Consider the following 55962-nt stretch of genomic DNA (forward strand, 5'->3'; position numbering starts at 1 on the left):
GTTGGGATTGATTCTTTTTTATAAATGGTTGTTGAAAAAACCGTGGACAAAATTGAGTAGTATGATTTACTTGTCTATAGTTTGTATACCACAATCCAGAAGTATGAATTCTTGATTCGTGGTATCTATGCTCTATAGTTGGAGTTTGATTTTTAATGAGGCAAGATATTTGTTCACTAATAGCTTTCATAGTGTTCATCATCTCATTTTTAAACACTTCATTGATTTATCTTACTTTACTTTTAAATTCCTCCAATCTAGTATCATAAAAGGTCATAGTTTGAACTTGATCATATAGAGGTTGTATAGCTAAAGGTATTAGATTACTAATTGGCAAAAAAAAAGTAGAAGGTTGTCAATAGCTTAAGGCTAGAAGTTGATGGAATTCTGTAGGTCGATATTGCAAGGGTATAAAGGACGGTATTGGTTCTTCTGCCCTTCAAAGCATATGATTATTTTCCTTATCAATAACCTCCATTTGCAAAGCGGTTTGAATGACTCCTTCTAAGTCTTTAAGTCTCTTGTTTAGGATATCTTGAATTATAGAAGGCATGGCAAAACCTTGAATAAAGTAGTACCTTATGGTATCCTCATTTAAAAGTTTACCAACATATTGAGTACATACTACTCAAAATCGCCTCACATAAGAAGTAATATCTTCTAAAGGACCCTGTCCAATGATTGTCAAGGATGAAAGAGCTTGTTGTTGGCCAATTATGAACCTATATTGACGAAGAAATGCTGTTAGAAGTTATTCCCATTTAATGAATGTCCCTTCTATATGGAATCTATACCAAGCATATACAAAATTTGTCAAAGTTCTTGGAAACCATATTAAGTAGTAGCCATGATTGGTTACTAAACTAGTAATAAGTACTTCTAAAAACCTTTCTATATGGGCTGCCAGGTCTTCATTGATAGATCCACTAAATCTTGAGAGGTTAATAAGTGGAATTGATGCTCCTTGTAATCCTAAAGGTACTACAATTGGTAATCCCCTAGATAATATTATCGGATCGATTTGGGTATTGTCTTCGAAGTTGTGGTTATCTTTATTGGCTATATTAGCCCTTTGAGTTGGAAATGGTAAAAGCTCTACTTGAGGCTCTGAAGAATGTCCTCTATTATGCTCCATCCCGATAGAAGCTTGTGACATCTTGTCACAAGGTCTTTTTAATACGTCCAATGTCTCTTGATATAGTGTCTAGGGCCCTTGTCATCATCCTTATATTCATCCAAATCAAATTGTCCTTTTTTATTGATACAACATTATACCAATTCATGTTTTTCTTCTTCAGTTAAGATTGTATTCAAAGCATTAGATACAGCAGATTCTCCTATCAACTGCCTCTTTCACTTAATAGTATCTATGATGACTTCATGAAACTCTCTCTTTGCAATGCCTAAAATTTCTCCTAGTGTAAATTCAATTTTGGCATTCAATACTCTTTCTTCGAATACTCCTTTGAAATCTGTGGCTACCTCAATATCTGATTGAAGCTTATAAGTAACATGCTTACTCTTTCCTTTGTTTTTATCAACTTCCATCCTTTCTTCCCATTTCTCTTTTGGCAATGGTGCTTTTTCAGGATGCAATGTCTATGGCCTAGCCATAAATGGTCTATTAGCCTATGGTATAAGTATTTCTTTATTTTACATTGTTTCTACATGCCTTTGAAATCTCTTCTTGTTGGTTGGCTCTTCAAAATTTTCTTCTATTTCATTTCTTTCTCTTTTTACCTCTATTATAGCTTCATATTGGAACTTTGCCAAATGAGCATGTACAAACATAATATCTATATGGTCATCCCATCTTGTAATATTTCTAATTATTGTGGCTATATTAAGTAATTTTTACCTTTTTGTTTTTTCTTTATTCATGGTGATAATAGCATGATTTCATAGATCCTCTAATTTTACATGCTTGTCAAAAATATCCTCCTTCTTCTTTATAGCCTCAATGCCATAAGTAATAGTTTTTTTTGATGCCATAGCCTATTGAGATAAATGCTCTTCTAAAACCTTTTTCATCATTCTTTTTTCAAAATTGGTTTTGAGAAACTCACCTATATCTCGCAACATAATTTTTCCATCCTTCCACAAAATTACTCCCTGTCGCAAAATATCAGCAAAATCTCTACACTTCTTTTCAGGATGCTCTATACTATCACATCAAATACATCTTTCTATATATCCTGGCTTTGATACAGATTTACTCTCAAGTAATCCTTCTTTCTCCTCTAGCTTTGTCAGTTTGATTTGTAAGTCTTTCATTCTTTTTACCAACTCATCAATTCCATCTTTTTGTGGTACAACTGTAGACATAGGAATTGGAATAATGCTTACTAATATAATAGGTTCTGTCAATTACCTACGAGGTATTGTAGTTGGTAGAGGTCTAATTTCTTGCCTTACTACCACCTTATTCCTCCGGTACTCTCTTTTAGCAAGTATGCCCACAACTTCAAAGACTTTCTCCCAATCAATAGTAAGTCCATTGTCCTTTGTATTATCCTCTAATAATAATTTCAATTCTCTTTGTAAATCATTGCCAACTGATTGAAGAAATAACTCCACCTTATCATTTTTAAGTGTGAGCTTTTTCACTCGAGACAATTGAAGAAACTGTCTTTCAAATTCTCAAAATAACTCTGTTGCAACCAACTCCTTATTGGATTTATTGACCCATTCCATAAATGATTTTCTTGTCACCTTTTTTGCATCTTCCAAAAAATACTCTTCTTTTAACTAAATGATAAAATCCTCCCATTTCTCTCCATGAGTTTTAATAATGCCCTTTATATGCTCACAAAGCTATGGTACAACTACAAGCTCAAATGTAAGAATCATATCTTTCTTTGGCACTTTATTGAGCTCCATCTCCCGAGAATAATACTTAAGATACTTGAAAATATTTCTTCCATCAAATTGATCCAAAAACCCAACAACAAATTACAAGGCTTTAGTAGCCATTGCCTCCTTGCATTCCACTGCTTGCTGTTATTGCATAAAAAGTGTAAATGCTTGAAACATTTGAGTTATAGTAGGATCAAGTTGCAATGGAGATTCTCTAGTGCAATTCCTACTACCACTTCCTTGCTCTCCTTCCATAATAGAAAATTAAAAATATTTCTTCAAAACTCTCTATTCAAGAAATATTCACGTTGGATTCATTAGGTCTGTCATATGGCATGATTTACTATCTGCAAATACACTGGATATCTAGCTATAGAGAGTGTAGCTTAAACCTTTATATGATTCTTGTCTTAGCTTCCAAAACTCCTTTATTTTTGTATAAAACTCCAAATATAACAAAATCCCTTCAAAACATATTTTTTCCGCAAAGGATTTTCTTGCCTCAAACTTTAAAAAATCATAACTATTGATCTCACCATTCAGTTTGTCTCAAATTTACAAGTTAGGTAGAATTCATCTTTAAATTTTACTAAAAAAAAAAAACCAATTGCAAATTCACTCCCGATCTTCTGGCATCTAAGAAACCCTAGCAGGTACTCTAAACCCTAATTTATAAGCACCCGAAAAACTATTTTCCTTATATCTCAAAAATCCAATCTCCAAATTCACAAAACTTATGTAAAAACATTTATAACAAGATTATATATAATCTAAGAAATTTTGAGCCAAAACTTATCAAATTGCTCAAGATATAGCTCAAGAGACAACCACTAGTAAATTGGGTTATTTACTACCCTTAGATTTCATGTACTGACTTCAAAATCCAATAACTCCTTTATTTCAACTTGGAATCCAGTAAGCAGTATGTGAAGAGTATAGCCGTAAAAGTGCTCTTTTTAGTCACGGTCGCCGATCCTCAATTGCTATCTATATACATGCATTATACCAAAAAGAGTGATAGTAGCTCCCAAATCAATACCTTAACTTTGAGCGCTTGTATCTCCTTTATTAAAACTCCAAACCATACAAAACTTGGACCAAAACCATAGCCAAAAACCTAAACCTTCTGACCTTAGCCTTCAAAACTTAAAAGGGCCAGAGAAACTAACCCTAATTCCTAATATGGCCTCGGGTAGCCTCCTCAAAGCCCATTGGTCATGATTTTTGACCAATAGGAATGGAGATTTTCATCATTCATCTTCATTCATCTATATTGGTGCCCTAATTACTCCCTTTTCTACCAAAATCCTTTTTCAATCCTTTTCCTTATAAGATTTACATAATTTATTCTCTAAACACCAAATAAAAGAACCAAAAGAAGTTTTCAAAGGTCACCAATGTCTAATAAAGGTGATTCTAAATATTTAGAAGTTACTATCAACCAAAATCAATCTTAAAAGCCACTATCAAAAGGAAATTAAAATTATGAAAATTTTATAATAATCTTTTTAAACAACCTCTTCTCAGGATAATAACCAAACTATAATCTACAACCAACTAAAATCTACTAACATAGCTCTTACCATGTTACTTAATAAATTATATATTAGGTACATAATTACATTATTTTCATATAATAGCCGAACCACAACATGACACTGCCGTACTCCTTCCTAAGTGTATCTAAATTTGAAATAAAAATGAAGAGCTAGGTTTGAAATCCATCTAATTTTGCAAAGCCGTGCTCCTTTTTTGCATGTTTAAAATTTCAAATAAAATTAAAGAACTCAAGTTTGGAACCAACCTAATTTTGCCAACCTGTGTTCTTTTTCCTAAGCTTACAATCTGTATTAGTAAAATAAATTTGAAACTAAATGATTTTTGTTAAAAATATATTCACCTTGGATTATAATTTGAACTTATTAGTCTTCTCTTTTCTTCTTTTCTTCTTTTTTCTTACTTGTTCTAAATTTCTTCTATCTGATTCTTCTACCTATTTCTTCTTCTTGAATCTCTTTTCTTTTTGTTAATGAAGAATTTCCTTGAATTCTTCTTAAGCTCCTTCTACATTACTCCCGTGAATAGAAGGGATATGAGGGGTGGAGGGAGTGATTAAATCTCCCTACCACTAAAGAAAGGCCCTCTACTGGAAATTTACAAGGATGCAAAGAGATGGTACGAGGGATGGAGGGAGTGATTAAATCCCCCCTACCACTAGAAAAAGGCCCTCAACTAGAAAATTTAAACCTTCAAGACGAGCTCCACACACAATGCTCAATTGTATTTGCTTAAGTCAGAACCCTCTCTCCACTCCAAAAGTCGTGACAAATTCAATTTTGATTCAAAAGCATTGAAATTTATACCACTACAACCTCAACTTTGAAGTGCTTGTATCCAAAAAATTTCACTATGAAATAATTACCCAGCACTAAGAAATGCCTTGTCAAAGACAGGGTATACAAAACTGCCAAGGCAGTAACCCTCTTGTGTTCGAAAATTCACCACAAATTAGTTATAGCTTCAAATTGAGCATATAATATCTTTTCAGAAAGCTAACAGCAAGATAAATGTACTGCCGAAGTTTCAACTTAAACTATCAAACACCCAAAAATCCGAGAGCAAATCAACATTCTACTCAACAACAAAACTTTTGATTATCTTTTGATTTTTAAATATTTGAAAGCCTTGTTTACACTAATAAGGAGAGAGGTAGAAACTTACAAATAATGAAGACTAAGTCGCAATGCTCACACAACAAGTCCAAGCAAGATCATTCACAAAATGCTCACTTCACATTCTCACACACCATTAGAAGCACCATCTCCCGGAAAACGCACCATTTATGTGAGTGTAAATTTCACTCCTCAGCCCCAATTACAAGATGGCGTCAATTAAGAGTTTCTTGTAATTGGTGGTGTGAATTGAAGTAAGCAATTGGCAAAAGACCAAGGAGGAACAACCACAATACAAGTAAAAGAGATGAAACCAAGTAATCACAACATCCAAAACGAAGTCACAGTCCGTTCACTAGATTTTCACCCAGTAAAATGTAAAAATAAAAATTAAAAAATATATTTTTAGATATGTAATTTTTTTATCTTTCCAATGACATAAAAATCATGTAATTCCAAGTTACTATGAATAAATTATGATAGAATTTTCTCTTAAAATTTTCTCTTAAAATTTTCTCTTAAAATTTTTTCTTAAAATTTTTTCTTAAAATTCTAAATAAATTCTAAATAAATTCTAAAAATTCCTATAATATTTCTATAATACTAATATCTATATGAGGCTATATTTTCCTATCTTGGTGATTTTTTATAGTAATAAAATCAATTTAAATCCACTAAAAATCCTATTTTTTATATAATTAACTAAAAAGACATGAAGCTCTTTTTCATGCTTCTTCTAACTACTAACTAATCATTGATAGGATTTTATAAGTAATACATGTAGATAGGAGCCAATGAAGATATTGATTTCAATAACTAACTCTTAATACTTAATAATAAGAAAAATACTAAACTAACTAAGATAATTGCCTCCAAGGCTTACTAAGACTCCATTTTTACAACTTTTCTTCTAATAACACTTTTGCAACTTATAAATACTTTTAAATTATAATAAATACTTAAATAGTCAAGAAAAAATCCTCTACTCTTAACATTTGTATAATTGAATGACTTAAAACCATGTTTTTAATTAATCCACTAATTAAGATCAATTTGTGGGACTCACAAATAATGACAACATATTACCCATACAGTCCATTTCTTACGTCCATTCCATGTGATACATTAATAATAACTAATTATTCTTTCAATCGCATCTACATCCTAACGCACATATACCATAATTAGGTCTATTTTGAGTCCATTCGAAGTCACCTCTTCCAAAAAAATGAAAATTTGTCTAAGATTTTATACATTATATAACCGTAATTGGTTTCCATTAATGCGAGTACTGAATTGATGGCCTATATAATTGTCCAATTGAATAGACATATTGGAAAAACCTTCAACCATGCAATATGGCCCATGCTAGTAAACTTAAAATTTGCCTAGAAAATGATTAAACCGGCTATCATATGGCAATACCAAATCATTCGCCATAAAAATCTTTGGACGTAGTTTACTATCAGAGTAACTCTTCCTCTATTTTTGAGTTGCTTCCATGTTGAAAAGAATTTTAGCTCATACTTCATCCAATTCTTCTAATGTTGCCAATCGAGAGTGTAATGACTCTTTGTCACTAAGTCATTTATCCAAGGCAATCCGTAAACTTTGAACCTCTGACTCAATGGATAAAATTGCCTCTTGTCCATAAACTAGTTTGAACGGAGTAGAGTTAGTAGTTACTTTATATGTGGTACAATATGCCTACAAAGCCGCAAAGAGTTTGGTCTCCCAATTAGTATCCACCCCCAAAATTATCTTCGTCAAGACCTTACACAAAATTTCGTTAGTCTTTTCCATTTGCATATTAGTATGAGGATGATATGGAGTGGTTTTTCGATGCTTGATCTCATATGTGTTCATCAAGGGTGCTATGGTAGCATTTATGAAATAGGTGCTGCAATCGCTAATCAATTCTTTCAAACATCCAAATCAAATTATAATATTCTTGTATAGAAAAGTAGCTATCGTATTAGCATTATCATTGTAGATAGGAATAACCTATGCCTATTTTGTTACATAGTTTGTAGCAACTAAAATATACCACTTTTGACCAAGTTTTGATATTAGTGTGATGAGATCGACAAAATCAATATTCTATTTTTCAAATGGTGCTTGTACCAAGATTGGTACTAACAGCATCGCTGAAATATCCATGGATCGACCAATTTGTTGACAGGGATCACAACAATGAACAAATTGGTGCGCATCAAAAAACATTTTGGGCCACCAATATCCGGCCATTAAAGCCTTGCAAGCAATATTATCTCCCGCAAAATGACCATGACAACTATCCAAATGGTAACCCTCTACTATCGATTGTACTTCACTTGGAAAGATACAATGTCTTAAAATACCATCTTTGCCTTGTTTATACAAAGCACCGCAAATCATCATATATGGGGCATTCTTCAGAATGAGTCACTTTTTAAGCTTGTTGGTGAAAGTGGGTAGAAAGATGTGGAAGGTAAAAAATTGAATGATTTCACTATACTCAGAGAAAATCACATCTACCACAAATAATTCAGTGTCGGAAAGAGCATCAAGGACAGGCTCGTTGCCAAGAATATTAGACAACTGGGATAAATAATCAACATTTGCATATTTCTTCTAAGGTCATACAATAATCATAAAATTCAACTCTTATAAAAATAATAGCCATTGGAAAATGCATCTACTGAATTGAGGCTTATTAATCATGTATTTGAGCGCATCATAATTGACATAAAATTCAAACGGATACCCAAGCAAATAGTGCCAAAATTTCTGAACCAAGTATATCATATCCAATGCTTCTTGTTCAGTAGTAGTGTAATTGCGTTCGACAGTGACTAATTACCGACGGGTATAATATATAGAATGATCCAGACCCTTGTCATCCTTCTGACTTAGTACCAATCTAATAGCCATATTAGATGCATCAATGTATATATGAAAGAGCTCTGTCCAACAAGGGGCCACCAATTTTGGTGTAGAGACCAATTTTGACTTCAATGCTTTAGAAGCCATGGTACACTCTATGGTTTAGATGGGACTAGTCTCACTTGAAGGAGGTTTCTTTAGTAAGTTCGTTAAAGATTGATAAATAATTATAAATAAATAAATAAATCATGAATAATAACTGACATGGTTGATAAATTCTCGAACAATAGAGACCATCTTTGGTTTGGACAAGTCCATTATATGCTTTACTTTGTCAGGATCTGTAGCAATACCATGGTTAGAGACAATATGTTCTAATAATTTTCTTGATGAAATACCAAATTGACACTTATGCAAGTTCAATGGTATTCCAAACTTAGCGCACTGAGCCAAATATTTGCCTAAACAATTAAGATGATCTTGTTTTGTACTAAATGCACAAAAATCATCTAAAAAGATTTCCATAAATATCCAAAGATAGTTTTGGAAGGCATGAGTCATCACTTTTTGAAACGTGGCTGAGACATTACATAATCCAAAAGGCATCACGTGATAAGTAAATGTACTCCAATCCGTTGTCGTGTTCTCGTTCGGCTATTATATAAAAATAATGTAATTATGTATTTAATGTATAATTTATTAAGTAATATAGTGAGAGCCATGTTAGTAGATTTTAGTTGGTTGTAGAATATAATTTGATTATTACCTTGAGAAGACATTGTTTAAAAAGATTACTATAGAATTTGTATAACTTTAATTTCCATTTGATAGTGGCTTTTAAGATTGGTTTTGGTTGATAGTAACTTCTAAATATTTAGAGACACGTTTGTTAGACATTGGTGACCTTTGAAAACTTATTTTGATTCTTTTATTTAGTGTTTAAAGCATAAATTATGTAAATCTTATAAGAAAAAGTATTGAAGAAGGGTTTTAGTAGAAAAGGAAATAATTAAGGCACCAATATAGATGAATGAAGATGAATGATGAAAATCTCCATTCCTATTGGTCAAAAATCATGACCAATGGACTTTGAGGAGGCTGCTCGAGGCCATATTAGAGATTAGGGTTAGTTCTTCAGAGCTACTTGAGCTTTGAAGGCTATGATCAATAATTTTAGGATTTTGGCTATGGTTTTGGTACAAAACTTGTATGATTTGGAGTTTATATGAAGGAGATATTATTGAAACATAGAAAGCAAACTCCACACAAGCAAGTTAGGACCAGCAAGGTTGCACTTCACAAATAGAATGTGGTATGAGATAATTCTTCCCATGCCAACCCTTTTCTTATATACTAGTACCAAGGTACCATGTGTTACAACCCATATGGGATATCTCTTAGGACCAGCCCTCTCCTTGTATTCTAAGGCACTATAGAGCAGCAACTAACCTTGTAGGATATCCCTCATTACTCATATACTCTATTGACCATTAGCAACAACTAAATGAGTTCTTTCCTTCAACACTCCCACTTTGCTATTGGTCAATTAGCTATCAATCCTAATGCCTTACTCAATATGTTGTGTCTCTCTTTCACCAAGGCTTTTGTAAGCAAATCAGCCAACATGTCTTTGGTTTCACAATACATCATATCAATAACTCCCATCTCTATCTTCTCTCTTATAAAGTGGTGTTGAATATCAATGTGCTTGGTTCTTGCATGATGCTTTGGATTCTTTGCAAAAGCCAAACATCCTTGATTGTCACATCTCAATGGAGTGGCTTCCAATTGCACAAGTCCAATGTCTTCCAACAACAACCTCAACCAAATTGCCTCCATTGCTCCATGACTTGCTGCCATATACTCCGCCTCCATTGTGGACCTTGCAATGGTTGGTTGTCTCTTACAATTCCAAGATATGGCTCCCATTCCAACAAAGAATACATAGCCCGTTGTTGATCTTCTATCATTTGTATCTCCAGCCCAATCCGCATCACAATATCCATGTAATGCAATGTTATTTCCTCCAAGACATAGTTTATGGTTCAAAGAGCCTTTCAAGTACCTCATGATTCTTTTGATGGTTGCCCAATGCATAGGACCTGGTTTTGTCATGTGTTGACTTACAACACTTACTGCAAATGCAAGATCCATCCTTGTACCCACCATTGCATACATGAGTGAGCCTACTGCTGCCTTGTATGGTATGCCTTGCATTTGATGCTCAACTTCAGCATATTCCTCATCCGTGAGCTTCATCAACTTCAAGTTGGCTTCCAAAGGAGTTCCAATGGGCTTGCAATCTTGCATGTTGAATCGTTTCAATACGTCTTCAATGTACTTGCTTTGACTCAATGTGATGGTCTTTGATACTCTATTCCTTGTAAATTCCACACCCAAACAATAATGAAGCTCTCCCAAATCACTCATTTCAAACTCTTTCTCCAATTTCTTCTTCAACCAATCTAATTTTACCATGGTGTTGCTTAAGATGATTAAATCATCTACATAGAGGATCACAACCAGCAAGAAGTCCTTGGCTTGCAACACATACAAAGAATGGTCAGCTTCACTTCTTATAAAACCTTCCTTCACAAAGAATGAGTCAATGCGTTGATACCATGCTCTTGGTGATTGCTTGAGTCCATATAATGACTTCTTCAACTTGCAAACAAGGTTGGGTTTGTCTTGATCAATAAATCCTTGAGGTTGCTCCATGTAGATGTCTTCTTCCAATTCTCCATTCAAGAAGGCTGTCTTGACGTCCATTTGATGCATCTCCAAGTCTATTGATGCTCCAATTGCTACTATGGTTCTAATGGTAGTGAATTTGGCCACTGGAGCAAATGTCTCATTAAAATCCACTCCAGCAACTTGTGAGTAGCCTTTGGCAACCAATCTTGCTTTGTACCTCACAACATTGCCCATAGCATCTCTCTTGGTTCTAAACACCCACTTACATCCAATTGTTGAATGATTTGGTGGAAGTGGAGTCAACTCCCATGTCTTGTTGTCCATAAGAGATTTGTACTCTTCTTGCATAGCAATCTCCCACTTCATTGCATCACCACACCTCATTGCATCACACAAAGTCAATGGATCATCAAGAAGAGCAACATTGGCCTGATCTTCACTTACTTGTGGAAAGATATGGTTCTTCCACCATTCACCTTGTGGTCTTCTTTCACGTGTTGGATATCTTCTCTCATGCAAAGAAGATGAGCCTTCATGCTCCTCTTGCTGCCTTCTATGGCTCATACACTTCCTTCTCTCATTCATTGGTTGATATTCTTCATCTTCATTCTCTTCATTGTCCTTGTTGTATCTTGCTGGAATTGAAGTCTTTATAGAGTTGGGCTCTTCTTCAATGATATCTTCATTTCCATCTTCACTTTGAGAATGCTCTTCTTCATCTTCTTCTTTGTTTGCTGAAATTGAAGATGTGTCCACAAACACACCACTACTCCCACTTGGACACATCTCCCACTTTTCACTTGCACTCTTATACTCCAAGAACTCTACATCACGACTTTTGATGATCTTTTTGGTGTCTAAACACATGAGCCTATATGCCTTGGTGCCTTCACAATATCCAAGGAATGCACATCTTGTGCCCTTTGCATCAAGTTTACCTCTCATACTATCTGGAACTTTAGCATATGCAATGCATCCAAAAATCCTCATATGAGATAAACAAGGTTTCTTACCAGTCCAAGCTTCTTCGGGAGTCATTCCTTCAAGTGCACTTGTGGGACACCTATTTCTTGTATATACGGCATTTACCACAGCTTCCGCCCAATACTCATATCCAAGCTTTTGAGCATGAATCATACTCCTTGCCATCTCCACAATGGTACGATTTGCTCTTTCAGCAACTCCATTTTGTTGTGGGGTATAGGGAGTGGAGGTTTGTCTTGCAATGCCTTCATGCTTCAATAACTCATCAAAGTCTTTGGACAAATACTCACCTCCATTGTCCGATCGCAGCACCTTAATCTTGTGCTCACATTGCTTCTCCACAAGTGCTTTCCACTCCTTAAATTTAGCAAAACACTCACTTTTGGCCTTGATGATATAAATCCATACCTTCCTTGAAAAGTCATCAATAAATGTGACAAAATATCTTGCTCCACTCATAGATGGTGTTTTCATGGGTCCACAAACATCCGAATGCACAAGCTCCAGCAATTGATTTGCTCTTGTTGCAATTCCACTAGGAAATGGTGTCCTATGTTGTTTGCCTTGAATGCAACCTTCACAAGATAGATTCATAGTAGAATGGCCAAGGTCTAAGCTACTTATCATGGATTGAAGCTCCTTCATGCTTTTGGCATTCAAATGTCCAAGTCTTTGATGCCAAATGCCCACCTTATCTTCATTTGATGGAAATTCAGCAAAAGCAGCAACCTCTACTCCATTGATGCGCTTGCAATTGATAATATAGAGATTGCCATCTCTAATCCCTTTTGCTACTTCTTTGCCTTCCATGGTTCTCACAAAACATCCATTCATATTGAATTGCACTTTGCACCCATGACTTACAAGTTTACTCACCGAAAGGAGGTTCTTCTTCATCTTTTGCACATGCAACACATCCTTGAGTGTGATCCTCTTGCTTATGCCCTTGACCACTACTTCCACTACAATGGTGCCCATTCCAATGGCTTGTACCATACCATTATCACCTAACCAAACCTTAGTTGCTGGAATTGGTTGATAAGTGTTAAATGAACACTTGTATGGAGTCATGTGTTTGGTACATCCAGAATCCACGATCCATTTGCTCATATCAAGCATGGAAGAAGTTTGTTTTTCCATGAATGCAAAGTCATCACCTCTATGGTCATGAAAAGCATTGTTGGCATTCTCTCTTTCTCCTCTCTTTGCTTTGAAACAATTCCTAGCAAAATGCCCTGGTTTTCCACAAATATAACAAGCTTTGGGAAGATTACGTTGAATGGAAGTACTTGCCTTACTTGGTCTCGTGAATAGTGCTGATTGCTCTCCAATAGACTCCTTTTGCTTTCTTTTGGTCACTTCATGGGCTAGTCTTGCCGTGACATAGTCCAAAGTAAGATCTTTTCTTGAAATTGACTCCAATGCCACAATGAGGGAGGAATAGGAGTCCGGAAGGCTTGAGAGCAATGTCATCACAACATCTTCTTCAGGTAAAGGCTTGTCAATAACAGCAAGTTGGTTTGCAAGTGCTTTTACCTTATTGACATGAGCCATGAGATCTTCACCTTCTTCCATCTTCACGGTGAAGAATTTTTGCCTTGACCATAGTACATTGGAGAGATTTCTACTCTCATAGACGTTGCAAAGAGTCTTCCATGCCTCTGCTGCCTCTTTGCAAGAAATGACATGAGCAAAGTTGCTCTCATCTAAATTGGTGGCAATTATGCCAAAAGCCTTCTTTTCTCGTCTTTTGAACTCTTTATGCTCCTTGATGCTTGCCTCTACCCCAGGTGCCTCTTCCTCGTCACATACAATCTCCCAAAGATCCAATGACGCCAAAAGTAGCTCCATTTTGGCCTTCCAGTGGTGAAAGTTGTCACCTTTGAACTTTTCAACCATTCTCAAGCTATCACCCTCAAAAGATGCCATCTCAAGCTACACGTAGGTCCAAAAAACTCTTGATTTGGAGTTGTAATGGAGAAGATATCACTACTCAAAGATCGCTGAACCACAAACCCAGAATTCGCTGTTTTGCAACTTTTTGTAAATTATGAGTCCAAATCACGTCTAAATGGTGGGGAATGAATTGTAAAGTAATTCTTTGGCTCTCATTAGTCTCTCTCACGTCACTCCACTCAAAATGACTCACTATCTCATAAAACTTTCAAACACTAGTGTTACTTCAGCAAAGACACTATCAAGGTCTTGCACAAAACTCATATACTCACAAATCCAGGAGCAATGACTTCAACAACACACTAGCAACACTCTACCATAAGATCCCAACCACCAAAGTAAGCAACAAAGAAATAATGCAAGAACAACTTACTTGGTAAGAGACTGTGGGCCCATAACCTATTGAAACATAGAAAGCAAACTCCACACAAGCAAGTTAGGACCAGCAAGGTTGCACTTCACAAATAGAATGTGGTATGAGATAATTCTTCCCATGCCAACCCTTTTCTTATATACTAGTACCAAGGTACCATGTGTTACAACCCATATGGGATATCTCTTAGGACCAGCCCTCTCCTTGTATTCTAAGGCACTATAGAGCAGCAACTAACCTTGTAGGATATCCCTCATTACTCATATACTCTATTGACCATTAGCAACAACTAAATGAGTTCTTTCCTTCAACAGATATAGGTGCTTAAAGTTAAGGTATTGATTTCAGAGCTACTGTCACTCTTTTTGGCATAACGCATGCGTACAGAAGGCAATTTAGGATCAGCGACCATGACATGAGAGAGCACTTTTGCGGCTAAACTTTTTGCATACTGCTTGCTGGATTTCAAGTTGAGATGAAGGAGTTATTGCATTTTGAAGTCAGTACATGCAATCTAAGGATAGTAAGTAACCCGATTTACTAGTGGTTGTGACTTGAGCTATATCTTGAGCAATTTGACAAGGTTTTGGCTCAAAATTTCAGGAAATGTGTAAATTCATATTAACAAAATTTATACATAAGTTTGATGACATTTAAATATTGGGTTCTTAAGATATTAAGAAAATAGTGCTCGGATACTTGTAAATTAGGGTTTTGAGCATCTGCTAGGGTTTCTTAGATTCCAAAAGTTCGGGAGTGAATTTGCAGTTGGTTTTTTTTTTGAAATAAAACTTAAGGATGAATCCTACCTATCCTATAAATTTTAGACAAATGAAATTGTTAGATCAAGTGTTATGAATTTTTGAAGTTTGGAATAAGAAAACCCTTCACGGAAAAAATATGTTTTAAAGGGATTTTGTTATATTTTGAGTTTTATGCAAATAAAGGAGTTTTGGATGCTAAGATAAGATTCATATAAATATTTAAGCTACATCCTCTATAGCTAGATACCCAGTGTATTCTCAAATAGCAAATCATGCCATACGACACCGTAGTAAAGATCATCTTGAGCTGGTCTTCTGTTGCAATTTAAACTTGATTACACCTAAAAAATCCATCTAGGAATGAATAACATTTGTGACCTGCTATGGCATCCAATATACTATCTATGAAAGGTAATGGGAAGTAATCTTTTTTGGTGGCCGCATTAAGTTTTTAGAAAACTTGACAAATTTGGATTTTTCCATTTTTTTTTGGCACCATCACAATTAGAAAAATCCACTTACTATTCGGTATTGGATAAATAAAACCAATCGCAAGAAGCTTGTCCAATTCCTCCTTCACCATGAGTGAATATTTAGGATTAAGGCGATGTTGCCTCTGCCATATCAATTTAGCGTTCTCCTCTAAAATGATGTGATGCTCACAGACTTCAGTGGGGATGCCTTTTAAATCATCGTAAGTCAAAGCAAAAGCAATTTTATTATGCAAGAAAAATTCTATCCAACAGGTCAACTCCTGCTCCTTAATATCTTCATAGACCTTAATTATCCGAGGTTCTGCTGTGGTCACCAAGTTGATAGTTTGATATAAAGGTGCAATGAAAAATTTTTATTTCAACCCTCGCACTAGTTTAAAATCAGTCCATAATTCTAACATGTACGAAGTATTGAATCCTGTCTTTAGGGCACTAATATAGTACACATTATACTTGATCATCCAATCAATACTAACATAATCAGAGTTTTTCGAATCTATCGGGTATATCAAGTACTCTCTCGAACATCCACTTTGGTACACCACTCTAAGGTGTTGTTTTGCCTCCATGGGCGCCTCCGTAATCAATGCTACTACGTCATCATTGGAGCTAAGCTAATCATCTGACTTCAATTCAAATGTTAACAATTGACATTCCTCGTGATAGTATAGTAGGTACATTTGTAACACCATTTTGTCTCTGTCCTTGCCAATTGTCAAAGTATCTCAACTCCAATCGTTTTTAGCCTTTGCTTGATAAAGTTAGGGTTGTCCCAATAAAATTGGATACAACCAGGTCAAATGTTGTAACCAAAAGATGATATAGATAATTTTACATGCAATACTAATAATTATAGTTTGAACACTCCGTAAAATACCCATTGGTTTAATCCGGCTATGATCTGCCATATATAATATCAATATCATGGATACTAAGTATTTCAAATCAAAAGCATCCATTGTATCAATGTTCATTAAATTGATGCTCAAACCACCATCCACATGAACACCCGAGGTCATAACACCATCAATCAAAACATCGATGGTTGGTGCATCTGGATCAAGGTTCAAATTGACTTCTCCAACTCCCTTATTATATTGCCTATATCATATTAACGATAAATTTAATGTACAACGATACTCTAGTGCGACCACTAAAAGTTGCTTCATAGAAATAGAAGGCCAAATAGCATCTAGATCCTTCAAAATATCATAAGATTCTATATTTAGGATAATTTCCAATGCTCTCTTTCTTTTCATTGGTTTGAGTTTCACTCCATTGTCGAGGTAGAGAGAATTTGCCTCAAAAAAGTACTAGACTTTTGGCTGCTACTAAATACTCAATCAAGTCTAAGATATAAAAATATCATATATATATATAATATTTTCTCTTTTTGGGAAATTACATCAAAATATAAGCCCAAATACTAAGAAAACATCCAAATGTATGATAAAGTATCTTAAAACCTTATATATCCTTATGAGAAATGTTTCTCAAACTTCAACAGCTCATATCTCATGATCGGACCGTCCAAACAATCCTAAATTTTAAAAGAAGTATTGATATACTTTCAAAAACTTTCACAAAAAAATTCAACTACAAATTCATTACAGATCTTGAGATATCGCCGAAACCCTAACAACAGCTGTAAACCCTAACTTACATACACCCGCATACTAATTTCTTCATATCTCACAAAATAAATACTCAAATACCATGAAATTTTTATTTAAAGCTTTTTAACTTATTAACTCATACTTATAGAAATTTTGAGCCAAAAATTCATCTTTAAATTCAAGATATGGCTCCAACCATTACTATCAACAAAATAACTAACTTATTGACTTTGAATTATATGTGCTGTCTCCAATGCCCTATAACACCTTCATCTAGACTTGAAACTCGTCAAATAGTATCTATTAAGTATAGTTAAGAAAGTGTTCTCTTCAACTTTAGTTTTCGATGTCGTAATACATGAAGTCTTACTTGAGCATGCTCCGAGCACTTCGCTGTGGAAGGAAGAATGGAAATTGTAATAACAAAATCCTAATTCTAATAGAATATTAATAATACTCTAATTAGACTTTAATAATGCTAAAAAAGCTTAATCAAATTCAAAAAAACCTCAAAGAAATTTCAAACAAACAATAAGAATTCTTAAAGAAACATTAGAAAGAATACAAATATCACTCAAATACATCTCAATTCAATCTTAATTTAATTCTAGTTAAAATCCTATTGAACTCCATTCAAACTTTAGGCCAAAACTAATTGAATCTTAAATCCTAATAAAATCTTAAATCCTAAATCAAACCCTAAATAAACCTTAAATCAAATCCCAACCAAATCCTAAACCAAATCCTAATCTAAATCTTAAACCCTAAACCAAATCCTAATTCAAATTCTAAACTCTAAATCAAATGCTAATAAAACCCTAAATCTTAAATCAAGCCCTAACCAAATCCTAAACTAATCCCTAATCTAAATTCTAAATCCTAAATCAAATCTTAAATCCTAAAATAAACCCTAATCAAACCCTAAATCCTAAATCAAATCCTAACCAAATCCTAAACCCAAAATAAAATCCTAACCAAACCCTAAATCAAACCCTAATCCAAATCCTAACCAAATCCTAAATCCTAAATCAAATCCTAATCTAAATCCTAAATCCTAAATTAAATCCTAACCAAACCCTAAATCCTAAATCAAACCCTAATCCAAATCCTAAATCATAAACCAAACCCTAACCAAACTCTAATAATTCCTATAATAGATTTAAAACTCAATAATTAATGAATAAACTATTGATCTTAACTCAAATTTTTCATATTTCTAAAAAAACTAAGTTAAAAACAAGCAAAAAAAAATTGATAAGGATCAGAGTTACCAAATTGACGATAACCTCAAAAATATGCTCGGATATTGGCCAGCCTCCTTCTCCAATCTTGATGCCGATCTTCCAGAGCCAATATCACTCCTATGCACCGTTCGATTGATTTCAAAATTTTTAAACACATAGAAAAACAAATCTCATATCCTTTCACATAAGTTTCAGTCCAATCCAATCAGTAGATTGCAAGAAAACTCAAAAACCCCCACTGGACTTAAAATTCTACTTTCTGAGATCTTGACCCACTTAAACCTTAATATTCCTCAATTCAATCGTTAGATCAAGGTCAAATTCACAACACACATTAAACACAACTATAACCATAAAGCCACAAAATTTCACTCGTAGATCTATACAAAACTCTCGAAATCATCCAAAACGTAAATCCTATTTTTTTTCATAGAACCTAAGTCAACCGAAACAAACCTTGACTTTGCAAAGCTCTTACGAAGTCAAATCAACTTTAAATCACCCAAAATCAATGCTCATAGAAAGCCTATTCAGTCTGCTATCAAATCTCATTCTTTGATCTCCAAAAGAACTCTGGAATCGTCATTAAGATTCAATTTTGTGCCCTAGGATCCGATTTCGACCCTGGTTCATAACCGGCTCTGTCTGGGTATCAATATCTAGTTTTTCTAAGTAATTTTTCTAGAATTTACTCTTAACTTCTTCCTAAAAATGTCCATATCATTTATTTTTCCAATCTACTTTGATTTGCCTTACTTATGGTATTACAAAGTAAGTAGAAGTCACCTTTCTAAAAGGCAGCATTGGTACCTTTTAATTTTTCTATTCCTTTGACTACTAACTATATTTCTAAGATAATTTTTTCTAATAATTTGAACTAAGTTCTCTTATATTATAATAATCTCTATATTCTTTCACCTATTAGTCGTGTTACATCACGACACCGATCTTTCATTTCTCTCCGTACGCACATATTATGCTTCAAAGAGTGACAATAAGTACAAATTTGACACCTTAACTTTGAACACCTATATCTCCTTCAAAAAAACTCGAAATCACACAAACTCTTCATCCAAATTATACCCAAAATCCTGAACTAGCTGCCTCTAACTTCCAAAGCTCAAATAACTTCGAAAGAGAAACCCTAATTCCTAATAAGGCCTCAGGCAGCCTCCTTGAAGTCCATTGAGTATGGCGTTCTACCAATAGGAATGAAGTTTCCCATTCCTTGGCTTCATCCGACCATGCCTTGCTTTCATTCCTCCCAATAAGCCTCCTATTAGTTAAGATTTTCTTCTTTAGGCTCTAATCTCTTCTCAAGGCTTTATACTAAACATTTAGGTCTTACAATTGTTTTAAATGTTATAATAAAAAAAGATAAAACTCAAAATAAAATTTCTTAAATCCACTCTCTTTAAACTAATCTATTAACCATTCTAACATATATCTAGATTTATTAACATATAATATATTTTAACTAATTTTTACATACTGTAAGCTTTTACAGTATGACACCATGAGATAAAAGAGCTTCCTTAAAATTCCCGCCCCTGAGAGGATCTTTCAACGGATAGGAAGTTTCTTAGAACTGTATAGAGAATGAAATTACTTGGAACAAAATTGAAGCCTTTGTAATCGAGACCTCATTAGATTGTGCAACCAAGTCGGGTCTCATACTAGGTAAGAAGCGTGTAACAGGACCTCTATTAGATGGCCCCGTAATTGGATCAAATTGGACCTTCGCATCAGGATCACCCAAATGTTGAATTGGTCCTTTCTCCTTTTGTTGACTCCTGATAAGAACGACTTGAATACATTCTATCTGATTTACCAAAGAATCTTAAAGACCTTGATTTATCTCCTCAATTTTTTCTTCACTTTGATCTTGCTGATCTCAATTCTTAGAATTGAACGGAGCATTACATTGCTGATACATATGCCCCAACTGCTTGTAATTTCCACAAATTGGCACATAATCATCACAAGCTCTGGAATTGGAACATTTACTAGCATAATAATCAATTTGTTTGCAATTGAAACAACAAAGTAGTCTTCTTGTACCCTCCATCAAGTATATTGGGTATCTCTATCAGTATATACCTACTAGGCTTGTTCCATATGGGATTAAAAAGTAATCCTGGTTGTCTCAGTTGTACGAAGGAAACTTTGTTCGATGGCATTGTCATATTGTAATATGAATATATGGTAAAAGATGATAATATGGATCTTATTATAGAAGAACCAAGTTAAAAAATAAAGTAGAAATATATAGATAAAAGATAGGGAGGTAGTAAAACTTTTAGTTGTAATGCTACCTTTTTAGAAAAGTGACTTCTAATTACTTTGTAGAGCCATAAATAAGGTAAAACAAAGTAGATTGGAAAAATAAATAATGTAAGCATCTTAAGAAGGAAGTTAAGAGTAAATTCTAGTAAAAATTATTTAGAAAAACTAGATATTGATACTCGAAGAGGGCTGGTTATGAACTAGGGTTGAAATCAGATCCCAAGGCACAAAACCAAGTGTCGACGACAACTCCATGACTCTTTGGCAAATTGGAGAGTATGATTTGATAGCAAACTTAATAAGATTTTTATGAGCATTTTTAGAATAAGTAGTTATTTTCAGAATGTAGATACCTAGTGTATAATATAAACAAGGATAGATAATTGCTGAAAAGGTGGTTTAGTAGGTAGAATGGATGAATAGTCAGGAAAAGTAGTTATCATCTGTAGTACAAGAGTTGGTATCTCAAGATAGTATAAGGAGGATGGGAGAGGGAAAGAAAATACCAGATTGTGAGAGTTGTGAGCCGAGGTAAGCTTGGTGCTATCTCTTTTCTTTTGTTTGTTATTTTCTTTGAATAAGAAGATTGAGAGTTTCTGAATATTGTGAAGTGAATTATGGAATGGAAATGTGATTGGTATTATTTGAGAAGAAGAAAGATTGAATGCTGAAATCTGATTATGGTTCAACAGAGAGAATGAGTCTGTGTTTGTGTGAAACATTGTAATGTGAATGGCAGTTCTGTGTGAAGAATTCCAGTGATTGGAACGAGGGTAATTGTGTGTTGAAAGCTGTGAGGGCGCAATATTATAGTTGGAGATTATGAGGGTGAATATATTGGTAGAAATAGCAGTTATTGGTATGATTGAATTGCTGTAAGGAAGAGACCAATAAGGTGAAGGAGGAGATTATAGTTTCCTTGTGTGTTCAGATATTAGAAATAGAGATGATACATTCAGGAGGTAATTGATTGTGTGACCCTAACGTGAATGCTTAAGCAACTAGTCATTCCCAGTGTTTGAATCCTTCTACACGGATTTATGCTGAGAGGTTTCTTCTGGAATAAGTAAAACGAGCAATCACAGCATTAGATTTGAATAATTTTGAGTCGTTATGACTTTGTAAGAGATTTATAAAGTTAAGATTATTTTCGGATGACTTAAGATTTGTAAAATAAAATAGGATTGATGTTTCTAGTGATTACAAGAGTTTTGTAATAGATCTACAAGTTAAATTTTGTAAGTTAATGCTCATAGTTGTGTTTAATATGCGTTGTAAATCTTAGCTTGATCTAACAGTTGAATTGAGGAATATTGAGGTTTAAGTCGGTCAAGGTCTCAAAAAATAGAATTTTAAATCCAGTGAGAATTTTTAAGATTTCTTGCAATCTACTAGTTGGATTGGAGTAAAATTTATGTGAAAGAATATGAAACTTATTTTTCTATGTGTATGAAAATTTTGAGATCAATCAAATAGTGAAAATGAAAAATATTGGCTCTAAAAGATTGGCATTAAGGTTGGAGAAGGAGGCCGACTAATACCTGAGCACGTTTTTGAGGTTATCGTCTATTTGATAATTTTGATCTTTTTCAAATTTTTTGTACTTTTTTTCAATTTAGTTTTTAAGAAGTGTGAAAAATTTGAGTTAAGAACAACGGTTTATTCATTAGTTATTGAGGTTTGAATTTGTGGTGTAAATTACCAGGGTTTAAGATTTGGTTAGAGTTTGGTTTAGGATTTAGGATTTGATTTAGGATTTGTTTAGGATTTTGTTAGAATTTGGTTTAGGAGCTTTTTAGGGTTTAGAGTTTGATTTAGAATTTATTTAGGATTTGTTTAGGATTTGATTAGAATTTGATTTAAGGTTTAGTTAGGATTTGGTTTAGGGTTTAAGATTTGATTAGGATTTGGTTTAGGATTTAAGATTTGGTTTAGGATTTAAGATTTAGTTAGGGTTTAATTTAGGATTTAGGATTTGATTTAGAGTTTAGGATTTGATTTATAATTTAGGATTTTATTAGGATTTATTTAGAGTTTAAGATTTAATTAGTTTTGGCCTAAAATTTGAATGAAGTTCAATAGGATTTTAACTAGGATTAAATTAAGATTGAATTGAGATATATTTGAGATATATTTGTCATCATTATAATATTTCTTTAAGATTTCTTATTGTTTCTTTGAAATTTCTTTGAGGTTTCTTTGAATTTAATTAAATCTTGCTTAGAATTATTATGGTCTAATTAGAATATAGTTAATATTTTATTATAGTTAGGATTTTATTGTTGCAATTTCCATTCTCCTTTCTACAGCCAAGTGTCCGGAGTATTCTCAAGCAAGACTTCACGTATTACGACAAAGTTGATGGAGCATATTGTTGATACATGTGCTGCTCTTTACAGTAGTTCCAAGGGTTCGATGTAGACCTTTGATTAAAATTGGAACTTTGAAAGTTATTGAATGTTCGATTTTATCGATAAGATCGATTTCTATTCCATCGAAACGTATTTTTTATTTGAACTTGATTGACGTCCCATTGAGTTGGTGGGATCATGGTCTAATTCTTGAATTTTTGTTGCCTTTGCCAATTCCAACAATTAGTTGTTAAGTTTTTTCTTCCGCAAAATATATATTGACCCATTATTTGTGAGACTGAAGGGCATTTTGTTATCAAATGACTATGGCCCTTACAATTACTATACCATACATTGGTCCTAATATTGGTATGCTTTTGCCTCTTCTCTTTATCCTTGGCCATATTGATGGTCATTTCTTCCATTTTCTTTATCAAGTTCAATTACAAGATTTCATTGGAATCTTTTGGGGCTGGTATTATTAGTATCTTTGCCGTAGTTAACGCTTGTTGATATAAAAAATATAGAGCATTTGCTGTTGTCAGGTTTGGTGGTATAGCTTGCAATGGGATGACATTAACTGGCCCTTGAATATTGGCATTGGAATTGGCCCCTGTTTCAAATATTTGTCCATAATTATCCATTGATCTGTTCCAAGTCAGATTTTGATATCTGCCTTGAACTGGAATCATCGTGGCTCCCGTAGTAAAAAACTGATCATAATGGCATTCCTCCCAAACCTTGGTTCTATTAAGGGATGCAGATACTATAACGGATTGAGCTTCCTTTACAAATATTTTTAGCTTTGGTGGGTGCAAACCATTGATTAATATGGATAAGATAAATACCTCTGGCATTTGGTGATTTGGCCACTTACTGAGTATATTAGCCACCCAGCCATAGTACAATTCCACCGCCTTCCCTAGGATCATTTTGCTGTTCATTAACATCTCTTGAAGGTGGTCATCAAAACCAATTGGATGAAAATGGATTAAAAATACATTCTTCAATGCTTTTCAATTGAAAAATTGATCCACTAGTTGGCAATTGTACCATTCAAATGTCATTTTCTTTAAGATTGTTGGCAATCATCATAACCAAATATCTTCAATTCTTCTATTATTGGCTAAACATGATCTTAGATATTGAGACAAATGTTGATCGGGATCTACATCCATAAAGTCCTTAAAAGTAGGTAATAGAGCCATACTTGTTGTGCAATCGCTCACGTCACCTATTTATACTGCTATACGAAGCGCTGGACCATCCATTATTATTGAAGAGAACAATATACCACTTAATCTTTTATTAAAATAACCAGTACCTTTCTCAATTATTTATTCTGAACTTTTAAGTTTCTTCAATTTATTATTATTATCCTCAAATAAGTTATTTGATTAAATTGGAGGTAAAAATGATGGATTTTGAAATACATTGAATTGGCCTTTATTGACCAGTAATTTATGCTATTCTATGGAACCAATTTTGACAAAATTGGCAGCTTCGATTATTAAAAACGTACCTAATAGAATATCCAATTCTTCTGTGATTCTTCCACTCACAATTAATGGCCTCAAGAGAAACACTAGACTATTGACTAAATTTTCCATGAGTGCTCTTGGCAATTTCTCTAATGGTATATACTTCTAAAATATTAGATATCAATCAACTTCTGAGTATACTCAGATATGCCGATAGGCATGCAACCATGGCTTAATCCAACTTTGTCGATGATTTCTTTTTAACTTTCATTCTTGCTTGTTACAGAACAAATTTCTTACTTTCAATCTCTCTATTCTTTCTTTTAACTATCGTATTCTCTTTACTGTTAAGTTCTCATTCTTAATAATTATACTCTTTCATTATATTCTATTGAGTTTGCTTCTTATTTCCCATCTATTCATCTGGTAGTTAATTCCTAAAACTCAATGTTATTCTCAATCCTCGGTAGCGGTACCAAAATATAATTATCATTTTACTTATTCTATAAATTTCTTTCAGAATAAACCTATAGAGGGAGATTCGAATGTAGGGAAAGACTAAGCACATGAATTCTATTTATTAGGGTTATACAATTAACCATATTCTAAACCACTGAAAATACCAAAGAACACCACAATATTTTCCACTTTCTAATAGTGCTCTGCCATCACTGAAAACACCAAAGAACACCACAATATTTTCCACTTTCTAACAGTACCCCGCCATCACTTATAACAACAATGTGCAACCCTGTACTATCCTAAAAGACAGTACATAATCATTCTATAATCCAAACACTAGAATCTTTCAGTACTAACTGTCCTTTTCAATACACTTCTTTACAAAATTCCAGACTCTATAGACTCCTTCTCATGAATCACTTTCAATTCTCAATACTCGATGTATTATAATCCTTCCATTCATATCTATTCTTTATAAATATTTCTAATTATTCTCTTTCAATTCACCACTATATAACTCAACATTCAATAAATTGAATTCTTCTTTTGAAAATATTAAATCTCTTTTTATTCCAAAACATTACTTCACATTTTTGAGAAACTATTCGTAATTCTTCTTCTACAAAGAAAACAAAACCGAAGAAATAAAAAAAGAAAGACGTAGCACCAAGCTTATCTCGGCTCATGACTATCACAGTCTGGCCTTTAAACTAACTTCTACAACTCATATATACTTTCTCTTGATTTTCTAGATTCTAACCATAATTTTATAATTAACTACTTTTAATAACTAAATCAATCATCCATCCTCCTGAATTGCCTATTCTATGGATTACTAGTATATTTTACCAATATCTTTCAAAAACAAATTAATATCTATTCTACACAAGGTATGGGCTGATGAAGGGAAGAGGTGAAGGTCTTCATCCCTATTGGTAGAAGATCATGCCCAATAGGCTTTTACTAAGCTGCCTACAACCATAACAAGGATTTTAGTGACTTTAAAAGAGGTATTTGAGAATCAAAAGCAAAAGCTATAAGGTTTAGAATATGGACTACAATTTGTGTAAAATATTTAGAGGATTTGGAATTAGAGTGAAGAAATTATAGCCATTTGAAGTTAAGGTGTCTTTTAAGACACATTATTACTCTTTTAAAAAAATAAGAAGTTATACAATTGCTTTTAGAAATTGACAAGAGTAATTGTAAGGACAATTTTAAGACCTATGTTTTTTATAAAATAATTATTATATTTGAAATTTATATGAAGGAATTATAGAGCATTGAAGATAGTATATGTAATTTGAATGCAATAAGTGAATTATTTTATTGATAGCAATGGTTGGAGCCATATTTTGAATTTTTGGATGAATTTTTGATTCAAAATTTTTAAAGTTGTGAATTATTAGGTTAAAAAGCCATATATCTAAATTTTATGGTATTTAACTACTTGATTTATGAGATATAAAGAAAATTACATATAAGTGTATATAAGCAAGGATTTGAAGCTACTATTAGGATTTTGGCAATATTTAAAATCCATAATGAATTTATAATTGAATTTTTTTTTAGTATTATTTAAAGCATATTAATAATTTGTGTAAATTTTTAATTTTTTTGAAAATTTTGATTCTAATATATGAGCTATTGAAATTTGGAAAAAATTCACGTCAAGGATATATTAGAATTTAGAATACTTTTTATCATTTTTTGGATGTTCTTTGGTACTTAGGACTTATATACTGATGTAATTACCTCTATAGAGATAATTTTATATATGAACTTGGTACTTTTTTATCTTAAGACTTCATTGAGCAATTAGTAATAGCCAAAAGTCTAGTATTTTTTTGACGCAATTTTCTCTATTGTAACAACATAATCAAGCTTCATCTTTTGAAACATATAAGCATCTATTAAGATATAATAGATTATTCTTAAATTCAAACTTAGAAGTATCATAAGACTTTGAAGAATTTTTCTTAATATCACAAATAAGAGGAATAAAAGACATATTTAATTGAACTTACTTAATCAAAGTTGAAAGAATAGTTAATATTAATTTCATTGCTTAAAAATAAAGATACTCTAAGTTTAAGAGAATTATCTCTTATTGACCAAAAGAAACATCTCCTTCTTTTTTTGCAAGATATAATCATCTGAAGAATACATTTGATAAACCTAATTATTTTTTTGATTGATAGGTGATCTTGAATTTGAATCTTGGCAAGAACTTATTCCAATGGATTCAATAACAATTAAAAAAATATGCTGACATAAAATACTTAAGATTTTTTGATTTGTATTTACAATGACTTAATTAGGAGCACCTTCAAGATAATAGCACCATCCTCAAAACAAATCCTTCATTGTAAAAAATTCTTTGTTATGGATCTTGTAGTTGATCTTGACTGTTGAAAATTTTTTGGAATGAAAAGCTATTAGGTGAGATTTATCATTTGTTTCCATTTATGATAATACAACATCCAAAGAAAATTTTATGCATTTATTTTCATAAAAATTAGCTTAAAAAAATTTATAAAATATAAAATTGGTACAAAAATAAAGACTATCTTCAAAGCTTCAAATGTTAGTTTTGCTTCTTGATTTCATTGAAGTTAGTCTTCAGAAGTCAAATATGTGAATAGAAACACAATTTGAAAGAAGTTCTTGATGAAGATCTAATAGTAGTTGGTAAATTTTAAAAAGCATTGAATATCTTTTATTGTTTTTAGGATCTTCCAATCTATAATAGTTTGAACTTTCTTATAATCTATCATAAATCCATCATTTAAAATAATGTATTCTAAAAGTCAACTTGAATAGTATAAAATACATACTTTTTTATCTTGGTATATAATCCAATATCTCTTAGTTTTTGTAATATGCATCAAATATAAAGTTTATATTCTTTTATATTCTTAGAATAGATTAAACTATCATCTTGATAATAGACAATAAAATCATCCAAAAACTCTCAAAAGACATTATTTATTAGATATTGAAAAGCTATTGGTCTATATATAAGTCCAAAAGGCATGAAATTATATTCAAAATATGTGAATTTGGTTCAAAAAATACTCTTCCATTCATCTCCTTCTTTCATTTATACTAGATTGTATATGCCTTGTGAATCTATTTTTGTATAGAACTTAGCTTAATTCAATTGATTAAAAAATCTAGATATAAAAGGTAGGAAGTACTTATTTTTTATAGTGATCTTATTGACTCCTTAATAATCAATATACATCTGCAAAGATCTATTTTTTTCTTTATAAATAAAATTAGAGCTCTTCCTAGAGATTTGAAATAGAGTATGAAGTGTTTGGCCAGATTTTCTTCAATATACACTTTAAATTCATCTAATTTATTTTATATTAAACTATAGATTAATCCAAATGGTAATTGAACTTCTTCTTAAAGGTCAATTGAGTAGTCATAAGAACAATGTTTCAAAAAAGTATCTTCATTTTTTTCTCAAATAAAACTTAAAAAATTTGATATTGGCTAAAAATGCTATTTGAAGTCTTTTTACTATTAAAAATAAGTGTAGCATAAATGATCCAAGGTGATTCTTATTTTATAGCATACAAAAAAGCTTTTACATCTACAAATATAAGTTTGGTTACATTAGATTTATGACTTTCTACTTGATGAATTACACTTTAAGTTATAGTTTCAAAAAAGTCAAGACTACAAGAAATTCAATCCATTCAAGGATTATATTTTTTTAACCATGATAAAACTAAAATGTCTAGATTAAAAGGAGATCTAATAATATTAAATACCACAAAGCTACTATAATTATTAGTGACTAATTTTAAAAGAAATATGTTATGAATAATATCTCCAAAAGATAACCATCTATGACTTCTATATGAATAGGTTTCATTTTTTTTACTCTAAATATGTTATGTCTTCAAATAATTTTTTTATCTAAAAAATAAGTTGAGGCTCCTGAACCTAACAAGATAGAGGCTTTGTGATATTTAGATCCTAAAATAACATCTATTATAAAACAAGAAGAGAATTCTGAAAAAGAAATAGGTCCTTTATTAGATGTTATATAAGATTACAACTACATGGTTTCTATTGTAGTTAGACAAACTTGTTTTTTGATATATTGACTATTTTAACAATCATACTTCTCATTTTATGATTGAGTTTTCTTTTTGGATAATATTAAGCAGTGTGCTTTGGTTTTCTATAATATATATACAATCCTTCTTAACGATAAGTCTTTTCTTACTCAATAAGAGATTTAAAATGTATTGCATTAATTTACATATCCTCTACTTCCGAAGGTATGTATTGAGAAGACATTGGTGTTGCCTTTGAATTATAGTAATATTAAGGCCTATTCATGTAATTATTAAATTAAAATTTAAAAAATTGATTGTTATACTTTATAGTAAAATCTATTACTTAATTCAATGTTTAAAGTTCATGTAAACTGAGCATTAATTATTTTAACTCATATTATAATATATAAAAAAATTAGCTAATAAATGCAATATCATTCCATTTAATATTAATTATAAATTATCTAAATTATAAAATATATAATATAATAGATTTATTTTTTATCATAAAATATAAATCTTATTTATTATAATATAAATTATATCATATTTTCTATTTATAATTTAAAATTCTAATAGAAAATCTTTTAAATTATCTAATATTAGATCATATTATTCAAGAAAAGATTAAAATTATCATAAAATAAATAAGTGAGACTTTCTCAAAGAAGTATAATAAAATTATCATAAAATAAATAAGTGAGACTTTTTCAAAGAAGTATAATAAAATAAAAATATAGAAGTATGTACATTAAAAAGAAATTAGAATGGCTATTTCCAAAAGATAATAAAACTATAAACTTCTTGAAATTAAACTAAAAGCAAGAAAGAAATTGATAAGTGGGAAGAAGGCATCACTCTTCTTTTTATATATACTATTTACATGGAAGCTATGTAGCAACATTTTATAGGACCTCTAAAATGTGATGAATTTGTATGATATGTATCTTAATTATGTACCTTATAAAATAAGTTTTTTATATGGGCGCTACATAATTAGCTTATTTTATAAGCTATTATCATGCATGGCATGAGATTAACTTATTGATTAAGTTTCTAATCTACCAATCAATAATAAATACATATAAAATCAAAGCAACATCTATGAAGCTTCTAGAAAGTATTTCTAAAAGATATTATGAAATTAATCTATTTTTATATATTCATATTACTTATATAATAATTATGATAAATATATATAAAAAATAAGACTAGTCATGCACATTGTTGTTGATTGTGGCACCACCATAATATTCAATCCTCCAATATCAAAATGAGAGCACAAAAAAAAAATAAAAAAATAAAAATGATGACATCCAAAGATAAATTGACACTAAACAAAAAAAATAAAGATTCTAGCCTCAGTATGTTAAGAATTCAAACTCCAACTAGTACATAAAAAGTTGGTAATTAGAATCAACACATACCATGTCAATAGCCAACATTTGCACGATAAGGATTACCACTAAGGAGTAGCAAAATTGTACTTAACTAGAATCTAGCAGCACTATTATACATCATATTTGAGAAACAAACAATACAAAATAAATACCATACTTTTGACTCAAGCTTCCTTACAAAGTAATAATATATATATATATATATATATATATATGTGCAAAGAAAATAGAACTAAAAAAGAATTGTTGATGTTCCATCACAACTTATGATGCTTAAAGTCACTAGTTTAATGAATTAGCATAGGAATTTTGAGATAAATAGAAAAAAATAGAATTCCAATACAAGACTAGATTTCTTGTAGAATTTTTCTATAAAAAGAACTTTAAAATAAATATTTTCTTTAATATACCTAATATAGTTTTGGGAATTTTTAGTAATAATTTTATTATTATTAAAATTTTAATTAGACTAGGTGCTAAAATGGAATCCTAGATTCAAAACAATCCAAAAAAATAAAAATAAAAACAAATGAACCTACCTTAGTAGTTCTAGACAAATAAGATGGGGAGGAATACAATAGAATAGAAAATTAAAAGGTTGACAGTAGGGAGAGAAAGAAAAGCAAGAAGAAGGAGCTAGAAAAGAAAAAGGAAAAGAATGAGAAAGTAGAAAAGAAAGAAAAGAAGAGAAGGAAGAAAGAAAAAATAAAATAAAATAAAATAATGAGAGATAAAGAAAACGAGAAGGTGAGGAGGACGAGAGGCTGTCCACAAACGGCGGCAGCCTCTTTGTCGATAGGGGTCCGGCTGCCCGGATCCCTGCCTCTCTTGTTTTTTGGTTTTTTGAATTTTGGTGAATGCCCCAGACTCCGTCCCTACGTTTTTTTTTGGTTGTGTTGTGTACGCGTGTGTGTAGTTAAGGTGTCCCCTCCATTCCATTGAGTGGTACCAATGGAAGTGTGCTCATTATTGGATATTCATAATGATCATGTAGTTAGTTTTTTTCCTCACTCGGTGAGCGGTCTGTGTATAGCGAGAGTTCAAGGTGGCGCTGCTGGCTTCCGAGCTCCAGATTCAAGGGGTGGTGCTACGTAGAATTTAAGGTTGTTGTATCTTTTACTTCTCCTGCGACGCAAAGGGAGGAGCTGCAGATTAAGCGATGTCGTCGCTGCAGCGAATCGGTCCGACGTCATTGTCGACACTAGATCTACAGTTGTATTTGGAAAGCCATTTGGGTTCTTTTTGTTTTTTTTATTCTATTCCCTGGCATAGGTTCCTAGTTTGAAGTGGCGGTGCTACGTCGAGGGCCTTGGTCATATTGGGGTAGATTTGCGTAGAGCTTCGAATTCGGAAGAGTAGCAACTGTCGCGGCAGATTCGTTTGGTTTGCACATTGCGAGACCAGATCCAGGGTTTCCATCAGCAGCTTGTCGTCGAGAGCCTCCATTGAGCTCATGAGGCTTTTACCACGCGCTTTCACTCTATATGATTTCGTGAATAAGATTCAGATCTTCAAGGTAGGCAGAGTGGTTACAATACAGTGAGGAGAATCCAGTCAATTAAAAATCCAGAGGTTGCTGAGCGAGTGGGCAGGCTGGCTGTTGCACTCATGTCAACTAACAAAGTTGGATCACGTTCAGGAAGCTAAGCTTGGACAGAGGGTTGAAGGGAGAACTTACTGTGAATTCTCCAAACGATGCATTGATAGACAAGCTGATCACTACTACGTTGAATGACCAGCAAGGTGGATTGCCCTTACCCCAATTACGAGGGTGACTGTACAAGAAGAATTAGACCGTTGTTCTTTTTAAATATATTGTATTTCACACTTCCAGTCCCTTCCATTCTAGTCTTGTTGCTACAGACTCAGAGATTATCAACATGATGTGGTCGATTCCATGCTGAACTAGATCATTTAGATCATAGGTCTAAGAGCTTGTGAGATTAGTTAGTAAGACAATTAAAACGAGTGCGAGAACTGGTAGGAGCTAGATAGAGGACGGAGAATCCTTTAGAAGATCTAGGTGGAGATTCAGGCTATGCGATTGGTGTTTACGTGACTATTTCTCTCAATGCAAGCTGTAATTGAAGAGTACCATCATCAGAGGAAACATCTCCAACGTGTCCAGCAGCCAAGCTCCTCCAGGGCCACTTAAGCTTAAGCGGTTTGAACGTTGGAAGGACTTGTCGACTAAGTGGAGGCTTGCAACTATAATGGAGTGATTAGATAGAGGTGACGAAGTGAAATTTATTCCGCAGCACGTCGACCAGGGAGCCGATCCTTCCAACTAGTGAGGTTCTAAATGCATGAAGCTAGTTAGGTCAATTGAAGTAGATGTGCTACCTCTACCTCTGACTTTCGCAATGCGAGCCTCCAGAAAACACAAAGACGTGGAAAAGAAAAGCAAGCCGACGAAATCTGCCAATGCTTGCCACAACAACTGCCCCACAATATTTGAAGTCAAATCCCGCACCAAAAGAAATGAAGAGAGATGTCAAAGAGATCCAAGACCACTCCTCAATGACGAGCTATCTAACAAACTTAGAGCGGAAAAGTTTTCTTTTTTTTCTATTTACTTTTCTTTCTTTCTTGTTATCTTTGTCTATATGCTTTTGATGGTTCAATCAATCTGTTGCAATTGATGATTATGTCCTACACTATTCATGACCATCAAATTCTAGCTCTCTTCACTTGTTGCTAGAACATGTTTTTTTTCTTTTATCACTTTACAAGTCAGCACCACGGAAGCCAGTTCCTTTTTAGGTCTGCTGTAATGCAGGGGGTGATGAGGAGCTTTATTCCACATGACAAGTTTTATTTCACAAGAGCTAGTTTGCTACTTCGCCTCCAATGTTAATGGTTAATTGGTTGCAGCTGTTAGCAGATTCCTGTAAGATTGTGATTTTAGACTTAGTTGTATAGCAGACAAGGTTGAACATGCATATGGAGACTGAACTAATCATACATGAACAATTCTTGACAGCTTGGTGTAAGAAGGGGAATACCTGGACATTTTTCTATATCCAATGCATTCTATATTCAAACCCGAAGCATTGAAACCAAGTCTAGTCATCTCTGTCCTCAATTTGCATGGTGACTACCAGGAGAGACGACCATACTGCTAGGGACAAGGTAAACCGTACACTTCACAATGGTAGCACCAACTTGAAATCCAGGAACAATCAAGAGGCCCACAACAAGTTCCTGGTCGGAGTCATTGACGTCAATGGGAAAAGCATTCTCCATATAAGTCGGGTCAAACCTCGTTCCTCGGGCGTAGCGAAAGATCCGCGCTGGGGGTTGGAACTGGAAAGCCAGACGGTGCAACAGAAAGGTCACCTTAGCTAGGTTGACAAACGGTTCCAAGACGTTGTCGCAATACTTGGGGTTCGTTGCAAGATGGCAGAAAAGGAGGTTTTTGGAATAATCACCATCGGATTCCTGAAAAGGCCCGAACTCTTCGCACGACACATTCAAGCTGGTTATGATGTTGTGTAACTTTCTGTAGCAAAACAGATGAAATGGATTGGTGCTCGCAACAATGTTCTTCAAATCTCTCATTATCCCCTTCAAACCAAACTTCTGAAGAGAATAGTACTCCTCAAGATACCGTTGGTGCCGTATTTCCAGATCTTGATTCTTCATGAAGAATTCGGTGTCCTTGTGATTAGCGAGGAGATAGCGCTCAGAGCCTTGTGTACATTCAAAGCTGTCATGATAACTATCGTTCTCAAACCCTGCAAACATGTGGCTGCAAATGTAGGCTTCCACCTCGAACTTGCGAAACCGCTTATCTGCCCACTCCGGAGGATTCTGGAATACCTCATGATTTTCCAAAGGCTTCTTGAAAAAGTCGAGGAAAGCCTTAGAGCATTCAAACGCCTTCTCTGCCACAACGAACACGGATTTCTTCAAATTGGGAGGGACGGCAGGTGAGTCCTTGTGAGCCCCGGTAGTGCCAGGAGCCTTGGAATTCGACTGCTCCAAACATAAAAGCTGCTTGTCAAGCCTATCAGCAATGGCTTCGTAGTGATGTGTATTGGCACGCCAATATTGAACGTTTTGGGCAAGGGTTCTTGCCTCCTCTCGAATCTTTTGTAAATCCGTTTCGGCCTTTTTCAACACATTGTCCTTAGCTTGCAACATAGCATCCCTCTGCTCAATCACATACAATAATCTATGCTGTTCACGCCCAAGTTTGTACTTCATGTCACTACATACTGTCTTCAGCTCCTCGTTCTCCTTTTTCAAACTGTTAAATTTAGTGGTGATCTGAAGCATCTCCCCATCCACCGGCTTCTCAGATTCAACAGTATTGCCAAAGAATCCGAAAGTGTACCTAAACAGGGCAGACGTCAGCCATAAATATTGTGGGTGCAGGGTGATGAGGTGCTGGTGAGTGGGAGATGAAGTTTGGCTGACCGGGTCGATAGCAGGTGTAGCAAATCGTTTTTCGTAATGAGAGCCCCCTCTGCGCGCTGCTTCTGCATATTCTCCTTGGTGCTTTTCATTGGAATGCGCCAATGCACCACCGCCATTGTGGCTCTGCTCTGGAACCGATGCCTGATAATCCGCACCATCGCAAGGTGTACCTCCGAGGTCAAGATTCTGTTGCTGATCGGAGGCAGGTGACGCACCGTGAACATCAGTGGAGTTGACTAGACACAGGGGTGCACCGTTCGGCGTAGAATTCATCGTCGACATCCTTGATTCAGAAGTGACAATAGAATTGGCAGATTCACGATTTTGACACCCTGGCCCCTTGAAATTGGAACCTCACGTTGAATGAGCTGCAGAAAGTCAAGACGGCCTGTCCAGTTCCAGATAGCTGGCGGCATAGCATACAACGGTCAACGATAAAACAACCAAAACTGCCGTCGTCGATTTCAAAGCTCAGAAACTACGCTTTTGAAGGGATATCACACAGTAGAGTTAGTCGTAAAGGAAGAAGTTTCGCCTGGAAACTCTGCAAAACAAAAAAAAAACATGGTGTAAACTTCGAGCAGAAACTCTGTCCAGTGTTGGATTCTACGGTCCAGAAGATGAGCATTGTGATTTGTGGTGCCTCCTTTCTACCCATGCAAATGGAAGTGGAATTCAGTTCAGTTTACTTATTTTCCTAAAATAAAATTGATTTTTTTCAAATGCAGAGATTGGAACGAGAGTTAACTGGGAATCGGTCAGAGCACTATTCGCTACCTAACCAATCTATACGTGGAACGAGACTTAGAACTTGCCGACTGAGCGCAGTAGACTCGACAAATTAGGATCCCAGAAGATGTTTTCAGTCAAAGCGCACCTGGGGTCCCCACTGGTTCACTGGCACATTATACCACACTCTTCAAGGGCCGGCTCCGCGACTGAAGTGCTTTCATTTAATGAATAACCGAAGTTCTCTGAGATGAGAGAGAAGCAGCCGCTACTGTGCAAGATCAGGCGCGCCCGTGTCGGCGTAGCAGATTTGGAAGTTGATAATTAATGCTGTCCTGGGGTGCTTGGAGAACAGTTCGGAATATGGCGTCATTCGGAGGATTGACTTACTTGCGCTAGATCAGCACATGGCTAATTCAACGCATTGTCTCATTGTCATCTAATTACTTCCCGTCGAGGAATGTAGGCTAGTGCGCCGACCTTTCCAAGTTCCAGTTGCAAGTGAGCTTCGGATTTTATAGACTCTGAAGTTAGAGCACCCTTGACATCACGCACCTTGTGGTTTAGGGTATCGATTGGCACTTATCTGGTTGTAGATGTGTTGTAATAAACATAATTAGTGAGATTTGATGTGCACAGGGTGCCTTACTATACAATGAGTTTGAATGAGTGGTTTAGGGTACCGATCGGCACTTATCTGGTTGTAGACCTGTTGTAATAAACATAATTAGTGAGATTTGATGTGCACGGGGTGCCTTACTATACAATGAGTTTGAATGAGTGGTTTAGAGTACCGATCGGCACTTATCTGGTTGTAGACCTGTTGTAATAAACATAATTAGTGAGATTTGATGTGCACGGGGTGCCTTACTATACAATGAGTTTGAATGAGTGGTTTAGAGTACCGATCGGCACTTATCTGGTTGTAGACCTGTTGTAATAAACATAATTAGTGAGATTTGATGTGCACAGGGTGCCTTATTATACAGTGAGTTTGAATGAAATCTGGACTATGACATTTAAAGTTCTGTAGCTAGTCTGTTCATCCAAATGATGAGATGATACTCATTCGTTAACCTCGGATGACCTAATATTAACATGACGGCCAGACTGCCATCACTAGCTCAATCGATCTTGGTTGTCACTACACTGTGAGCATCATGAGCAACATAAGTTTTCCTACGCGTCCTGATGCAAGAGTTGTTGTAGGGCTGGATTTTGGAACAACGTTCTCAGGGTTTGGATATGCACACAAGTCCGAACCAGAGGGTGTGTGTGTGCTCTACGAATGGCCAAGGTTCGCTGAGGCAAGCGGGAAGTCGTACTGCAAAACTCAGACAGCTCTGTACTATAAACCTTCGCGGAATGGTTTGCAGTTAGAATCGTGGGGATGGCAAGCCCAAGTGGATTACGTCCGAGACTTGGACCTAGTGCAACGAAAGAATGCTGACAAAAGTACGCTGGGCGAGTTCATCACCAGGTTCAAGCTCCACCTCGCAGACAAGAGCTCCGGCCCCTTATCCACCACGCCCTTACCACGAGGCCTCACCACCAAGCAGGTCATCACCGACTTTTTAAGGGAGATTGGAAAGTTTATCATGGACCATCTCCGAAACAAGTATGGCACCCACCTGAGCATGGAGGAGCTGCAGTGGTGCGTCACGGTGCCCTCCATCTGGGACGACAATGCCAAGCAGCAGATGAAGAGCTTCATGGAAGGGGCGGGGTTGGTGGGCGGCAACAGGGGCAGCCCTTACCCGGTGATTATAGTCCTGGAGCCGGAAGCTGCTGCCGTCTACTGCTTGAAGAAGCTCAGAAACTTCAAACTCAATCAAGGGGATAAATTTTTGGTTGCAGACATCGGAGGTGGAACATCCGACATCGTGGTGCAAGAGAAGGCAAACTCCTCGGGCAGTTTGAAGGTGAAGGAAGTGACAGCGAGCTCCGGTGGCCTGTGTGGCGGCTCCTTCGTAGACCAAGCGTTCATGAAATTTATGTCTGGGAAGATCGGCTGTCTGGACAAATTTCTAGAAGGCAATCCTAGAGTGAAGCTCCAGCTACAGACGTGGTGGGAGCATGCTAAAAGCTCATTCGAGGGCGGTGACACGAATGAAGTACTTTACTGCCAACTCTCTGGAAAGCTGGCCACGTCCTGGGAGGAGCACGATCCATCGTATGTGGGTGATTACTACACGGTGGAGATCACCCACAGCGACATGGTGCAAATCTTCTCCGGCGTGGTGAACGAAAACATCAATCTCATCAAGGCGCAGCTCCAGCAAACGTCTAACATCAGGATGATAATGGTCGTGGGCGGGTTCGCTACCTCCAAGTACTTGATGGCGAAGATCAAGAAGGCATTTGAGCCTCGCATCACAGTTGTGAGCCCCAACGAACCTGGACGCGCGATCTGCGACGGAGCCGTCAACATCGGCTTCTTCCCCAAGAACATTCTATGCCGAGTTGCCAGGCGCACGTATGGCATCAGTATGTGCGCAGAATTCGACAGTGATATTCATCCCGAGAGCTTGGCGAAGTACATTGATGGCGTCAAGTATTGTAATCATCTGTTTTCTACATTTGTGAAGGCTGGGAGCACGGTTGAGATGGATTTCTCGCAAGAGAAGTACTTCTGGCCGACGTCAAAGAACCAGACGGCTATTTCTATCGAGGTGGTCACTACCCAGTCACCTTCGCCGACGTACACTACAGACCCAGGGGTCACTGTGGAAGAGGAATTCAGTGTGGACATTTCATCGAGCTTGTACATGGCGAAGGATGATCGGAAGATTCTGGTGTCCATGTTCTTTGGGGGTTCCTGCATCGAGGTGAAGGCACAGCCTTCTCATTTTGTTGGGACTCCGGAGGCCGCCGAAATGATGCCGGTGAAGTTCGACTGGGCCTGATCGACGCTCCTTCATGCACGAGTTTTAGCCTTGACAAGTGTATATTTCAGGTTATAGCTGAGTTTTTGCAAATATTCTAAAATCTTTTTCTAACCAATCCATCTCCTATATGCCCATAGTACGACCTCATTGCCCTGGAAATCCTCTTGATGCGTTCAAAATTTAGGTTAAAAATTACATTTTTTGTATAATATTTGTTAATCTAACAAAAACATTCTCTAGCTTTTTTTTGTTCTTATTTTTCTTATTTTTCCTAACATAGAATTCATAGTCCATGGTTTTGAAATCAACATTATGGATATTTAAAAAGTACTACAAAAGAGGTACTTAATTCCCAAAATTCACCATATTTCAAACAAATTCCAACATCAAGTTCAATACTAAATTAACTGATTCCAACAATTCCCAAGAATTGTTACACTTCATGATCAAACACAGAAATGAGTAGGTGGAGAATAATAACTTGGTTTAGATCATACAACATATAATGTGGTTTACTACAAGGATCAAGCAACTTAAAAATGAAGGAAATAATTCAATTAAACAAGAAAATGAAGAATTGGCAAGCATCTGATATAGTCCAGCAATATTGGCAAGGAAGGCAAAATGGATCCGCACACCACCTCTAATGCAAACTACACCACCTCTAATCAAGATGACAGGATAATAACTTCTAATATAGTTGACATTCTCTAGTTGTTGCCAATAGAGAATGGATAATATCTTCTAATGTAGCAAGATGAGGGCACCACTATCCACTCTTACAAGGCCAAGTTACCTCTCCCATAAGTTACCTCTCCCATTGTGTAGAAATCACTATTATTGATGTTAATCATGCATATAGACTTATCAAATAATAAGCAACACATTCATTTTACAAGTATTATCTTAAAACATAATGAACACCAAGCGACTACTTTCTATGTAAATATAAGTAATATACAAAAATAACATAGTCAAAGAAAAAAAAATCAAACTATATTTTATATTACCATGTAAGAAGTCAAATGAATGTATGCATCCAACACCTTCACTTATTTATGTCAACTTTTGATAACCAAATGTTACTTATCATCTCTCATTTAGTACTCAATAGAGATTGCAAATAATGAAATATTATCATAAAAGTATCCTTGTGATTATATCTATAATTTGGTTGTGAGTTCAAATATAATAAAAATTTACTTGCTATTTCTTCCAAACCGACAAATAAATTTCTTTAGAATTTATTTAGAGTTTTTTAGGAATTTTTAAAAAAAGTTTCAAAACTTTGATAAAATTTAGTGTCTTTATTCAGGCTATCTTTGTAAGTTATAATTTTATTAAAATAGATTTGAAGACTATTGAAGGTTTCTTATCTAATTGGATATTTTTGAATATCATAGTAAAGTCAAAAATCCAAAAATATTAGTTTTACTAGTAGAAAATAGGAGGACCAATAGCTAGTCTACTCCTTGTAGAAAAGGAGATGCACGAGTCTCATATAGATTGTAGCACCTTAAATATAGTTAGGAGGATAAGACTAAGACCTTGTGGCCTCTCTTTAAAATCCAAATATACTATATGCAAGCCATTATGAGGTTCAAATCTTTGATCTATAAGCAAGTTATGCTTTAGGTAAAATATTTTTATTTAACTTTTTATTTATATACTTATTATCTTTAAACCTTCATAACTTACTTTAATCCTATATAAACATATTGATGAAGATTTAAACCTTTATAACTTTTTATTTATATACTTATTATCTTTAAACCTTCTTTAAAAAAATTAAATTATTTAAAAAATATATATTTTTTATTTTGTAATTTTACTTTCTATTAGATAAAAACTTAGTAGATAGATTGTAATCAAATTTTGGGATATGTAATTGCTTAATTTTATTTATTTCACTTATTTTGTCTTTATTCAGGCTATCTTTTATTGAAGAAACACAATAAGTAAGACACAAGTAAGTAGAAATCAGCAAGGTTAGACACAAGAGAAGTGTAGAATGAGATACCTCTCACTTCCAACACCTTTTACTTATAGGTAGAGATTACATCCATTTTGGCTAGCATTCATCTTACTTTCATCCAACTTAACCCTAAATTCTTCTTAACCTAGCCGCCACTTTAAACCCTAACTGCCACCTACAATCTTAGCCACCACCTATAATTCTAACCGCCATTTATAATCCTAGCCGCCACCTTGATAACTTTCCTTCATCTTTTTGCTGCCCTTTGACCATTAGCAACTTATCCAAGATAATATCTTTTACCTTCTATCTTATCTTTCATTTACTTTAACACTCCCACTTTGCTATTGGTCAAAGGCTAATAAATCTAATTCCTTTGTCAATTTATAATGTCTATCCTTCACCAATGCTTTTGTGAATAAATCAACAAGCATGTCTTCCATTGCACAATACTTTATGTCAATTACTCCCATCTCAATCTTCTCCCGTATGAAGTCATGTTGAATGTCAATGTGCTTTGTCTTTGAATGATGCTTTGGATTCTTGGCAAAAGCAAAGCATCCTTGATTGTCACACTTCATTGGAGTTGCTTCCAATTGCACAAGTCCAATATCTTCTAAAACTTGTCTTAGCCATATTGCCTCCATTGCACCATGACTTGCTACCATGTATTCCGCCTCCATTGCACCATGACTTGCTACCATGTATTCCGCCTCCATTGTAGACCTTGCAATTATTGGTTGTCTCTTGTAATTCCATGAAATTGCTCCCACTCCAACACAAAAGACATATCCCATTGTTGATCTTCTATCATTTGTATCTCCAATCCAATCTGCATCACAATATCCATGTAATGTAATACTATTACCTCTAAGGCACAATTTGAAGTTCAAAGTGCCTTTAAGGTACCTCAAAATCTTCTTAATGGTTGCCCAATGAATTGGTCCATCCTTTGACATGTGTTGACTCACAACACTCACTACATATGTAAGATCCACCTTTGTATCAACTATTGCATACATAAGTGAGTCTACTGATACCTTGTATGGAACATCTTTCATTTCTTCTTCAACTTCAACAAATTCCTCATCTGTGAGCTTCATCAACTTCAAATTTACCTCTAAAGGTATTCCAATGGACTTCCACTCCTCCATGTTGAACCGTTTCAATACTTCTTCAATGTACTTCTTTTGGCTCAATGTTATGATCTTTTTAGCTCGATCTCTCACAAATTCCACTTCTAAGAAATAGTGGAGCTCTTCCAAATCACTCATTTCAAATTCTTTTGCTAGCTTTGCCTTCAACCAATCCATCATTTTTAAAGTATTGGTCAAGATGATTAAATCATCAACATAAAGAATAACAATCAGCAAGAAGGCTTTTGATTACATCACATACATGGAATGATCAGCCTCACTCTTCACAAATCCTTCATTCACAAAGAAAGAATCGATACGTTGGTACCATGCCCTTGATGATTACTTAAGCCCATACAAAGATTTCATCAACTTACACACAAGGTGTTATTTGCTTTCTTCAACAAATCCTTGAGGTTGATCCATGTAGATGACTTCTTCCAATTCTCCATTCAAGAAAGCCGTCTTCACATCCATTTGGTGCATCTCCAAGTCCATTGCTGCCTCAATTACCACAATGGTTCTTATGGTGGTGACTTTGGCCATGGAAGCAAATATCTCATTGAAATCAACACCAGTAACTTGTGAGTAGCCTTTGGCAACCAATCTTACCTTATACTTTACAACATTGCCCATTACATCCCTCTTTGTTTAAAACACCCACTTACAACCAATTGAAGCTCGATTTGGTAGAAGTAAACTCAATTTCCATGTTTCATTATCCATGAGTGATTTGTATTCTTCTTCTATAACATTCTCCTACTTCAACCCATCCCTAGACTTCATTGCATCACATAAACTCAACGAATCAGCAAGAAGTACAACATTAGCATGTTCTTTACTTACTTGAGGAAAAATGTAGTCCTTCCACCATTCACCATGTTGTTTTCTCTCTCAAAGGATATTTCCTTTCATTTGAAGAAGACTCAACTTGTTGCACTCCATGGTCACCTCCAACCTTCTTTTCTTTTGAAGATAGTCTTTTTTCACTCAAAGGTTCATAATCCTCATCACCATCATCATCTACACCTTCATGCTCTTCATTATTGGTGTAAGCAATTGTAGACACCTTCTTGTCCATCTTCTTTGCCTCTTCATCTTCATTTCCATCTTTACAACCATCATTATCTTTGTCTTCTTCCTTCTTTGCTGAATTTGAAGATGTGTCCACAAACATACCATTTCTCTTACTTGGACATATTTCTAAGTACTCACAAGCACTCTTGTGCTCCAAAAACTCAACATCACGACTTTTGATGATCTTTTTAGTATCCAAATACATGAGTCTATAAGCCTTTGTACCTTCACAATATCCAACAAATACACATTTTGTACCTTTTTCATCAAATTTTGATCCCATACAATCTGATATCTTTGCATATGCTATGCATCCAAAGGTCTTTATGTGAGAAACACAAGGTTTTCTTCCACTCCAAGCTTCTTCCGGTGTCATTGATGTAAGTGCACTTGTAGGACATCTATTTTTTATGTATATTGCATTCACCACTACTTTCGTCCAAAACTCATGTCCAAGATGTTGTACATGAAGCATACTCCTTGCCATCTCCACAATGGTCTGATTTGCTCTTTCAGCAACTCTATTTTATTGTGAAATGTAAGGAGTGGAGGTTTGTCTTGCAATACCATGCAATTTTAATAAATCATTGAATTGCTTTGACATATACTCACCTCCATTGTCTGTATGTAATACCTTGATTTTGCATTCACATTGCTTCTCCACAAGTGCCTTAAATTCCTTAAACCTTGTGAAACACTCACTCTTTTCTTTGAGGATGAAAATCCATACTTTCCTTAAAAAGTCATCAATGAATGAGAAAAAATACCTTGCACTTCTTATTGATGGCATCCTCATAGGTCCACAAACATCAGAATAAACAATCTCCAATAACTTGGTTGTACGTGTTGCAACTCCACTTGGAAATGAGGCCCTTTGTTGTTTGCCTTGAATACAACCTTCACAAGTAAGTGTCATAGCATTGTAGCTTATATGACCAAGATCTAAGCCACTTACTATGGATTGGAGCTCTTTCATGCTCTTGGCATTCAAATGACCAAGGCATTGATGCCAAATGCCAAACTTGTCTTGATCTTGAAGAAATTCAGTAAATGCCGCCACTTCAATTCCATTCACCTTCTTACACTTGATGAAGTAGATGTTGCCATCTCTAAAGCCCTTTGCAATATAATCTCCTTCCAATGTCTTTACAAAACACCCATTCTTATCAAATTACACTTTACAACCATGTGAAACAAGTTTACTCTCTGAGAGGAGGTTTTTCTTCATCTTTGGTACATGTAAGACGTCCTTCAATCTGATCCTCTTGATTTGGCCTTTCACAACAATCTCTATAACAATGGAGCCCATTCCAATAGCTTGTACTATGCCATTGTCTCCCATGAGGATATTTGTTCTTGAAATCTCTTCATAAGTATCAAATGAACACTTGTATGGAGTCATGTGCTTGGTGGCACCAGAATCAATGATCCACTTGGACATGGCAGCCATGGAAGTGCCTTTACTTGCCGTGAATGCATAATCATCACCTCCATATTCATCACGAGCATTATTTGTACTTTCTTTATCTCCTTTCTTAGCCTTGTAGTAATTTCGAGCAAAGTGACCTCGTTTTTCACAAATGAAGCAAGTTCTCACATTGCCATGTTAGTTAGAATGACTCCCCTTACCTTGTCTTGAAAAGAGATCCGAATCCTCTCTTTGGGGCTCTTTTTCTTTGTTCTTGGTGACTTCATGGGCAAGTCTTGCGGTGACATAATCCATTGTGAGTTCTTTTATCTTGATGGACTCCAATGCCACAATGAAGTAGTTATAGGACTCGAAAAGGTTCATAAGCAAGGTCATGATAATATCACTCTCTTCTAAAGGCTTGTCAATAATTGCAAGTTGATTAGCAAGGGCTTTTACCTTGTTGACATGAGCCATGAGGTCTTCACCTTCTTTCATCTTGCAAGTGAAGAATTTCTTCCTTGTAAAGATGATATTAGACGAGTTTTTACTCTCATATATGTTGCAAAGAGTCTTCTATGCTTCTGCAAGAGATGATGTGAGAAACATTTGCTTCATCCAAATTAGTGGCAATCATGCGAAAAGCCTTCTTTTCACGTCTTGTGATGTCCTTCCTCTCTTTAGCATCAGCATGTGTGCTTGGAGGCTCTTCACTTTTATCTACAATGTTACAAAGGTCCACAGACCCCAACAAAAGCTCCATTTTGACCTTCCAATGGTAAAAATTGTCACCTCTAAACTTTTCAATCAGTCTCAAACCTTCACCCTCACTTGAAGCCATGTCTTAGAAGAGGTCTATCAAAAAATATCAAGAAAAGGAGTCTCTATGTGCTTAAAATCACCAAAATAATTTTGTACTGGCAAAATCTCAGAATGCCCTCTTGTAAACACATGAATGTTTCTTCACTCCAAACACTCCAAAATCAACTTTCGAAGCTTCTAACAAGTATGTTGACTTCAATCAACCTAACCATCAAGTTCTTTCACTCATATAACTCACTTTCTCACTACAACACCAAAGACACTATCAAGGTCTTTGTATAAGGTCTTAATCACTCAATCCTAAGAATTAAGAACCTTCAAACTGATGTTAGAGAACTATAAGGCCCAAATTAGAACCTCCACAAGTCAAAACACAAGATTAGATCATATAATCCCTAACATCAACAAATACCATAAGATCTATTCCACACAAGAACAAAAACTAGCAAATGACTTCAATATTCTTGAATAGCACAACAAAGTGTGTGTGGGCCCATAACCTTTTGAAGAAACACAATAAGCAAGACACAAGTAAGTAGAAATCAGCAAGGTAAGACACAAGAGAAGTATGGAATGAGATACCTCTCACTTCCAACATCCTTTACTTATAGATAGAGGTTAGATCCATTTTGGCTAACATTCATCTTACTTTCATCCAACTAAACCCTAAATTCCTCTTAACCTAGTCGCCACTTTAAACCCTAATTGCCACCTACAACCCTAGCCACCACCTATAACTCTAACCGCCACTTATAATCCTAGCCGCCACCTTAGTAACTTTCCTTCATCCTTTTGCTGCCTTTTCACCATTAACAACTTATCTAAGATAATATCTTTTACTTTCTACCTTATCTTCCATTTACTTTAACATCTTTATGAGTTATAAAATTGACTTATTTTTATATAATTATATAGAAGTAGATATTTAATTTTTTTTCTTTTCTTCTTTGCTTTCATGTATTAGATTAAATTTTATAGATCGTGGAGTAGGCATTGGCCATATATTAAATTTTATTATTTTATTTTATTTTATTTTATTTTTGTATGTTCTTGTTGGAAAAGATTTGTGATGGAGTAGTACATAGCAAGGGGCAACATTGGTACTATGGTTTCTTTGGAGTACTATTGCTATTTTTTCTTTGATTGTCATATTGATAGGTATTAAAGTACTTTTTTTATATTGATTGAGTTGTCATCAACAAAAGTCGGCATTCTCAATTATAGTTTCACATGGTTCTAGTGGCAAATGTTACTATTTTTATGCTCACATATTGCAACAAACTGCTATAGAGTAGTTATGATTAAGTTGTTTGTTTTTTCTTTCTATGCATAGTTAAAAAGCACTGTGTATTGTTATGCAGTTCTAATCTTTTTGTAATTATTCTTTTATTTAGTGAGATACATAGTGTATTGTATCACTTAGCATTGATAAGATTGTCAATCAATTTTTTGTAATTGGTTTCTTTTGTTTAGAGTTGAATGCTCTATAGAATTTGAAATTCTAGAGAAGTTTTTTTTTATTTTTCTCTCAAGTTGATATTGTGATATACTGATTAGAGAGTGATAATTTTTTCTTTTTTTTTACTATTGCAGAGCGTGCTAATAATTATAGTTACAATTTTGTAGCTACAAAGTTATATCACAACTAATTTGATATATTAATGCTTGATCAGCTGAGTAGAGTTAATTTGTTACTTTGTGCAAAATAGATTTACAAAAAAATTCTAGTAGTTACTATTGTTGATGATCAAGACAAGTGGGTGTGACAAGATAGTGAATTATTTACATTATAGTGGAGCAACTGATTTTGATTGCCAATTGTGAGACATCAAATTGACTCACTAGTTGTTTTAATACAAAAGTATGTATGTAAAGTACCAAAATTATAATTTTTAGGTGAAGATGTGCTTAGAGGATGTCAAATGAAGAAGAATAATATTAGTGGAGAAGAAACAGAGTCTTAGTAAGTCTTGGAGGTAATTATTTTAGTTGATTTAGTATTTTTTATTTTTGAGTATTGAAGAATATTTACTAAAGTCAATATTCATATTGGCTTTATATATATATATATATATAAGAAAAAATATAAATATTTATCAAAGACAAGAACATAATAGTTAGCTTGTTCTATAAGCTACAAATATATATAGCATATAATTAGGTTATTGACTAAGTTTTAAACCTATCTATAAATTACAAATATATATAAAGTCAATACAATAGCTACAAAGCTTCTAAAAAGCTTTTCTAGAAGATATTATAAAATTAATCTATTTTTACTTATTTCTATCTATTTATATTATCTAAGTAATAAATATAGTAGATATATATCCATGATATTATTCCTCCTTCTAGAAACAAGTTTCATGAAGAGCGGTAATTACATCTTGAAGAAGTCTAAGATATGGTGAATTGTATTTGCCATATACTCTGATCTTTGTTCTCTTTGAAGGAAGTTGATAGGTCCTCTCAGCCATCAATAATGTCCAATTTGAGGTTGAGAAGATTACCTTGTGATTTGATCATTGTTGAAATCTTCGTAACTTTCTTCAATTGTACCTTTATTATTGTATGTAATTCAAATAATTAATTTGTCAAATCTTTTGTCATAGGATTATTAACCTTTAAAAAGTCAAAAGTATTAAGTCATAGATGATATCTATAATTAGTAAAAAATATATTTATTATATAAAAAAATATATTATAGTACTATAAGCAAATTTTGCTAATAGTAAAAAAATTATTCAATCATCTTATTGATAGTTGATGGTGTATCTCAAATACTACTTCAAAACTTGATTTACACACTCTATTTTTCCATTAGTTTGAAGATGGAAAGTATGAAGATAGTTTAATATCCACTTTTAAAGTCTTAAAAATTGTTCTTCAAAATCTTGATATAAACTTAATTTGTCTATCTAATATAATATCCTTAGATAATCCATGATAGCAATAGATGTTGTCTAAAACAAGCTTGATTATTTTCTTTACCTGTGATAGTTTTTGTATATGATACAAAATATGTTATCTTAGTGAAACAATCTACTATCACAAATAGAATCATAAGAACTTGAGATTAGAAGATCCGTAATAAAATCTATAGAAATAGAAGACTATAATTATTTTGGAGTGGATAATGGTTGAAGAAGTCTATAGGATTGATGATAAGAAGTTTTTGACTTTAAACAAACATCAAATGAATGAACATGGCCTTTCGCTGCCTTCCACATTTGTGGCTACTAAAAATCTCTAAATATAAATTATAAAATCTTGTTATATCCAAAATATCCGATTGTTGGAAAGTCATAACATGCTTGAAGAACATGTTATCGTAATATGTAAAGTCTTGTTTGAGAATGCTCCGGGCATCTAGCTGTGGAATGTAGAATAGAAATTGCAACAAAAAAATCCTAATTTTAATAGAATACTAACAATGCTAAACAAGCTTTAATCAAATTCAAAGAAACCTCAAAGGAATTCTAAAGAAAAAATAAGAAATCTTAAAGAAATATTATAATGATTACAAACATATCTCAAATACATCTCAATTCAATCTTAATTTAATCCTAGTTGAAATCTTACTTCATTCAAACTTTAGGCCAAAAACTAACTAAATCTTAAATCCTAAATAAACTCAAATGAAATCCTAAATCCTAAATCAAATCCTGATCAAATCCTAATTAAATCTTAAATCCTAACCAAACTCTAAATCCTAAACTAAACTCTAATCCTAAATCAAATCCTAACCAAATCCTAAACCTAAATCAAATCCTAATCCTAAATCAAATCCTAATCAAATCCTAAATTCTAATCCTAAATCAAATCTTAACTAAATCCTAAACCAAACCCTAATTAAATCCTAATCCTAAATCAAATCCTAACCAAATCTTAACTCTAAATCAAATCCTAACCAAACCCTAAATCTTAAACCAAACCCTCAATAACTAATGAATGAACCGTTGATCTTAACTCATATTTTGCACACTTTTTAAAAACTAAATTAAAAATAAATAATTTTTTTTTTGAAAAGAATCAAAATTACCAAGGTTTTTCAATCCTTTTTAAAGGATTTTTTTTAGACGATAACCTCAAAAATGTGCTTAGATATTAGTCAGCCTCCTTCTCCAATCTTAATGCTCATCTCTCAAAGCCAATATCTCTTCTTTTTACTATTCAATTAATCTCAAAATTCTCATATACATAGAAAAACAAGTCTAATATCTTTTTATACAAATTTCACTCCAATCCAACTAGTAGATTGTAAGAAATCTTAAAAACTCTCATTGGACCTAAAATTCTACTTTCTGAGACTTGAACTCACTTAAACCTCAATAATCTTTAATTCAACCATTAGATCGAGCTAATATTTACAATACATACTAAGCACATCTATGACCATTAATCCACAAAATTTCACCCATAGATTTGTTACAAAACTCTTGGAATCACTAAAAACATCAACCCTACTTTATTTCACAAATCCCAAGTCTTCCAAAAACAATCTTGACTTTGTAAAGCTCTTACAAAAACATAAAAACTCCAAATTTTCCAAAACCAATGCTCATAGAAACCATATCCAATCTACTATCAAATCCCACACTCCAATTTGCAAAAGAACTCCAAAGTCGTCGTTGAGACTCGATTTTCTGCCTCAGAGTCTGATTTCGACCCTGGTTCATAACTGGCCCTTTCCGGATATCAATATCTAGTTTTTCTAAGTAAATTTCTCTCGAATTTATGCTTAACTTCTTTCTAAAGATTCTTATATCATTTATTTTTCCAATCTACTTTGTTTTGCCTTATTTATGGTCCTATAAAGTAAGTAGAAGTCACTTTTCTAAAAAAGCAGCATTACTACTAAAAGTTCTACTACCTCCCTATCTTTTATCCATATTTTTCTATTTTATCTTTTAACTTGGTTCTTCTATAATAAGATCCATATTATCATCTTTCACCATATAATCATGTTATAACATGACAACGTATATATGCTTCTTCTTTTAGAATGTATTGGCAACTTTTGAAATAGATTAGGTTATTTTTGAATTCAAACTTGAAAGCACCATGAAACTTAAAAGGATGGTTTTTAATATCATGATCAAGAGGATCAGAGGATGTAGTTTATTAAATTTTCTTGACAAGGTTTGAATCAATAGTCAATTTTGATTTTATTGATTGAAGATAAACATGCTTCGGATTCAAGTAAATTATTCTTTGTTGATTAAAAGATGCATCTCTTTCTTTTGATATAAAATAAAAATTTCTAAAAAAGACATCTAATAAACCTTTTTATTTTTTGAATTGATAAATGATCTTAAAATCAAATGTTCATAAAGACATACTTTAATGGACTTGACAATAATTCAAAACACGTGTTGACATAAAATATTCAAGATTCTTGTAGTCAAAATAAAAACAATGATTGAATTAAAAGCACCTTTTAGATAATGGCAATATTCTTGAAATGAATCCATAACTACAAAAGGTTTTTTGTTGTGAATCTCATAGTTGATCTTGCTTGTTGAAAAGTTTCTTGAATGAAATGCTATTGGAAAATTTTTATCATTTGATCCTATTTGCAATAGTATAGTAGTTGAAGCAAAGTTTGATGCATCTATTTTCATAAAAAATAGCTCAATAAAGTTGATGTAATACAAGATTGATGTCAAAATAAAAGCTATCTTTAAAGCTTCAAATATTATTTTTTTTTCTTGATTCTATTGAAGTTTGTCTTTGTAAGTCAAATGTGAAAGTGGAACTACAATCCAAGAAAAGTTCTTGATGAAGATCTGATAGTAGTTGATAAATCTCAAAAAACATTAGACATCTCTTATCATTTGTGAGATCTTCTAATCCATAAAAGTTTGATTTTTCTTAGGATCTATCATAAATCTATCATTTCAAATAATGTATCTTAAAAATTCAACTTGAGAAGTATGAAATACATATTTTTCTATCTTAGCATAGAATCTTATATCTCTTAGTTTTTATAACACACAAAAAACAAGAAGTTTATATTCTTCTTTATTCTTAGAATAGATTTTGATATTTTTTAGATAATAGATGATAAAATCATCTAAAAACTCTCAAAAAATATCATTCATTAGATGTTGAAAAGCTACTGATATATTTATAAGTCCAAAAGGCATGACATTATATTTAAAATATCCATATCTTACCTAAACCTGTAGTCTTCCATTCATCTCTTTATTTGATGCATACCAAATTATACACTCTTTATAGATCTATTTTTATATAGATCTTAGCTTAATTCAAGTGATCAAAAAGTCTAGATATCAAAAGTAGTAAATACTTAACCTTGATGGTGATTTTGTCAAATCCTCGATAATTGACACACATCTGTAATGATCTATTTTTTTCTTCACAAATAGAATTAGAGCTCTTGTTGGAGGTTTGGAATAGCATATGAAGTTCTTGGATAGATTTTCTTTAATATATTCTTTGAGTTCAACCAATTCATTTTGTAATAAATTATAAATTGGTCCAAATTGTAATTGAGCTCTTTCTTGAAGATCAATTGAATAATTATAGAGACAATGTTTTGATAGAGTATCCACATTCTTTTTCTCAAATACATCTTGAAAATTTAGATATTTACTTGGAATGCCACTTGAAGTCTTTCCACCATTAGAAATAAATGCTGCATAAATGATATAAGATTATCTTTTTTTTGTAGCATACAAAAAAGTTCTTATACCTATAAATATAGATTTAATTACATTAAACTTATGACTTTCTTCTTGAACAACTATACTCTTAGTTATACTTTCAAAAAATTTAAGACTATAAAAAATTCAATTTATTTTTTAATTATATTTTTTTAGTTATGATAAACCTAAAATAATTGGATTAGAAAGAGATCTAATGATATTAAAAATTACAAAGCTACTATGACCATTAATTGTTACTTCTATAGAAAAGATTTTATGAATAATATTTCTTCAAGAGAATAGACGATCATCTATGACTTTTACGTAAAAAAATTTAGTTTTCTTTGGTAAAAATATGTTATGTCTTTTAGCAAATTTTTCATCTAAGAAATATGTTGATGCTCTTGAATCCAACAAAGTAGAGGCTTTGTGATGTTTAGATCCTAAAATAATATTTATTGTAAAATAATGAGAAGATTTTGAGGAGAAAATAGGACCTTCATTAGATGTACAAGGTTTCTGCCGCATGGTCTCTATTATAGCTGGACAAACTTATTTTTTGACATAATATCTTCTTTGATGGTCGTACTCTTCATTTTGTCGTTGTTTCATTTCTTTGGATAATATTAAGTAGTGTGCTTAGGTTCTCCATAATTTAAGTATAATCCTTTTTAACAACAATGAGTCTTTTTTTTGTCGATAAGAGGTTTAAAATATATCACATCAATTTGTATAACTTTTACTTTTGAATGTATATATTGAAAAGATGTTAGCATTATCATTGAGATTACAAAAACTTGGAGGTATACTTGTACAACTCTCAAATCAAAATTCAAAAAATTAATTAATTTCTCCATGGTATTTAAAAATATCTAATTAGCCTAAAAATCTCAAATGACCTTCAAAACTTCCTTCATTTCTTTAAGTTTATGATATTATTTATTTCTTCAAGCCTTCAAATCTTACTTCATTTCTTCATTTCATCATTTTTAAAAGTTTTTGCTCTAATTAAGATACATTGATTGGACTTATATATGACAACCATCTAGGTTATTTGTAAGAATAGAAAGAATCTAACTCTTGCCTTTAATATGGTCCATGAAAAAATAAAGAATTATAAAAGATATTAAAATAGATACTACTATCTAATAAAAAAAGTAAAATATAAGAAAAAAATTATTAAGATTTTAAATTAATAAGATCCTAAATTATTATATCTTAAGAATAACTATTTGATTTAGACTAAATATGTCTCTACAAGTAGCAACTTCTTGCTTAATTAATATTTCAATATTAGATTATATCTATATTTCTTTGAAGATTCAAACTATACACTCTATGATTATAAATTTATAGCAACAAAATTAAATTCTATAAACCACATAAGAAGCGATCAAGACTTAAAAGAAAAAAATATCTTATATTAATTACCACCTTTGTTGTAAGCCTATTCTTATAATACTTTAAAAATAAATTAATGTATAGATTTGAATTAAATATGCTATAAGATAACATAATATATTTTTATTAAAATTATTAATTATACATTATATTTGTTAAAATGATATCCATTAGTTTGTGTAGAAAAGTCTTTTCTATTTAATGTTTTGAGTTAGATTAAATTATTATGAAAGATTCCTTTGATAATATAAGATCCAATCCAAAGTACATCAAACTTAGCTAAAAATTCTAATTTTTTAACATCTTGAACCATTATCCACATCTTTGGGATAAAAAGAAGTTTTTTTTATTTTATTTTTTATCAAAGATCTCTTTTCTTTTACTCTAAGTAGTTTTTATACATTAAGCTATAAATCTTGGAATCTTACTAAGTCTTTATAAATTATCTAATTATTTTTTTGAAGATTGAGAAGTATCTAATCTTTTATCAATGGCAATACATAAAAATGGGACTTCAAATTCTATAGGCAAAATGGATTCTATTACTTATACCAAAGAAAAATATGTAGTTCTTATAAAAACCTTATTAATAGTTTGATAAGAATAAAATATTGAAGTAATTTTAAGATCCCAATCATATTTAGAATCCATCACAATTTTTCTTAATATCCAAACTAAGTTTTGGTTGATTCTTTCTAAAAAGCTATTTATTTAAAAATTATAGAAAGTAGTCTTCTTATGATTGATGGTAAATAATGTGATCATTTCTTTGATAGTCTTATTTAAAAAATGAATATCAATGTCAATAATAAGGATTTTTAGACAACCAAAATGAACTATGATATTTTCTTACAAAAAAATGGCAGTTTATTTAGCATGTGCCTTCTTCACACCTTATGCTTTTGCTTATTTGGTCAAATATTATGTAGCTATAATAATACATTGCATTTGACATTAAGATACATAGTAGATAGGTTCAATATAATTTATACTCTATTTTTTAAATGAAACAAGTAAAAGTGACAATCTTAAAAGCATTATAAGATTTAAATTATTATGTTCATATCTTTGGTAAGTATCACAAAATCTTAAAAAAGATTCTAAATTAGAAAATATTTTAAGCCTAAAATAGCCTATTTTAAAGATTTTTTGAGGTGTTAATCAACCAAAAAAGTGATGACAACAAGGACTTGAATGACAAGCTTCTAACACCAGTGATACTTCTTCATAAGTAAGACATCTTAAAATTCCATCAATTCTTTGACAATATAGTTTCTTAGCTATAAAAGCAAAATAAATACTTTAATCTTCCATCATTCATTTTTTGATAAGGTATTAGGTAGTTATTGAGTACTCAAAAATTTAGCAATATATTTATATCATGTAGGCTCTAATATAACATGGAACAAAAAAAGTTCATCATCTATATCTTGGGTATCTATAGTTGTAGATAATCATAAAAAGTAATCAATTTTTTTATATTCTTTTTTTTAATTTGTATTACATTGTTTAATCAAATTTTGTTAAAAATAATATCCATCTTGCTAATCTATAACTTTAATTTGGTTTGTTTACAATATATCTAAGAGCCATGTCATCTACAAAGAAAATAACTTTATTCATTAATAGATAATGGAGGAATTTATTGACGCTAAAGACTATAGCCAAACATTCTTGTTTTATAGTTATATAGTTATGCTTAGCACTTATCAATTATTTGCTAGCAAAAGTAATAGGATGAATCACATTCTTATTATTTTGTTGAAATAAGGTACTATTTATTACTAATTCAAAGACATCATAATAAATTTAGAAAGATTGAATTCAATTAGGTTGTAGTAAATAAATAAAATAAGACCAAACTATTTCAAAAATTTAAGATCTTTCTAATCCATAACAACATAAAGCTTCATCATAAAATAGGACAAAATAGATCAAAATAAAATTGAATGGAACTAAATAAAAAAGGACCTAAAAGACAAAATTAAAAAAACAAAAATAGAATAGAACAAAACAAAAAGATACAAAACCAAATTTTACTAAGACAAAGGATCTAAAACCATACTTAATTGGATGCCCCAAAAAGCCCTAGCTAGTCTTATTTATACCTTTTCCTACCACTCTAGACTTTCTAGAATGTTCTTAGGTTGTAGATTCTATCTAGATAACCACCTTAAATTCCTTTTCAAGAAGGTTCCATGGTAGGCTCTACCTACATAACCATCTTAAATTCTTTCTATAAGGTTCTATAGTGGGATCTACCTAAATAAATGCCTTAAATTCTTTCTAGAGTATTCTACAATGGATCCTATGTGATCTACTAATGTAATTCCAATTCTAAAAACTTCCATGGTTTTAACTATCTATACAATTATCTTATCTATATCCCATTTCAATAAGAGGATGAAAGAAATTTGACTTTAATTGCATCAAAATTGGCTTAATATTTAAAAGTCCATTCAAATTTAGTTATTTTTTTAATAAATTAATTAATGGAGAGACATGAATAGAATATGATTCAATCAAATCACAATATCAACTCATATATCCTAAAATCTTTTAAATATCTTCTACTCCATTTAAAGGTGGTAGATTTGTAATAATCTCTACTTTCTTCAGAATTAAATTCTTTTTCCTTCTTAGAAATGACATAACCTAATAAAATTCCTTCTTTAACTACCAAATAAACCTTTTTTAGGTTGAAAGAAATTTCTATTCTTTTATAATATTGGAAATATAGTAGAATGCTTTTAAAGTAATCATTTTCTAAAGATTGACAATTGAAGTTATCAATAAAAATTGACATATTTTTTTGACAAAGGTCTATGAATGCATAGATTATGACTTTTTAAAAAG

At 33.0% G+C, this 55962-nt stretch overlaps 2 protein-coding genes and 1 long non-coding RNA gene across 3 annotated transcripts; 2 read left to right on the forward strand and 1 right to left on the reverse strand.

Moving 5' to 3' along the window:
* Positions 1–31353: 31353 nt before the first annotated feature.
* Positions 31354–33559, forward strand: LOC141045285 (uncharacterized). The gene is made up of 2 exons (XR_012217308.2): positions 31354–32093; positions 32217–33559. It is a non-coding gene; the product is annotated as an uncharacterized LOC141045285 (long non-coding RNA).
* A 6-nt stretch (positions 33560–33565) lies between these two features.
* On the reverse strand, positions 33566–36458 carry LOC112281601 (uncharacterized). Its single transcript, XM_024518252.3, has 2 exons — positions 35877–36458; positions 33566–35543 (listed from the first exon to the last, which is right to left on the reverse strand). The coding sequence occupies exon 2, from the start codon at positions 35279–35281 to the stop codon at positions 33659–33661; it is 1623 nt and encodes a 540-aa protein (XP_024374020.1). The 5' UTR covers positions 35282–35543; positions 35877–36458; the 3' UTR covers positions 33566–33658.
* A 430-nt stretch (positions 36459–36888) lies between these two features.
* LOC112281205 (uncharacterized) lies at positions 36889–38634 on the forward strand. Its single transcript, XM_024517461.2, has one exon. It carries the CDS (start codon positions 36889–36891, stop codon positions 38632–38634), a length of 1746 nt encoding a protein of 581 aa, XP_024373229.1.
* The last annotated feature ends 17328 nt before the right edge of the window (positions 38635–55962 follow it).

Source organism: Physcomitrium patens, chromosome 4 (assembly GCF_059467195.1).
Source record: "Physcomitrium patens ecotype Gransden chromosome 4, ASM5946719v1, whole genome shotgun sequence".
Classification (NCBI taxonomy): Eukaryota; Viridiplantae; Streptophyta; class Bryopsida; order Funariales; family Funariaceae; genus Physcomitrium; species Physcomitrium patens.

Bases quoted from the DNA above. Each gene is read 5' to 3' on its own strand.
- LOC112281601 (XM_024518252.3), bottom strand. From the start codon at position 35,281: ATGTCGACGATGAATTCTACGCCGAACGGTGCACCCCTGTGTCTAGTC.
- LOC112281205 (XM_024517461.2), top strand. From the start codon at position 36,889: ATGAGCAACATAAGTTTTCCTACGCGTCCTGATGCAAGAGTTGTTGTA.